The following is a 60,948-nucleotide window of genomic DNA, read 5'->3' as shown; positions in this document are numbered from 1 at the left end:
TGAGAAGAGACTGAAGTAAGATATCCATGGAAGTAGAAGACCAGTTATTAGGTTATTGCAATAATTTAGGCGAGAGAAATGAATCAGGGTGATAACAGTAAACTTCGTGAGAACAGGTCAGTTGCAAATACATTCCAGATTTTCTGACCAGATTTGATAAGGAATATAGAAAAAGAGGAAAGGACAAGAGATGACAGAGTGTAGGCAGAAAAGAGAAAAGGTTCAAAGACTGAGCCCTGCAGTATTTCAACATTAAGAGCTTGAATTGCAGAATAGGAATCATCTCAAGGCTTTAAATATAAGTGCTGAACAATCTCAAATTTGTATTTCTATCCCAGACTTCTCTAAAATTCAAGTTCTAAAATCCAGTTGGTTACTTTATGTCTCCACTTGGAAACAAGTCTTGAAGCAATACTTGTATAGCAAGCAGACTATGTTCTCTTATATTGTATATTTTTCCATTTATTCATTTCTCAATGATGTCCCATTTAGACATCTCAAAATTAATGTTCAAATTTGAACTTCTGACATTCTCTCCAAAACTCAATCTCTTTAGAGCCTTCCAAATCTCAGAGAAGAGCAACTCTGTCCTTTCCATTGCTCAGGTCCCCAAACTTGCAGTCATTCTCCCTCTCACATCCTAATATCCAATCCATCAGCAAATCCCATTGGTTCTGCCTTCCAGAATCTGACCATATCTCACCACCTACACACGCACCTGTGCACGCTGAACCAAGCCATCCTCTGTCTTTCCTAGATTATCACATAGCCTTCTAAATGGTCTCCTTGCTTCTCTCCTTGTCTCACTGTGATCTGTTCTCCACAAAGCAAGCACAGTGGTCCTGTTAGGACAGGAAGTTGCATTATCTTTTCTCTGTACAAAATTCTCTCACAGCTTCCTATCTCAGGTAGAACAAAAGCAAAGTACTTATGGCTGATGGGCCTGTGCTACCTCCTAACTACTCTCTCCCTTACATGGCTCTAGTTACACAAGCCTCTTCACTTGCCTCAAATATACCCAAATATATCCCCACCTCAAGGCCTTTGTATCTATCTGCTGCTTCTGCCTGGGATGTTCTTTCCTTAACAAATCCTCATGGCTTGCTTCTGCATTTCCTTCAGGTCTTTACTTACATGCCACCTTCTAAACGAGGCCTTTCTTGGTCATCCTATCTAAATCACAATCTCTCCCCAAATAATGCTGCCTATTTTCTTAATATAATACTTCTTTAACATATAGTACACTTTACTAGTTTACCTTGTCCAGTGCCTGTCTCTCCCACTAGAATATAAGCTCCATTAGAATGAGAAGTTTTAAAATTGTACTTACTTTTTTTTTTTTTTTTTTGAGACAGAGTTTCACGTTTCACTCTTGTTGCCCAGGCTGGAGTGCAACAGCACGATCTTGACTCACTGCAACATTTGCCTCCCGGGTTTAAGCGATTCTCCTGCCTCACCCTCTTGAGTAGCTGGGATTACAGGCATGCGCCACCACGCCAGGCTAATTTTGTACTTTTAGTAGAGGCGAGGTTTCTCTATGTTGGTCAGGCTGGTCTCAAACTCCCTACCTCAGGTAATCCACCCACCTCGGCCTCCCAAAGTGCTGGGATTACAGGCGTGAGCCACCGTGCCCAGCTCAAAATTGTACTTACCTCTCAACACCTAGAGCTGTCATATACCTGGTATATGACAGTTACTTAACAAATACTTATTGAATGAATAAACTGATAAAAAGCAGAGGAGAAAAACCAGGAGTATTTTTTTTTTTGGACTCAAGGAATAAAATGTTTCAAGTAAAATGAAATATTGATGATGCATTTTTAACTTAAAATGTTCGTGTTTCTTTTGAGAGGTAATGAAGCTTTGCTTTTAAAGCATGTATGCCATTTCAGTTTCAAGAGGACTAATATAAAATAAGGGAGCTAAAGGTCCCCAAACCACCATCCTCTCTTGCCCTACCACTGCAGATCATGGAATCACGTGATAAGAATGAAGAATGGATGATTGAGCCAAGAGTGAGAGAAAAAACTAATATACATTGCATTCCTGCTATATGCCAAGCATTATGCTGCATTATCTAACAAATATTGCCACATGCCTACCATATGCCAGAACTATTTTAAGCACTGGGGTTACAAAGTGACTCCACCTACTAAAGAATAAAACATTAGAGCACTGGTTCTCTCCACTAATCAACCATCATAGCCTTGGAAATGAACTACCCCAAATATCGCATCGTCAGAATTATTACTGTTTCATACACCAGTGTTTGTTTCTCTTTTATCTCTAAGTATGTTCAAGTTTCTGCTTCTGAAACACACACACACACACACTTTCTCTCTCTCTCACTTAGGCTTGTAGAACTTGCTTTCCCTTCTAGAAATTGAACTCTCACTCTCTCCTCAGTTCACAGCCAGTCCTTTCAAATACATAGTTGCCATTTGCTGCATACACTTCCTATCCACTCATTCTTATCTTAAATCCCTTCTATTTGGATTCTGTTACCACCACATTACAGAAGTGTTTCCAAATTCTGCCAATGACCTACTTCTTGCCAAATCGAGTGACCTTTTCTCATGTGTCTTTCTCTGTGGCTTTTTTGCAGACCTTGGCAGTGCCTTACAATTCTCTTTTCTTTTGAATTTTGCTCTTCTGTTTCTTCCAGTGTCTTTTTCTTATTCATTCATTCATTTATTCAACAAACTTACTAGGCACTGAATGTTTTGCTCTCAAATTGCAGCATACTTTAATGAGAAAAAGCAGGGGGGTTTGGATTCTGGCAAACTACATGGAAAACCAATGGATTAGTGGAAGTTTGGATGGTAAGCATAAAATTACAATAAAGAGATTTATACAACTCATATTTTGCAAATGATATCTGGTTCTAATTCATCAATATATCAAGTCCATATTTGTATATACTTATCAAATATTCCAGGCTCTTCACTGTTTATCGCTGGGTGCCTTGTTTCTCAGCAATCTCTCCTCTGAGCTACACAAGCTTTATTTATATTAATAACATCACAAATCAAGTCACATCAATATCTTTCTCAGTTAAGGAACCATTCTATTTGTTCTCTCTGTGTGACCTTTAACAAATGACTTAATCTCTCGCTGCCTCATCTGCAAATGGGGTTTAAGCCATTTTTATTTACGGTGACTGATGTGGTTTGGCTGTGTCCCCACCCAAACCTCATCTTGAATTGTAGCTCCCATAATTCCCATGTGTTGTGAGAGGGACCTGGTGGGAAATAACTGAATCATGGGGACAGCTTCCCCCATATTGTTCTCATGGTAGTGAATACATCTCATGAGATCTAATGATTTTATAAGGGGTTTCCCCTTCTGTGTGGCTCCCATTATCTCTTGCCCACCACCATGTAAGACGTCCCTTGCTCTTCTACCATGATTGTGAGGTCTCCCTAGCCACATGGAACTGTGAGTCCATTAAATCTCTTTTTCTTTATAAATTACCCAGTCTCGGACATGTCTTTATCAGCAGCATGAGAACAGACTAATACAGTGACTTTGCATACTTTGATAACATCTTTTCATAAGTTTATGTGAAAGTTAAAGTTTTTCACGCTAATAACAATAATGGCTAACATTTATTACTCACTTAATATATGCCAGGCATTATGATAAGTACTATGCAATGCAACAGCCTTGGACTCTTAATAATGTGCTTGTCCCTCTTTTATAGTCATGCTGCAGATGCTCTGGCATGTGATACACTGCTGTGAGATCTAGGCTCTGTCACTAAATTTCTTGACTATATACTCTTTTTTATTGTTTTTATTTTTTCGAGACGGAGTCTCACTGTGTCGCCTAGGCTGGAGTGCTGTGGTGCAATCTTGGCTCCCTGCAACCTCCAACTCCCGGGTTCAAGGGATTCTCCTGCCTCAGCCTCCCGAGTAGCTGAGATTATGGTCCCCGCCACCATGCCCGGCTAATTTTGGTATTTTAGTAGAGACAGGGTTTCACCATGTTGGTCAGGCTGGCCTTGAACTCCTGACCTCAAATGATCCACCCGCCTCAGCCTCCCAAAGTGTTGGGATTGCAGGCGTGAGCCACTGCACCCAGCTGTATATACTCTTTTTTGAACAAACAGCTTCATGTTTTCTTTATTGAACTTTAAGTTTAATTAGGTCATGCTAAATTTGTATGTAAGAGAAGGAGGAGATTTTCTTGCAGGTGAGAAAACTTAAAACAAAAAGTTTCAGTATTTTGAATCTGTGCTATATAGGAAAAGTACAGCCTGGCTCTAATTGTGAAAGGAAATATGACAAAGTTCTGGATAAGTGCTGGGATTATGCAAGCAAAGGAAAAAAGTGATTTGCGGGTTTGCTTTGGCAACTTGTTTCCTAATATTCCTGTATTTGAAACTTTCTTTCCAAGTTCCCAACCCTATTAGGTTAGCTTGTGTCCTGGACGAGCTGGTCATCAGCCTCTGCTTATCCCTTCTTCTCCCCAGCTTACCTTACGGCTTGACTTAAGAGCTTAGAAGGAAACACTTTGGTAAAAGAAATAAATTGACAAAGAAAGACAGGTATAACAAGGGGCTTCCATATGAACAAATTATTTGGATGGAGTTAGATTTAATTCTCATTATTGGCAGCGATGGTGGTAAGTGTGTTTGTGATGGTGTGGTACACGGGCCAAGAAAGGAAGGAGAGGTCTGCACAGCAAATGGCTTCCATTTGTTTATGTTAGGCATTTTAATCACTTTAGTATTTGCACAGCTGAAGGAAAGGAAAGCACCCTGAGAACAGACACCATGAGGAACTCTAGAAGTTTGCAAACAATAAAAACATGAGTTGGAAAACAGCCACAAATGTTATAAGTAAAAAGCACCGCACCCCAAATAAACCTAATATTAGGATGTTAAATTCAAGAGGAAATTAGTAAGGAGCACATTGAAATAATTTTTCTGAAAATTCTCAACTCTGCTTCATTTCTGTTACATAGATATCAAAGCAGAGGTATTTAGAGAAGATGAGGAAAACAGAGATGTCTGCACAATATGGTGAGAAAAAACAAAAGCCTTTGGATCAGACAGAATGAATTTTTAATTCCATCTTTGTAACATACAAGTACGACGCTTTGGGGGTTTTACTTACTCTCTCAGAACTTCAGTTTTCTTATCTGTAAAACAGGACTAACCGTGCCTAGCAAACATTAACTGAATAGCGGTTGGAATTTTTCCTCTTAACACTCTTGTTACCCTTAGGCCTTTATTGTAATGAGACCAGTTGAAAACTCATCTGTCTTTTTTGTGCTGTCCCACATTGGCTGGTAGAATGATTACCCTGTCAATGCCTATTCCTATTCTGCCCTTGTGATGGCCTGCTCAGGAGGTCAGTTATAGGCTGGATCCTCCTCAGTATAGGAAAATAGAAACCATGGAAGACACAGCAGGCCAATTAAGCATTAAGAAGAAAGCACAGGATATTTTACACAAACCAAAGGCCATGCTTCCATAGACAACTTCACCAAGGGTGTGTTGTTTACACCACCTTTGTTATATTTTCAAACAGATTCTTTCCTCCCGGAGTTAGCACTGTAACTGAGGCCCTGAAGGCTGGTAAAGAACCGATTGTCCCCTCAGACTCGTCACTCAACACTGGTCTGGCAGCTGTCCTGTTTGGGTTATGTGTGCCTCAGTCCAGAGCCGAGCCTCAATAATGGCAATGTTTTGTCTGCCCACCTAGCAAACAGTGAGTTCCCACATTCTACCTACCTCCCCAATCCTCCCCTAATCTCTAACTGCCCACAGCCACCTAATATAGACTGTCAACAGGACAAGAGAAACACAGAATTTAAAAAAACAAGTGTTCAGTTAGAGGCAGGTCGATGTAGACTTTGTTTACCAGTTGGCTAAAGTGCTCATGTTTACCACTGGCTGAATAAGGTCGCCTTTCATGAGTCCTCATGGTGTGGATTTTTGTTAGGTAGCAATATAGCAATAAAAGTCACTTTACTTAATCTTTTTTTCTCTTTTGGCAATTGGTGAAGGAGTTGGAAATGCAACTGTGGCCAGCCCCAGCAGTGGAAATAGTTTGGTTACAGAGGTGTTGCCAATCTCTGTCAAAAACGTGTTTCTCACTAGCCTCCCAAGGCACAAGTTTCTACCATTAGGATCCCATTATTTTGCCTGTAAGAAAAGATCATGTCGTCTATCTTTAGCACCAGTTAGTTTAAAATACTTTGGGTCTTGAAAGAAAGATAAAGTACTACTAGTCTGCTTAAACTGGGGTGAAGGAGAAGCTTCAAGGGAAGAAGTGAGTACATCAAGGGAAGTAGGACAAGGGTAGGAATCGGGTCTCTGGGAGTAGGAGACATCCTTTTCTAGTCTATAGTGTGTGTGTGTGGTCATGGGGTAGGAGGGTGTGAGCTGAGGACAAAAGATGATCTCAGTATGACGAATTTGGGCTGAATTTTAATTTTGTCTAGTACCAGATCTCTGTGCAGATGAAATAGAAATCGATTAACTGTGACTTGATTTAAACTTAGAAGGCATTGGCTTTCAGTGTGGACCACTTGAAAATGCTTTGTAGTAACCATTAAAGTTCTGCTTAAAGTTCACCATTTGTGCCATGAAGCACATGGATAGCATATCCTGTCTTAAGACTGCAACACCAGTGATTTGTTCCTTCTTCTTTTTCAGAACAGATGCTAACTCAGAGACCAGAAAGCTAGATATGTATAAATGAACTTACAAAATAAGGCAAGAGACTTTTAAGTAGAATATATTTGAAAAATAGACAAAAAGGTGTAAGACCTTATCTTCAGTAAAACTTTTACAATCTTTTAAAATAGAGTATTTTCATTTTGGAAACCAAAATTAATATAACAATGATTATCTGTTGAGGACACCATTTCAACCTTTAGAATCGTACATAACATAAAGTTGGAAACATATGAAGATGATCAAATAGGAAAACCAGAACTCTCTTAATCTATGTTTTTTTTTTAACTGAATAATGCAGTTGATTGTTCTAAAATTCTAAATCTTACCATATTGCAGAAATAATAATAGCAAAAGGAAAAAAATCATTTATTAAACTTTTACTAAGTATAAGGAATTTCTAAATTGTCCCATGTAAAATGTCCATGACTTTATATGATAGATACTGTAATCACCATTTTATAGATGAGAAAACAGAGTTTATTTATTTATTTATTTATTTATTTATTTTATTTTTTTTTTTTGAGACGGAGTCTGGCTCTGTCGCCCAGGCTGGACTGCAGTGGCCGGATCTCAGCTCACTGCAAGCTCCGCCTCCCGGGTTCCCGCCATTCTCCTGCCTCAGCCTCCCGAGTAGCTGGGACTACAGGCGCCCATCACCTCGCCCAGCTAGTTTTTTGTATTTTTTAGTAGAGAAGGGGTTTCACCGTGTTAGCCAGGATGGTCTCGATCTCCTGACCTCGTGATCCGCCCGTCTCAGCCTCCCAAAGTGCTGGGATTACAGGCTTGAGCCACCGCGCCCGGCCTCATCTTTTTACAGTTCTGTTTTGGGGCAGTTTCTGTCACTCCCCTTTGACTTTTATCTTAACTAATAGAAAAATATAAAGAAAATTTAGCAGAGCAAGGGACTAGCGAGTGGCACTGTGTGATATTTTAGACAAGGTGATTAGGGAAGGATTTTATGAGGGATTGTTATCTGAGCAGACTCCTGAATGCATGACTATGTCATGTGAGTAGGGAGAAAGTATGGAAGGGGGAAATAGTAAAAGGAATACAGTATCTACTTTCATTTTGGAAACCAAAATTAACATAATGATTATCTGTTGAGGATACCATTTCAACCAAGGAAAGGGGGAAATAGTAAAAGGAAAGGGGGAAGTAGTAAAAGGAAAAGCCCAGAGATGAGAACATGCTTTCGTGTCCAGGGACCATCAAGGAGGCCAAACCTTTTGAAAGGCAAACCTTTCAAATCTTTTCATGCCCACAAATGAAAATCCTTGACCCTAGACATTGTAGAGAGTGGTCAACTTTGCAGGGACTGGTCTCTGCAGGCTTCTTCAAAAAGCATGACCCAGTTATGAGTCTCAGCTTTTACCCAGCTTCATGGCTCATCCTCTAATGGTCCATTTCAAAATGCTTCCTGAGTTCACTATTCAAATACTATGCACTTTTCTGAACCTAGCATGAGTTCTCACTCCAGCTTAAGAACTGGCTCTATTGATCCACCCCTTCCTTTTTTCTTGAGTCTACATAGATATTACTGCCTATATTGTTCATTTTAATTATGAATAATCTATCATTCTGTTCTCATTCATGTGTGTGTCTCTTGCCCCCTCAATTAAGATGTAACATAAGAGCTAGATGTTTAAAAGTGTTTAAAATCCCTTTTGGTTACTATCTGTTCAAACAGAAAGTGCTCACTAAAAACTTTCTGCATGTCCAATGAATGCTTCATTTAACCGTCTCACAAACTAGAAACACAATGAGAGAGCCTAATCTTTCCCTGTTCCTCCCTTTCGCCAGGAAGATATGAGTAGCTAAAGTATTTGGTGCTATATATAGTCAGTTGATGTCAGCTGAATGCCAGTCTCTTCAGAAAAGCTCAGTCCCCAGTTTGAGTCAGAGCAGGGACCATGCTGTCCCAGGTTCAAGGATAAAAACCATCAGGCCCAAGTGCCATCCATAGTCCATCTCCAGAGTCTTCCTCCACAAACTGGGATTCATCCCTGCTGAAAAAGCACAATCTAACAACAAGGTGAGTATGTTGTTTCCTAAAATGTTTTATTAGTCAGTTGTCCAAGGAGATTCAGAGTTGTGACTCATAAATGGGTGTTCTCTGCTTTAAAGGGCAGCTGTTGCCAATATTAAAATGCTACTACCAAAGAATTCTGGTTTATCTAGTGTCTTCTTCATTCTTACAGTTTGCTGGAATTGATGGAGTGTGATGCTGGTACAAATGAAGGCCAGTGAGGAGACAATGATAGATTAAAATACTGTGGAGAAAAGAGAGGGAGGGGAAAGGAGACCAGCAATTTCATTGTTTCTCACTGCCTGATGATCATTATATTAATGTCCAGATAAGACTGGGTCTCTGTTCACTGTGACATTGCCTGTCAATGAATAACATACTCTGTCACCAGATAAGGAATGCATATTGAAGTCTTTCAGTAGCAAGCGATAATAACTTTTTAATAAAGAACAAAGATGTTGTCTTTCACAACAGTGATTATGAGACACTCCAAATGAGTTCTTCACATTGCCTCAATAATGTCCCTTTGTTTTTAACAGGGAACAAACAAACCATGCTATCACATAATGCTATGGTGAAGCAGAGAAAACAGCAAGCAACAGCCATCATGAAGGAAGTTCATGGAAATGGTATCAATAAAAATCCTTCGTAGCATTAATATAGATCAGCATGAATGTGGCTCCAACCTGACATTGTTTAATATTCCATAGTTTACTTCCTTTAAATTCTTGCTGTTCTGTCATAACAAACCTGGAGCTCTAAGGGGTATAGAAAAGCCTATGGTAACTAATCCTTTTGTAGTCATCCTTTCTCATTTGGAAGCTATTTTCAGAGGAACAACTGCTGTAAAAGGCATGAAGCAATCTGACAGCTGATGTACATTCTGCTTGGCCTGCCTTCCACATTATAAGTTAAGATCACTCTAGATTCTTTTTTTTTTTTTTTCTGGACAAGTCTCATACAATCTTCTCTTCATTGTCCATCCCACATGGTTTAGCTTGATTTCTCTTACCTTACATTATATAAATCACTCAAAATAAGTTCTGTCATCTTTTTTATAAAGCTATTAAGTTGGAATTCATATTTATTGCTTATTATTTAACTCCATTTCTATTGCTTATTTATTTAACCCTTCAAATTTGGTAATTGATTTACTAACATATTTTGTGTGCAAAGTCTACTTTTATTTGTAACTTCTGAGAAAATATAAAGTTATTGTAGTCTTAAAGCATATGACTCAAAAAATATTAATATATATTACATACTAGGTACTATTTTACTCTCTCCTTTTCTTTAAATTCCAGCAAATAACTTGAGAAAGCAATGCTTTGTAACTTGCATTTTGAGTCTTATAAAGGAAATTCAACTTTGTTTATAAGCAAGGTATAGCATCAATTTTAAAAGTTAAGAAAAAATATTCAGGTACTCTTAGGAGCTGATTTGAGCCATTTCAGATATATTTGTGGAATTTTCAGAATGCCTCCTTATTTCCTCTCTACTGACAAGGAATGCAGCCTTTCACCACTACATTATTGAGACCTAGAAGCTTGAGACCTGGGAAGAGTATTGAGCATAATGTTTTCATATTGCACCTTCCATAAAGCAAGAGGAACAGAATCAAAGACTTTTAGGTGCTCCCCACACAATGTAGTCATAATTAAGAGGTCCTGTTGTTGTTTTCTATTTTCTGCAATACAAAACCACTATACTGGATTCAACTTGGTTCTCCTGTTTTACTATAATGTCAAATTAGCTTGGAATAAAATGAGAATAATTCTGAATCAGATGCCAGAACTGAACTCGTACCAATCCAAAGTTCCAAAATTCATGCCTCTTTTAAAATTTCATGCATCTTTGTATTTCCAGCTTCAAGTAGTTTACTTGAAATTATTTTATAGCTTCCCTGATCAATGTGTCAAAAATCAGATGATCACTGGAGTTTGTGACAAAATTGTTTACCTTAAAATAGACTTTTTATGTTATTGTTTTCTAATGGAATCCTAATCATAAAACAGTCAGTCCATTTAATGTATTCCAGCCTAAGTCATGTGTTGGAGTCTACTCTGTTAGCTATGACATAGGTCTATAAAAGTAAGTTTTTTTTTTCCTTTTTTATAAACATAACTATTGTTTTATGAAAAATACTTGGGAAAAAACACACAATTATATATCAAAGTGGGGGAAACCCTCAAAACCACTATCTCACCACCAGTAAATCCTAGCTACGCACTCAGCTGAAACCCTCCCTCCCATGTCACTGGATGAGTTCCAGCTCCCTTAAGAGGAGTCACATGCTCTGTCTTTGTTGGAATGTCAAGTATTTCAGATAATGTGGGGATAATCAGACTCTTTCCAAGCTCATCCCAGATGAAATAACTTCAGTACTTTATGAAACAGCTCAAATATTTTTCTTCTCTTATTTCCTCTGACATTTTATATGGAACTTCACTATTTGATGATGTTTAGCGATCTGGAGCTAGGGGAGTATAATTTTTTCTCAGGATGCAGAAATAAAATGAACTTCAGAGAAACTTTTTTGGGAGTGATCCTCCAAACTTTCAAACATTTTGCAGCAGTAAAAATCTGGATAATTTAAGATAAAACATGCAACTGCTTTGATCTTAATTTTAAGACAAATAAATCAAATTTTGACTGGATTGTCCTTTATAAAGATAAATGGAAAAGGATGTTCCAGTCAAAATCCCCTTTTCCTACCTTCCCTCCTCTCCCCTTGTGCATCGGAATCTTTTTCAGCATCATAACTCATTTAATTTATATTACTACTTTCCAAAAACATTTAGCTTGGAGGAGTATAAAATGTGACAATGAATTGGCTAAATCAGTCATTGTCCTCTGAACATGAGGTGGAAATTCAATCCCATTCTTGTAGGGGAAAGAGATTGCAGTGGGTGAGTCTTTGAGATAAATCGGTAGAAAAATATAAGAATCAGAAATGGAGAGTTTTACATCAGAGCCCTCATTCCATCAGAAGGAGAAATAACCTCAAAGAATTACTGAAAAATTCTCTTCATATAGATTATAATGCTAACTGCATAGAATGAGTAAGAGGTGGATAACTCCCAGCCTCTACTAATCACACCCCCAAATTGTTGCTTATTTTGAATCCATTATGATTTGGTTTCAAATTATATACTAGAAACAAATATACCACACTCCCAACAAATGACTAATAAAAAGCATCCCAAACATGAAGGCTGCCTGCTTTTAGATTTACCTTCCTCATATCATAGTTATGATTACCATCATCATCACCTTGGCAGGAAGCAGAGCTAACGGTAAAGCTGTCCTGGTTACTGTTGTGAGACAAACCTCTGTGCTTTATATAAAAGTATCTCAGCCACAATTGTTACCATCTAACACGTGCTATTGTAAAAGACAAAAAATAATTTGGCATTATCTGTGCATGAATTAGTTACGGAGACGAGAAAAGACGGCCTCTAATAGTCCCCACCCCTGAGCCCTGTGTAATTTACCCCTAAATCTGTACATATTTTCCAGTATTAATCATATTTTTCTCTTGTTCAGTAACTCATTTGAAACTTGAAGACTGAAGGAAGGAGAGAGGTAGGAAAGAATGAAAGGATAGGAAGTAATAAACTGACAAAGAGATGGGGCAATCAGAATAAAATAAGGAGAGGCACTCTAGAGAAACTGGCATCTGTTTAGAAATGCTGGGGGAAAGGAATTGGAATTTTAAAAACCGTAAGAAGAACTGGGAGTATGATGTTCCCTGACTTTAAGCATGGATATTGCTGACAGTTTAGAATAAGAGCTTCATAAATAGAGAAGACCACAGTGCCTCCTAAGTAAGCTTTGGTCACCCTACAGTCCTCTTACCTGGGTTCTAGGAGGGCTTTTTTTGGTATGTTTTTTGTTTGTTTTTTTCTCCTCATGATTGGGCAACAGCTTTTCCCAGCACACAGAAGAGAACTGGGCAGGTTGTTTTTGTAACTTCAGGAAGAGAGCTTAGCTTTTGGTCTGAAAACAGGAAGCCCAGGTTCTAAATGGAGTGCTGTTGTTAATGTGGTACCAGGCGTCCCGGGTTCCAGACTAGACATCAGATTTCACATCAGAAAATGAGGAAGGCTGGATTTGCTGATACATCTAATTATAAAATTCCATGATTCTAATTTACTGATCTATGTGCAGAAGCCAAACATCAGTGTGTTTGAGTTCTTCCATCAGTAACAAAGGAAATGATAATATTGACGTAAATTGCAAGGACTCTTTGAAAAAGTACAAAGTCTAGAATTTCAGATGAACGATTACATGAAGACTGCTTTAACTTTTCTTGTAGGAGCGTATCTTAAACTCTAACTAATCAAATCTTCAAAATCAAAATGAAGATGCCAAAAAGGCCTTTCATACCTCCTATCAAATATAAAAAGTTTATAGAAGAAGAACTTAATGATTCAGTGTAAAATTTTGGTAATTTTCTGTTGTTTGTTTTAACCTTTCACATTAGCATTCTCATAGCCCCAAGAAAAATAAGAGCTAGAAAGGTTTGCACGTTTTATTTTGAAAACTGGTGTGCAGTCATATCTTGTGAATTCATAAGTTTTCTGAGCATCTAACCTCTAATAAGGCACTCCAGAAAACTAGTACAAGAGAACTAGGCTAAATTGTATTTTACACTGAAGTTGAAATTGCAGAGTTCAATTCTAGCTATATTATTCCATCATCCTAGCTTTCTTTGAAGGCTTTTTCACTCAAATATATTTTAGATACACATCCTATAAACAGTACTAGATTATTCTGTTTGTGTAATTCAATACATTGGTAATCTCATTTTTTGAATGTTTATAGATTTATGGTTTTTAAATAATGTTTTTATTAATGACTAATTTTTGAAAACTTTATAAAATAGCCTTAGAACTCAAATCAAGACAAAGACATATAAAATAAGAAAATAAAGAATCACAGATAGTATTCAAAATCAACTTTTTTATGTAGAGATAATTATCACAGAACTTTTTATCAATTGGAGTTTTAAGGCATAACCCAAAATCACAGTCTGGACTATGATCTTACATGTTATATGTAATATGTACATACATGTTACTTTATAGAAGAACATATTTTGTGCACTATTATTCAATTGCATAGGCCAACTGTCCAGGGACAGGAGGAAGAGTTCTGTGCAAATGCAGATAATCAATAAGCCCACCCTAAAGCAAATAAGCTTCAGCTAGCTACCCTCTAGTAATTGCAGTTGCCAATCATGGTAGAACAGTTTTAAAAGGTGTTTTGTCTTACTACAATTATTTGTAAGTGAGTGTCTTTGCAAACTATGGATTAAATTAACTCATCTAACTGAAGTTACAGATCAGTATAAATGACACCAATAAGAAAGTATACCTAGCCATATTTATTTATTTATTTATTTTTTGAGATGGAGTCTGGCTCTATTGCCCAGGCTGGAGTGCAGTGGTGCAATCTCGGCTCACTGCAACCTCCGCTTCTTGAGTTCAAGTGATTCTCCTGCCTCAGCCTCCTGAGTAGCTGGCATTACAGGTGCCTGCCACTACGCTCAGCTAATTTTTGTATTTTTTTAGTAGAGATAGGGTTTTGCCATGTTGGCAGGGCTGATCTCGAACTCCTGACCTCAGGTGATCCGCCTGCTTCAGCCTCCCAAAGTGCTGGGATTACAGGCATGACCCACCACGCGTGGCCTTATTTTCAATAGATGATCTAATGCCACAAAGACAACCCTCTAAGCCATGAAGGCAAGGGTATGTATTCTAAATAAAACATATCATTTATCAAGCACCAAGATTAAACACACCATTAAGAACCCGTGCAAGGGTTTTCAGTGAAGGGCAGGGAACAGCTGAACTTGGAATCTGTGTGCGCAGCTGACAGCGTTCTTGACTCTGAAAGTTTAATGAGAGTGATCATGCATTAGATTCCTTAACTTACAAATGTTTCTGAAACCCTTGCTCCAGTGACATCATAGATTTAACTATTAGAAGGGAAGGGAAGGGAAGAAAACCTTGGAGAATTTTGTTTGTGTGTTTTATCTGTTTATGCAAAATATCCCTGACACTGATGAATGTGTCCATTAGTATGCTATTATATATTTAACAATTGGTTCTCAAATGGGGCAGCAGTAGGGATGTTTTGATTTGTAGAATTTGCCAATTTCTGTGATATAAATGCTCCCACCATGACCAAATTCAAGCTACCACCAAGGAAGCCCTAAATACAGAGTTGGAAAGAGATATGCAGTAGTAGAACATTACATATTTTCCCCATACAGATACAATGGATATAAATAACCTCAAGAGCATAACGTCTCTTCTATCTTTTATAATCTAAATGGAACTTGCTAGTCTGAATCCAGAATCAAAAAGTTGAAATATCGCATCCCCACCACACTGTCTAATATGTTGAGGGATATTCATAGACACACTGAAAAATAAACTTGTTCATCCTTCCGTGGTCCAAACACATAGTGACAGAGACTCCAAACACTTGCAAATAAGTAAGTGTGAATATTCCCTGTAGAACTCAGCAAAGCTGACGAGCAAATCTCAGGAAATTGTTGTAAAATACCCTCATGTACTCTGCTCTGTTTTTCTTATGCCTTTTCCATAGGCTATTTCTACCATTCCTGGGGACTGTGAAGCGCAGCATTTTGTTTTGTTTTGTTTGGGGATGCTAGAGAGCCAAACAGAGCTGTTCTTCATTGCATTAGGAAGAGGTATAAAATATTTTAAACATTTTTAATAACAGACTTTATTTTGTAGAGCGGTTTTAGGTTTGCAGGAAAGTGAGGGAGAAAGTACAACAATTTCCCATATAAACTTCTTCCCCGCTGCTGTTTCCTGTATTATTAGCATCTTGCATCAGTGTGTATCTGTAACAACTGATGAACCAATATTGATAACTGTTGCAGTCCATTTTGTGCTGCTATAACAGAATACCTGAGACTGGGTAGTCTATACTGAACAGAAATTGATTCATGGTTCCAGAGGCCAGGTAGTCCAATATCAAGGTGCCAGCATCAAGGGAGGGTCTTTTTGCTGAGTCATCACATGGCAGAGGACAAGAAAGAAAAGGAGGCTGAATTCATCCTTATATAAGGTCACAAATCCCACCCATGAGGGTGGGGTACTCATGGCTTAATTACCTTTTAAAGCTCTGAGCTCTTAATACTGTCACAATGGCAATTAAATTTCTTTCTTTTCTCTTCTTTTCTTTTTTTTTTTTTTTTTTGAGATGAAGTCTTGTTGTGTCATCCAGGCTGGAGTGCAGTGGCCTGACCTCGGCTCACTGCAACCTCTGCCTCCTGGGTTCAAGTGATTCTCCTGCCTCAGTCTCCTGAGTAGCTGGGATTACAGGTGCACACCACCACGCATGGCTAATTTTTGTATTTTTAGTAGAGATGTGGTTTCAGCATACTGGCCAGGCTGGTCTCGAACTCCTGACCTCATGATCTACCCACCTGGGCCTCCCAAAGTGCTGGGATTATAGGCGTGACCCACCGCGCCTGGCCTGGCAATTAAATTTCAAAATGAGCTTTGGAAATGACACACATTCAAACCATAGCATTAACTAAAGTCCATAGTTTACATTAGGATTCACTCTTTGTGTTACGCAGTTCTATGGGCTTTCACAAATGCAGTGTCGTATATCTGCCATTAGAGCATCACACAGAATAGTTTCTCAGCCCTAAAAATCCCCCATGCTTCAGTTATGCATCCCTGTCTCTCTACTCCTTCCAAGTCCTTGGCAACTATGGATCTTTATGCTGCCTTCTAGTTTTGTCTTTTCCAGAATGTCAAATAGCTGGAATCATACAGTAAGTAGATTTTTCTGACTGGCTTCTTTTACTTAGAAATATGCATTTAAGGATTCTTCATGTCTTTTCATGGCCTCATAGCTCTTAATTAAATTTTTTATCTTGAGATTTTTTTTTAGATAATCATAGTTTCACATGCAGTTGTTAGATATAATATAGGGCTATCCCATGTGCCCTTTCCCAGTGGTAACATCTGGCAAAACTATAGTACAATATCACAACCAGAATATTGACATTGATACAGTCAAGAGATGTAACATTTCCATTCCCATAAGGGTCTCTCGTGTTGCCCTTTCATAGCCATCCCCACTTCTCTCTTGGCCCTATCTCTCCTTAAACCCTGACCAATCACTATTCTGTTCTCTGTTTCTATAAATTTTCTGTAATTTCAAGAATGATATACAAATGAAATCATACATACAGCATATAACCTTTTGGGAATGGCTTTTTCATTCAGTGTAATTCTCTAGAGATTCATCCAGGTCTTGTTCTCAATGATTTGTTCCTTTTTGTTGCTGAATACCATGCTGTGGATGGACCACAGTGTTTTTAATAGTTTACCCACTGAAATACATCTGGGTTGTTTTCGGTTTTTTATTATCAAGAAGGAAGATGCTATGAACATTTGTATATATGATTCTGCAAGAACAGCAGTTTTCTTTTTTTTTTTTTTTTTTAAGGATAATAAGAGTGGCTAATTACCTTTATTTTTATTTTTATTTTGAGACGGAGTCTTGCTCATCGCCCAGGCTGGAGTGCAGAGGCATGATCTCGGCTCACTGCAAGCTCCGCCTCCCAGGTTCACGCATTCTCCTGTCTCAGCCTCCCGAGGAGCTGGGACTACAGGTGCCTGCCACCATGCCCGACTAATTTTTTGTATCTTTAGCAGAAACGGGGTTTCACCGTGTTAGCCAGGATGGTCTCGATCTCCTGACCTCGTGATCCGCCCACCTCGGCCTCCCAAAGTGCTGGGATTACAGGAGTGAGCCACCGCGCCCGGCCAGAACACCAGTTTTCTTTCTTTCTTTCTTTCTTTTTTTTTTTTTTGAGACGGAGTTTCGCTCTTGTTGCCCAGGCTGGAGTGCAATGGCGCGATCTCGGCTCACTGCAACCTCCGCTTCCCAGGTTCAAGCGATTCTCCTGCCTCAGCCTCCCGAGTAGCTGGAATTACAGGCATGCACCACCATGCCCGGCTAATTTTTTGTATTTTTAGTAGAGATGGTGTTTCTCCATGTCGGTCAGGCTGATCTCAAAGTCCTGACCTCAGGTGATCCGCCTGCCTCAGTCTCCCACAGTGCTGGGATTACAGGCGTGAGCCACCATGCCCGGCCAAGAACACAAGTTTTCATTTCACTGGGATAAATGTCCAGTATTGCTGGGTAGATCTGCATTCAGTTTATAACATAATTTATTAAATCGTTTTCTAGAGTGTCTGTACCATTTTACATCTTCAGCAGCAATGTGCAAGTGACCCAGTTTCTCCACATCCTCACCAGCAAATGGTGCTGTCATCATTCTTCATTATAGACATTCTGATAGGTGTGTAGTGATATATCATTGTGATTTTAATTTGCATTTCCCTAGTGACTGATGATGTTTACCATCTTTTCAAATGCTTATTTGCAATCTGTATATCTTTTTCAGTTGAAATACCTCTTCATGTTTTGGTCCACATTCTAATTGGATTGTTTGCTTTTTTAATAGTTAATTTTGATTGTTCTGTATTTATGCTAGACTATTCTCAAGGTTACATGTTTTGAAAATATTGTTTCCCATCCTGTAGCTTGTCTTTTCATCCCCTTAGCAGGGTCTGTCTCAGAGCAAACGTTTTTAATCTTGATGATGTCCAGTTTATCAATTATTCCTTTTATGGATTGTGATTTTGGTGGTGTTTAGCAACTCTTTGCCTAGCCCTAGGTCCCAAAGTTAGACTAATGTGATTTTTCTTCCTTAGCCTGTTAACATGGTGAATCGTTGCCTAGCTCTAGATCTCAAAGACATAGTAATGTGATTTTTCTTCCTTAGCCTGTTAACATAGTGAATTACATTGATTGATCTTTGAATAGTGAAACAGCGTTGCCTCCCTGGATTAAACCCCACTGGCTCATGATATAAAATGCTTTCTATATATTGCTTAATTATATTTGCTAATAATATGTTAAGGATTTTGCTTCTATATGTATATGGGATATTGTTTTGTAACTTTTTCTGTGTGTGTGTGTTTTTTGTTTTGTTTTGTTTTTTTGAGATAGGGTCTCACTCTGTCACCCAAGTTGGAGTGCAGTGGCCTGATCTCGGCTCACTGCAACCACCTCTCAGCCTCAACTGATCCTTCCACCTCAGCCTCCCAAGTAGCTGGGACCAACGCACCACCATGCCCAGCTAAATTTGTGTGTGTGTGTGTGTGTGTGTGTGTGTGTGTGTGTGTGTGTTTGGTAGAGACGTGGTTTCACCATGTTGCTCAGGCTGGTCTTGAACTCTTAAGCTCAAGCAATCCACCTGCCTCAGGCCTCCCAAAGTGCTAGGATTACAGGCGTGAGCCACCCCGCCTGGCCTGTCTGTGTGTGTTGTCTTTCTCTGGCTTTGGTATCAGAATATCATTACCTTAATAAAACGAACTAGGAAGAACTCTCTTCAATTTTGGGGCAGAGATTATGTGGCATTGGTGATAATTGTTCTTTAAATATTTGATAGAATTCTCCAGTGAAATCATTTAAGTCTGAAGGCTTTTGGGAGGTGAGGAGAGTTTTAGATTATAAGCTGAATTGTCTGAATAGTTATACAGTTAATCAAGTACTCGTTTCATGTTGGGTGAACTGAGGTAATTTGTGCTTTTTGAGGAACTGGTCAATTTTTTCTAATTTTTCAAGTTTATGTGAATTTATATGTAGAATTGTTTGTAGTATTAATATTCTTATTATCTGTTTGCTATCTGAAGTGTCTGTAATGATATCTCTTATTTTGTTCCTAATATTGTTAATTTGTGCCTTCTCTATCTTTTCTGTGTTAATCTCACTAAAGATTTATCAATTTTACTGATCTTTTAAAAACCAGCTGCATACCTCATTGATTTTCTCTATTGTTTTTCTGTTTTTTATTTTTTTATTTCATTGTTTTCTGCTCTTATCTTTATTATTTCTTTCCTTCTGCTTGCTTTGGGTTTATTTTGTTCATCTTTTTTTTACGATTTTTGGGGTAGACACTTAGTTTATTGATTTGATACTTTTTTCTTTTTTAACTTTGCATTTAGCGCTATAAATATTCCTCTCAGCCCTGCGTTAGCTGTTTCCCATAAATTTTGATATGCTGTATTTTTATATTCATTTAGTTCACTGAATTTTTCATTTCCTTTGAGACTTCCTTTTTTGTCCCATGAATTATTTAGAAGTATGTTGATCAGTTTCCAAGTGTTTGGTGTTTGGAGATTTTACTGTTACTGCTCTGTTACTAATTTCTAGTTTGGTTTTATTGTGATCAGTGCTAACACTCTGAATAATTTAATCATTTTAATTTGTTGAGGTTTATTTTATAGCCCAGGATATGATCTATCTTGAAATATATTCCATTGGCACTTGAAAGAAATGTGTGTTCTATTGTTGTTGAATAAAATATAAATGTCAAGTAAGTCCTATTGGTTGCTAATATTGTAGAATTTTATATTCTTACTGCTCTTCTGCCTAGTTGTTCTATCATCTGTTAAGATGGGGAGAATTGGCCGGGCGCGGTGGCTCAAGCCTGTAATCCCAGCACTTTGGGAGGCCGAGACGGGCGGATCACGAGGTCAGGAGATTGAGCCCATCCTGGCTAACCGGGTGAAACCCCTCTCTACTAAAAAATACAAAAAATTAGCCGGGCGAGGTGGCGGGCGCCTGTAGTCCCAACTACTAGGGAGGCTGAGGCAGGAGAATGGCGTGAACCCGGGAGGCGGAGCTTGCAGTGAGCTGAGACCCGGCCACTGCACTCCAGCCTGGGCGAAAGAACGAGACTCCGTCTCAAAAAAAAAAAAAAAAAAAAAAAAAAAAAAAGATGGGGTGAATTGAAGTTTCCAACTATAATTGTAAATTTGTCTGTGTCTCCTTTTAGTTCTACATTTTTTTACTTTAAATATTGTGTAGCTCTGTTTTTGGTGCATATACGTTTGGGATTTCTAGGTAATCTTTGTGGATTCGCAATTTAATCATTATATAATGCCCTTCTCCGGTCTCTGGTAAATTTTGTTGCTCTGATTTTATCTGATATTAATATCAGATAATATTTGGTTGATGTTGCTTGATATCTATTTTTCCATTCTGTTACTTTCACTTGCTTATAATGTTATTATAGGCAGTGAGTTTCATGTAGGCAGCATAGTTCAACAAACCATAGTTGGTTCACTTTTAATCCAATCTGACATCAATTGATGTATTTAGATTATTTACATTTAATTTATTAATGTATTAGATCTTAAGTATGTAATTTTTATTTTTTTCTGAGACAGAGTCTTGCTCTGTCACCCAGGCTAGAGTGCAGTGGCGGGATCTCAGCTTACTGCAAGCTCTGCCTCCCAGGTTCACACCATTCTCCTGCCTCAGCCTTCCCAGTAGCTGGGACTACAGGCGCCCACCACCACACCCGGCTAATTTTTTGTATTTTTTAGTAGAGACAGTATTTCATCTGTTAGCCAGGATGGTCTCGATCTCCTGACCCTGTGATCCACCTGCCTCGGCCTCCCAAAGTGCTGGGATTACAGGCGTGAGCCACGGTATAGAGTTTTCAAATGTATCTGTTCATATAGCTTTCAGGAGTTGCTCTAAGTATTGCATTATATATGCATAACTTTTCACAGTCTACTGATGTTGTCATTTTACTAGTGCAAGTGAAGTACAGAAAATTTATCTACTTTTGACCAGGCACGGTGGCTCATGCCTGTAGTCCCAGCACTTTGGGAGACCGAGGTGGGCGGATCACTTGAGGTCAGGAGTTCGAGATCAGCCTGGCCAACATGGAGAAACCCCGTCTCTACTAAAAATACAAAAATTAGCTGGGCGTGGTGGTGGCAGGCACCTGTAATTCCATCTACTCTGGAGGTTGAGGTAGGAGAATCAATCGAACCTGGGAGGCGAAGGTTGCAATGAGCCGAGATCAGGTCATTGCACTCTACCCTGGGTGACAGAGTAAGACTTTGTTTCAAAAAAAAAAAAATCTACTTTGATGCCTTTTTATCCTCTCCTGTTTATAAAATAATGGTCTTAAGTATTTCTTCTACATACATTTACATCAATCAATGTTATAATTTTGGCTTCCACAATAAAATATAATTTAGAAAGCTCAAGAGGAGAAGGAAAGCCTGTTGTATATACCTATATTTCTGCTTACTATATACCTTCTTTATCTCTGATGTTCCAGGCTTCCTTCTTTTATTGTTTCCTTTCTATTTTAAAAAAAACTTCATTTTAGCCATTCTTTTAGGGTAGGCTTTCAGGCAACAAATTCTGTCAGTTTTCCTTCATCTAAGAATGTCTCAAGTTCCCCTTTATTTCTTGCAGGATATTTTTCACTGAGTATGGGATTCTGGGTTGACAATTCTTTTCTTGCAGCACCTAGAAAAATATGGTACAATTTCCTTTTTGCCTCCATGATTTCTGATGAGAAATCCACTATTATTCTAGTTATTTTCCCCTTATAAGTAAGTTGTTTTCCTCTGGTGGCTTTCAATATTTTTTCTTTGTCTTTAGTTTTCAGAAGCTTAATTTTAAGTCTTGTTGTGAGTTATATGTGTTTATTATGTTTAGGGTTCTCTTAGCTTCTTGAATCTGTATGTTTATATCTCCTGTCAACTTTAGGACATTTTTCAGCCATGATTTCTTTAAGTAGTTTTCTAGCCTCCCCTTATTTTTCCTCTCCTGGAACTTCAATGACATGAATGCTATATCTTTTATTAGAGTCCCATGAATCCCTAAGAATACCTCGTTCATTTGTTTTCAAGTCTATTTTTCTCTGTGTTGGTCTTATTGGGGAAATTCTATTATTCAAACAGCTAAGTGATTTTTCTCATTTGCCCCCTCTATTTTACTGTTGAGCCCATTCACTGAGCTTTTTACTCAGGTTATTATATTTTCAGTTCTAAAATTTTTATTTGGTTCTTTACATCTTTTATTTGTTGGCTGAGTTTTTTTTGTTTGTTTGTTTTTTGTTCCTGCTGCTGATGGAGTCATCGGCAAAAAAACCTTTCCATTTAAAGAATTTGTTTCAAGTGGTTTCCTAACTGCTTTCTGAAGCATTGTTTTAAATTATGGGTACTTTAAAATCTTTGTCAGATAGTTTTAATATCTCAGGCATCCCAATGTTAGCATTTGACTGTTTTTTTTTTTTTCCATTCAGTTTGAGATTTTTCTAGTTCTTTGTATGATAAGTGATTTTCAAATTTAAGCCTGGACATTTTCACATTATGTTCTGAGATGCTTGTTCTTTAAATAAACCTTCTTTTTCATCTGTTCTTATCTGACACTGCTCCAGCAGAGAAAGCAGAGTGCCAACTCATTGCTGCCAAGTGAATGTAGAAGTCTGGGTTCCCTATTTGGCTCCACTGAAACTTGAGGGGAGCCTCTTTGTTATTGCTAGAAGAGGACAGGAGTTCAGACTCCCACATAGTCTTCACTAAGACTGTGGAGACAAGGAGCTAGTTACTGGCCAACAGGAATGAAAGTCCCAACTTCCCACTCAGTCTCTCTGACACCACCCTAGTGGGAGTATTGGAGAAACTTGCTACAGCCTCACAGGGTGAAATTCTGGGCTCCCCACAAGATCTTAATGTGGGTGAGAGCGAGGTCAAAGTGTTTTCTGTGGTGCTTGGCTAAAGTAGGGTGGCCATTGTCTAAACATTTTCTGTCTTGCAAAGGCAGCTCCTTTCCTGGTCCTTTAGCTGGAGAGAATAGCCTTTCATTGGTGCTTTGTTTGTCAGCACCTCTTGGTGTTTTTGGGTTGCCATCATCTTCAGCTTCAAGTCTGAGATTTAAGGGCTAAAATAAAACCCAGAGTATTAACCACCATGTTGTTCCTTGGGTCCTGGCATCCCTAGCTTGTCTGCCTATTTCTTTACACTTTCAGAGTTATTTATTTATTTATTTGTTTATTTATTTATAATGTCCAACATGTGAGATTGTACTTAATAGCTTTATAAGAAAAAATACATCTACTTCATCTTCCCAGAAGCAAAAATCTTGATATTGTGACTTTTATAATTAGTGGACTCCCCTCCATGAAAAAACAAAACAGGTAAACTAATTTTTCTTTCTAAAGAAAAGTGAGGAGAAAATTACACAAGTAGTTCTGTTGTTTTATTCTAAACATTCCCAAAAGCTTAACTGTTATGGTTAATATTTCATATCATCAAAGAATGTTGCCTCAATCAAAATAATTATTTATTTTCCTAATGGCCCAGTTTTCTTCCTATGCACTTAATGGTAGTCAACAGTGGCAAAAAGACTGCGTGGGTATTACGGAAATATATTAGTGATTACAGAAGCAAGTGGAAGCGTGTATCTCTTTTGGATTTTGGAAAAACTGTTTAGTAATAGAAATAGAAAATAACACTCATTTACTGAATGTCTGGTATATTTAAGGTATGGGAGACACAGAGAGTAAAACCTAAAGAAAATGCAAACCATAAAACAAATAAAGCAAAATCAAATATATGTGATTCAGTGTTATGGGAATATAGAGAATGAATGAGTAATTATGAATAAAAATTTTAGGTAAGAAATTAATATAAATGGCATGTGAGCTGTATTGGGGGAAAAGTTCACTCAATACTTATCATCTGCCTACTTTATGGAGGCTAGTCAGTGCTAGATGCAGAATAAATAGTATTTTGACCGAGTCTGGGAAATGGGGTGGGGTGGAGTGGAGTGGGAGGGCAGGCATTTCAGTAGGGGGATAGCTAAAGCTGACACATAAAAATGTGGGGAGCAAAACAGAGTTTATGAATATAACTATGAAGCCATGCTATTTGAAAGCTCATTCTATACATAAAGACTAAATTGTACTAGTAGTAATTACAGCTAACTTTTATTCACACTATGTGCCAGGTACCAGGCTACATGCTTTACATGAAGCATTTTTATTTCATTCTCATATTAATGCTTTGCAATAGGTATTAGTATTATTAGTTCCACTTTACAGATGAAGGAACTGAGGTTTAGAGAACATAAGTAACATAATTATGATCATGCAATTAGAAAGTGGTGGAATTTTAGAATTAAGAAAAGCATTGAAAATGCTTACTTTGGGATTTTTACTCATATGAATATTGTTTTACAGATGTTGATAGCATGGACCTGGGCAAAAAGGTCAGCATCCCCAGAGACATCATGTTGGAAGAATTATCCCATCTCAGTAACCGTGGTGCCAGGCTATTTAAGATGCGTCAAAGAAGATCCGACAAATACACATTTGAAAATTTCCAGTATGAATCTAGAGCACAAATAAATGTAGGTATAACTTGAACATGTGGTATCCAAATGAATGAGCAGTATTCTGAATTTGTATGTATGACTAGTTTCTCAAGCAAATATTCTATATATCTTCTTTCAATTTATTCTGTTAGGCTATTTTTTTATCATAATGAATAGTTTAGGTGGGTAAACAAAAGAAGTATTATGTATGATATGAATATGCTTTTAGTTCAATAGGGACATTGTAAGCTTGTAGATTTGGCACTGAGGAACTTGTCTGTTCCACTAAGAGGAGGGAGAGGGAATGGAGAGAAGTGGTACTAAAAGTTTCCATGGTCTTATCACAACCAGTTACACGTTTGAGATGGAAACACTTCCAAAGCACATAGCGCTCCACAAGCGAGGATAAGCATTTTATTCACTGAGTAAATCTTGGCACTGAAACATGCCTGGGAACTACAGACACATTCAAAGTCCTTTCAAAGCATTTATTCCACATTGTGTAGGGAAGTCTGGTACTCACTAACGACAAAAACTAGTTTGGGTATAACTCTTTGGACAGAGATTTCCCCAACTCAAAGCTAATAAACAAAAATTAAACTACATTTTACTTTATTGTATTAATATTATATTCACTTAAACTGTCATTTAAAAAGATTGTAGAGGAAAAAGTTGATAGTAGAAAGGCAACCAGCTTTGGGAAGATGGCTTTAAAATTCAAATGGCTGGTGTGACGAATCAAAAAGGAATAGTGCAATTGTCTTAAATTTGAAAAGATCATGATGACTTCAACAAATACGTTTTATTTACTGAGAGTTTTTCCTAGAGCTATTAAAGATTTACTTACAAATTTAAGCCTGAAAACTTACCAGCTCCCATCACTAATAAGTTGTTTGAATGGACAGCTCACTTCTTTACAGCAAACAGACTAATTTCCCTGATTTATTTTACCATAATTACTAAAACACATTATAGAAACTAGTATCTACATCCACAAACACCAAAATTTTGTTTCCCATATTTCTATTTTCCTTGTTATGTTTTTTGTTAACAGAAAATGTTGAGAGGACATTTAACAAATTTATTTTCATATTTGTGAACATTCTTCATCCATCCATTGATTAAATCTAGTTTTGATTGTGAATTCAGTGAGCCATCAAATCTTACTCAACTATAGGGTTTACACTTGTGAGGAATGATTTTTTAATTGAAGTCAGTGTACCCTGTAAGTATTCCCAGTATCCTCTTATCAAAAACATCTTGTAAGTATGAGTCAAAAATAATCCCTACCCCATCTGCTGGAGTCTATGGAATCACATTCTTTCAATAATGACAATAGAGAAGACTCTATGGTGCAGTACAAAATAAGGTGGCTTAAGGAAGTCTTTGAAAAGTCATCTGCAAGTTTAGACATTTGAATAAATGAATAATGTCAGTTTTTATAATTTCCACTTACATCTCTAGGAGTAATGCTTTAACTACAATTCTGAAGAAAGGTACAATAAGATTTAAAATGTCCCTGTGAACACAACATATTATCTTACCACCAGTATTTCAAATTATTGACTATAATTTTATATACCTGTGGTCGAATGTGTGCTGGTTACACATAATATACATAAGAACATGTCTTGGCTGGGTGCGGTGGCTCACACCTGTAATCCCAGCACTTTGGGAGGCCGAGGCGGGCGGATCACGAGGTCAGGAGATCGAGACCATCCTGGCTAACACGGTGAAACCCCGTCTCTACCAAAAAATACAAAAAAAAAATTAGCCGGGCGTGGTGGCGGGTGCCTGTAGTCCTAGCTGCTCGGGAGGCTGATGCAGGAGAATGACGTGAACCTGGGAGGCAGAGCTTGCAGTGAGCCAAGATCACGCCACTGCACTCCACACTCCAGTCTGGGCTACAGAGCCAGACTCCGTTTCAAAAAAAAAAAAAAAAAAAAGAATGTCTTGACAATTTTTCACTATTCCCAGAAGACTGGGCACTGAATAAATAAAATGGCCCCAAACAGGTTTATTGAAATAAATAATTAAATATTGATAAATAACTCAGAGCAACAAGGAATAATAACGTATGCAATAAAGTCATATTTTATTGAGTTACATAACATACTTTGAAGTGTGATGAATTTTACTCTTCTTTCAAAATAAGGAAAGTAGTATTCAAGGAAGTATGTTCATTTGACTTAAGCAACACCATAATAAAGAAGATTGAAACTCAGCTGTCAGAACTCTAGAGTTCTTGGCACCAACTCCTTTCATGGTGTAATTAAAGGAAACTCTGGCCTGGGAATCAGGAGACCAAGGTTTGGTCCTGGCTCTCCCACCAGCCATGTGATTTAGCATTAACTCAAAAAGGGTTTTTGTTTTGTTTTGTTTTGCCTTTCTGAATTTCTCCCTTCATTTTAAAAATAAAGACATGCACTCCAATGCTCTCTCAGGTGCCTTCTGTCTTTAATGATCTGTGTGTTGCCTGATCTTAATTCAAAAAATTACCTGCACAATAAATCATTAAGGAAGATAGTGAGCCACATTGTACAATGATACACTTACTTTGTCAAGGCTGTAGATTGCAGCTTGAAACGTTAATATGACAGGAATTCAAAAATATTATTAGACTCAGGTCTATTTCCATTCATATTCATTTATACTTTTGGCAAATATTTATTGGGTGCCTATTATGTTCTAGATACTATGCTGCAAGCTCAAAGATAAATAAATACAGGCTTTATCTAGTGATACAGAGACCAAATGACATCGAAAGATAAGAGAGCTTTTATTTATTTACAATCTAGTTCTTGAATGATCCTTGTGTGATTTATACCACATTAATCTAATTTATTGACTATATTTTCTGGAACAAGCTTTTACTTTTACTGCTTCCCTTGAGCAATAGATGTTGTCAAAGTAATAATTTAACTCAGCTTTATATATTTCTTATTCTAGTATAATGTTGAAAACCTCATATAAATGAAAATATAAACCACCCCCCGGTAATTAATGCCATTTGTTCAAATATTACCATTTTAAAAACAGAAAAAATAAGTGTAGCTTTGAATTCTACTGGTGAGGGACACTGGCAAATTCAAGCTACATATACTTTCTATGACACAAACAGCAATAATAGTAAATATGTGTTCCTAAAAAGAAATGAACATTGCTTGCTACATGAGCCAGTTTTGAAGCCCTAGTTCATAAACTATTTCTTAACCAAAATGGCAAAACGGAGATGGATGAAGAAAATAGGCCACCAGAAATAAAGTAAAATGGAAGAATGCTTCATGATAATTAGAATTCTCTTCTTATAAGTTACTGCAAAAGGATATTATCTTTTTTGAATCACTAAAAATCTTAAATACTACGGGGAAAAGGGGAAGTGTACTATTAAAAGTAATTCTGAAATAAGACCACACTAAATAATTGGAACTCTAAATATATGTTTGCTTTGTTCAAAAAATAACTTCTACCATGTATTTGGCACGAAGCATAGAACAAAGAAGCCTTCTTTTTTATTTCTATTGATATTTTAACAGAAATCATGTAAATCATCTTCTATATGTGTTTTTAATTTACATAGTCATAATCTATAGAATATGGCTCTAGTTTTGTTTTCTTTAGAGTCAACTTAACTGAGGTAAAGAGAGGCATATTTTCATTTGTCTTTCCAACTTTTCTGAAAGGAATTGCAGATGATGGAATGCTGTGGTGTAAGGCTTATAATTATATAGGTTACTGTCTAACTATTATAAGGCTTTGCTTGTTTTCTTAATGATGACATAGAGGTATTTGTTGTCTCCTGATAATTAATGACTAACTAGAAAGAGTTGATTTTCCGGCTCATCATTAATCCCCAGGAAGAGGTTACAGAAGGTTAGTATTACAATTCCTAGAAATTAATGTAGGTAGAATTATTTGTAAGTTTAGGTGAAATTCATTTCATGAACACGTTTTAGGAACTTAGAAAATGTTATTCTTTGTGCATTATGCATTTAAACTTCCTAAATTTATCTCAAATGCCTTTCTATTTACAATTACAGTTATCAGGAACTTTATACTTTTTAAAGAGGTAGTATAGATTTAGAAGTAAAAACAAAAAGATACTAATCTAGTCAATTATTAAGTCCAACACTCAAGATAGGAGCTGAGTTCAAAATGCAAAATGTTATATTACACACACACACACACACACACACACACACACACACACACACACACACACAATGCCTGTCTTAGTCCATTCATGTTGTTATAAATAAATAGCTGAGACCAGGTACTTTATAAAGAAAAGAGGTTTATTTGGCTGATAGTTTTGTGGGCTGTACAAGAAGCGTGGCATCAGCACCTGCTTCTGGTAAGGGCCCCAGGAAACTTCCACTCATGGCAGAAGGGAAAGGGGAGTTGGCATCACATGGTGAGAGAAGAAGGAAGGGAGAGGAGGGAGGAGGTGCCAAGTTCCTTTTAACAATCAGTTCTCCTAAGAACTAATTACTGCAAGGATGGCACCAAGTCATTCATGAGGAATCCACCTCCATGACCAAACGCCTCCCACTAGGCCCCAACTCCAACACTGGAAATGAAATTTCAACATGAGATTTAGAGGGGACAAATATCCAAATCACATCAGTGGCCAACTAGACTTCAACCAGATTATAAATAGGGTGGGGACTCCAGATGACATAAATGCAATACTAAAATACAGGTAACAGGAACGAGTAAAGAAAGAGCATGAGAAGGTGGCATAGGTTTTATTGAAGTATTGAGATAATACAGAATATGGAGACATTTCCAGTAGATTAAGTTAGTCAGAAAGAAGAGGGAAATTCTAAGATGGGTCTTAGAGGAAACCTAGGATTTGGTTTAGTAAAGAACAGAAAGGAGGGCATTCCAAGCAGGTGAAACAGCTTGTGGGGCTGAGGAGGGCCAAGAGTAGCAGTGGGGAACTGGCTTGTGAAAGTTTGCAAGGAATGAGAGGAAATGTTTGTGAGGTGAGTACGACATCTTCATTACCAGGCAAAAGAGTTTGCATTTTATTCACTAGGCAATTAGGAACAATTTCCAAAGATTGGAGTAATGCCACACCAGCATTTGTATTCGGTCTGACTGGAAGGAAAATGCTGGGTGGAAAATGAACAGAAGGCAGATGATGATATGATAAAGTATGAGCAATGAGGATAACAGGCTCATGAAGACTAAAGTGAAAAAGGAAGATGACATTTTAAAAAATGTCATAGTGAAAAAGAATCAGCTGGGTTTGGCTATTCATTCACTAAAAATTCAGCTAATGTTCACTGACTGCTTGTGCTATATAAGGCACCATCTTAGGCTTTGTAAAAGACATATGGGCAAACTGAAATTCCCTGTTCTCAAGTAGCTAACAAGTTAGTAAATGAAACAGGACAAAACATATTATTTTAAAGGTGAATTATAGCAAATGATATGGGAGCAGCAAGAAAAAAGACAAAAAAAACCTTTTTATTGGAAGGGGAGGAAGAATAAGGGAAGGGGTGGTTTTTAAATTAGGACAGATTTGATCATGGTAATGATGGAGAGGGGGCATATTGCTAGGGGAACTCCTATGATCAAAGATCAAAAGTAGAAAGGTGGAAAAGCATACAAGATAATGGGGGAACCTTGATCTATGATCAAAGGTAGAAAAGCATACAAGATAATGGGGGGATCATAAATGGTTTGGTTTTAAGCTTAGGGTACATCTTTAAAAACCGATGAGACTAGGTAGGCAGGTCTCAGTGCAAGGCTAAAACACTTAGGCTTATTCAGTACGCAATAAAGTGTGAACGTGATGATGAGTTTGCAATTAGGCATGCGACATTTAAAGTTTTAAAAATGTTTAAAGTTGTAATATTTTTGCTATAAATTTTAACCTCAGGCAGAGACAGCTCTGAGAATTCCTTCCCAAAGTAGATCTTTTATTTATTTTTATTTATTTTTTATTTTTTGAGACGGAGTCTCGCTCTGTCGCTGAGGCTGGAGTGCAGTGGCCGGATCTCAGCTCACTGCAAGCTCCGCCTCCCGGGTTTACGCCATTCTCCTGCCTCAGCCTCCCAAGTAGCTGGGACTACAGGCGCCCGCCACCTCGCCCGGCTAGTTTTTTGTATTTTTTAGTAGAGACGGGGTTTCACTGGGTTAGCCAGGATGGTCTCGATCTCCTGACCTCGTGATCCGCCCGTCTCGGCCTCCCAAAGTGCTGGGATTACAGGCTTGAGCCACCGCGCCCGGCCCCCAAAGCAGATCTTTTAAAATTCTAATAGAGATTAAGTATTTCTGTTTAAAAAGCTGTTAGTTGAAAAGATATGTATGTTCCTGGGAAGTCAGTATATCATCAGATTACCGATATTTTATAAGTGTAATTTATTCATGAAGATTTTATTTTATCATTGGCATTTTCTGCCCTGTGCAAACGTGGGCTTTGATGAAGCAGACGAAAAGAGGTAGGCTCAAATTTGGACTACTGCTTTGACAGTAGACTTTTTTGGGATGCTGCAGAGATTAACGTGAATGCAAAAGCACTTGGGGAGGGACTGTGTGGGTGAAGCATAAAAATGGAGATAAACTTTATTTCCTTCATAATTTTATTAGGTGAGGATCTTAATTTATGGCCTTTAGTTATGGTAAGTATTTAAGTTTTAAAACAAAATTGTATTCTATCCTGAAATTGCTATAAAGTTAAAAAAGTGTTAAAATGTAAAGGTATATTTCATCACAAAATCTTACAAACAAATATAGAAATTAAAAAATTAAAGATTTTCTGTATGTCACACACAAAAGAGTCAAAATTAGTGTCTAATTGCTATGCTTTTTACTAAATTTTTATTTTTGAAGTTAAAAGATAATTTGACCTAATCCCTTCTTTTAAAATACACATATTTCCTATATGCAATTAAAACAATGATTTATTATAAGAATATAACTTAGCTATACTTTTGAGGACATTACCTACTACAATGACTATTTGTTTTCTTAAAATGCAAACTGAACATTTTTAAGGTGCTATATTATTGCCATAGAACAAATCCTGTAATAGTAAAACACATTTATCGAAATTTAAAAGACAAATGTCTTTTTTCAGCATTTTATTTTCTAAAAATCAAAAATTTTTCCTTTTGCAAGTCTGTGCAACTTAAAATATAAATGATTTTTGGTTTTTTTGGGCGTACATATGATTGCCGTTCACATTTTAGATTAGATTTTTAAACTTTCTATCCGCTAAAGAATCTAATTAAAGCCCAAATATAAATACAATGGAACATAGGAATTACTAGACCAAATGCCTGGCCAATATGCTCTACATTATTAGATTAGTAAGGATTCAAAAATTAAATACATTTTTCTCATAGGGATGTTCTGAATAGAAAATGAAATGATTGGTATGAACCACTAGACACAGTGCCTGGCACACAGTAAGGCTCAATTAATTTCAGCTTTTATTATTATTAAGTGGATTGTCATTATACAACAGATCTTAGACTGATATCAGTACATCTTCTCATTCAAGTGCGCAACCATCTTACTATGAAATACTTATTGAGGTCCCAGGAAGTAATGAAGGGACATTGCATTTAAATTATAAATACACAAATGAAGTTTTGCATATGTAGCTCCTATTATTGTGCTTACATTTTTGAGTTTTCAGCAGAGTTTACTTTTGATTAAATACAGCACAGTATTGCTATGCAGAATGGGAAAGTGGATGGAAGTAACTTGGAAGGTGGTTCGCAGCAGGCCCCCTTGACTCCTCCCAACACCCCAGATCCACGAAGCCCTCCAAATCCAGAAAACATTGCACCAGGTAACCAATCCCCTTGCCAATAGAACAATAAAATTTCTATGTACCTAATGATATGACTCAAGGCATTTAAAACCTTTGTTAAATAGTATTTAAATAATATATGTTTTCTCATTAAATATGTTTTTTGGGCCCCAGGCACAGTGGCTCACACCTGTAATCCCAGCACTTTGGGAGACTGAGGTGGGTGGATCACCTGAGCCCACAAGTTTGAGACCAGCCTGGACCACATGGTGAAACCTAGTTTCTACAATAAATACAAAATGTAGCTGGGTGTGGTGGTGCACACCTATAGTCCTAGCTGCTTGGGGGGCTGGGGTAGGAGGATCATTTGAGTCCAGGAGGTGGGGGCTGCACTGAGCCATGATCACACCACTGCACTTCAGCCTGGGCAACAAACAAAGTGAGATCGTGACTCAAAAAAAAAAAAAAAAAAAAAAAAAAAAAATTTTTTTTGGATAAATACAAGACAAATGCAAAAATTCAGACCTAAAGGAATCACATAAAACATTTATAGTAGCCATATGTTCTTTGTTTTAGATGGTCTGTTAATCACCTGCTATATTGAAAATTACAATAAGTAATTTGTAGTTATATTGAAATCCTATTGTATAGGATTGCATAATTTATAAAGTGCTGTGATATATATTTTCTTCTTTAATTTCACAGTAACTCTATGACATACTAATTGCAATCCTCATTTTATAAATTAAGACTTTGAGGTTATGAATGTCTATGAAGCAGTAAAGAATGAATAAGACCTAGTATTTGACAACACAACAGGGTGACCATGGTTGAAAAGTACAATAACCTCAGTAAACAAACTATAATTATTCCAATTTAGCAAATTAATTTGTTAGTGATTAGCCAACTATGTATCCAAAAGCCAACTTTTTTCATACATGAATAAAGAATAGTATGAAAATGCCATAATACTGTAAAAATAAAATTTATCTAAATTTCAGTTATATTAAAACATATTTAAAAATCAAATAAATGTAGACATATGGCATTGCTGAATTGTAATATTTCTGTGTGGTTAAACATAAGCACATTCTTTTCTGTAAATAACTCAGCGTATCAAAAAAGAAAAAATGTTGTTATTTAATGACATCTATAAAAAGAAATTAGAAAACCCTGAATGTTCAAAATTGGGAAAAGATTACATAACTATGGTTACTTAATTTAATAGATTATTGTGAAACCCTTAAAATAATTATGAACATGATATAGAAACATTTAAAAGTATTTTCAACAAATTTTTGGGAAAAACGTAATACTCCACTAGATGTTCTAGTTATGTGATTATTATGTTTATGTGTGAAGAAAAACTGGAAGAAAATACACAAAACTAAATACTTGTGTTAGGGTGGTGGGATTTTGAGGAATTTTAAAAAATTTTATAAAACTTAAAATTTTCTGGTTTTTAAAGGTCTGACCTCTGTTCAACTCCAGGAAAGGAATAGGAAATGAAATGTGGTAGTTACGGTGATAGAGTTACATATAATATACAAAGACAAGACACAGAAAAGGGAACTCTTTTCCTTGGGGAGGCAGGAATGGCTTCATAGAAGGGTGATCTGAAGCCAAGGCTTGTAATAGAAATTTGCACATGACAAGAAGTAGGGAGAACATTCCAGGCACAGAAAATAAACGGACCAAGTAGGGGGGCATAAGGGGCACCCCAAGCAACAAGTAACTAGATCCATAATCCTGGAGCAAAGAGTGTGAAAGGAGAAAGCATGTGGTGAGGCTGGATGGGTGGAAGGGCCACATGGGTCATGCTGAGTCGTTGCGATTTTGTCCTGGGGGGCATTACGGCCCCCTGAGCAGGGGAATAGTGTAGCCAGTTAGGAAGGTCTCCTGGGGCAGCAGTGTGGAGGGTGGCTGGGAGAGGGTTAGAGCTAAAGGATTAGTTTTGAAGCTGTGGTGAACACCCAGGCAAGAGACACCTGGGCCTGACCCAGGGCAGGAGTAACAGAAATGTAAAGAGAATTTTTTAGAGCAATGTTTCTCATTGTTCTGTTTGTAGATCACCTGCATAAGATTTGTATAAGAGTTTGTTAAACAGGCCGGGCGCGGTGGCTCAAGCCTGTAATCCCAGCACTTTGGGAGGCCGAGACGGGCGGATCACGAGGTCGGGAGATCGAGACCATCCTGGCGAACACGGTGAAACCCCGTCTCTACTAAAAAATACAAAAAACTAGCCGGGCGAGGCGGCGGGCGCCTGTAGTCCCAGCTACTCGGGAGGCTGAGGCAGGAGAATGGCGTAAACCCGGGGGGCGGAGCTTGCAGTGAGCTGAGATCCGGCCACTGCACTCTAGCCCGGGCGACAGAGCCAGACTCCGTCTCAAAAAAAAAAAAAAAAAAAAGAGTTTGTTAAACAATGGAGTTTTAGGTCATACCTGAGACTTACTGAAGCCAAACTTTTGGAGGGAGGATCCTAATATCTACATTTTAAATACGTATCCAAGATAATTCAGGCACACAATAATATGAGAGCCACTGTTTTAGAAATCCTTAGGAAGTATAGTTGGTTACACTTTGTGATTTCTTGTGGGGATGAGGGAGACTTTTCAGATAATGCTGTGTCTTGGGCATCTGAGAGTAAAGTGATAACATTTGCTAAAATAACCAAAGTAGAAAAAGAAGTAGAATATATTAGAAAATGGCTGCATTTAGGTCTAGACAAGTTATAAATGGTGCCACTGGATCATTTATTTTGATAAATATAGTGAATAATTGACTAGAGGGCTTGATGTTTTTTTAAAAAAAGAGTTATCAATACATAGGTCACAATTGAAGCTATGAATATTAAATGGAATTTTCTAGGTAGAGTGCATTGTGTAAGAAAAGAGCTTTGAGGAACAACAGTATTTAAGTGGTAAGCAGAGAAAAGGAGCCTACCAAAAAACATTTCTATTAGATACTGGAGGCAATCTGAAGAAAATTAAATAATCACAAATAACTGTTTAGACATGGAATTATCAGGAAGGGGCTTTTTTTTTTTTTGAGGAGACAAACATTTTAGTGTAAAGAGAAAATAGGCATGCTTTGACAGAAGAAATCAAAATTATTGCAGAGATGGGAAAGAGCATCAGAGAAATCTAAAAGTAGAAGTCATCAAATGGTAAAGGGATTTGACATGGTGGAAGAGAGAATTGCAGGGATATAATTAGGTAATATGGCAGTGTAAACAGAAAGTAGATAACTGTGCCTTAGAAAACTGGAAGAGTGTCACTCTATGCATGTGAAAAAGGTTTAAAGATCTATGCCAAGAATTTCTGTGATTTTTAAACAGTATTTACAGAAAATTCCCAGCTGTTATGGGAAGAATAAACTGGGGAGGTGAGATCAGAAGCAGAAAAGTTAGGTAAGAAATCTTGAGGAACAAAATAAACAGGGGATGGATACATCAGGAGATAAGAAGAGCTGGACCTGAATAAGGAAGTGGAAACAAGTTACTTCATCTTCTTGAAGCTTAAACAGTTTACAGAGCACTCAGCAATTGAAGATAGACAAGACCCAAACATCACCTCTAAAGAATCAGCTCTGGAGGGAGGGAGATTTTGTCTTCGTTGTGATTTCCCCTAGCTTAGACTACAATAGGCACTCAATATTAACATTTTTAAATTAATTAATTGTGGTATCTAAAGTCTAGTGTGAATTAATGCAAGGAGCACAATTTTTAGAAAATGAAATGAACGGTTTTACTGGAAAAATATATATACTAAGATAGTCAAGAAAAAACTGTATAATTTGGAAAAATTAAACATTAAGAAAAATGGTTTACTTTTAAAGTTCCATAAGCTTAGAGGAGCTCTGAAATGTCTAACACTTGCAGACTGCTGTTTTCTAAGGGATCATGAAAAGGATGCATGCTTCATAAATTTATCCCAGCATGAAATATCAAACATGGTAAAATGTTGGGTGGAGGTTAGTAACTCTCAGGCACAGTGTTTACTTATTTTTGCTATATTTTTCCAAAGGATATTCTGGACCACTGAAAGAAATTCCTCCCGAAAAATTCAACACCACAGCTGTCCCTAAGTACTATCAATCTCCTTGGGAACAAGCCATTAGCAATGATCCGGAGCTTTTAGAGGCTTTATATCCTAAACTTTTCAAGCCTGAAGGAAAGGCAGAACTGCCTGATTACAGGAGCTTTAACAGGTAATTCAATGATCCTGGGTGACACTGTTGGCATGTAATACCAAGATTTTTCCATAATGGTACAGATAACTGAATTCCTTGGGTGAAAACAATTTTTTCTTTTGAGAAAAGAACCTAAATAGCAATATAGGATATCTTCTAAGCCTAGGCAAAGACTCATTTTTGTAATATTACTATTATTTTCAAACTTAGTCATTTTTAGTATAAAAATGAAGGAAATGATTCAGAAACTATCATGGGTATAACATCAAGATTATCCCCTCATACTTTACAAATGTTATTTTAATAATAGTTTCAAATCCAAAGATTGATCTGGGTTTATGCATTGTTTGAAATGGCAATACTGTTCAAGAATTTAATACATAATTAACATGCAAGGCTATGAGAATTACTCTGTAACTCCAGATTCCATCTTATATTTTTGCAGGCTTTAGGACAGATTAAAAATAATTTAGACTTAATGGCTCAAGATTCCAGAAGTACAACCCAACACTTATGCTATCAAAAATATCACCAAATGATATCTGTAGTATAGTTTATAGAATGGGCATCTATTTTTCTCTGTTATTCAGTTTTTTATAATTTCCATGGATATTTTGAATTTTTAATAGTCTCATAATCCATTATTTGATCACTTGACCTTCATTTTAGAGTAAAATATCTAATATCTAGTATGCTGTCTCGCACTCAAAAAAAGTTAGACTCAATTTATAGGCTGCTTAATAACTATTCATTTAAAAATGAATAGATTAATGAGTAAATTTTTTATTTAAAAAAAGAATGCCAAATAAACTGCATTTAAATAGTGATCTTCTTGAGTATTTTTAAATATTGTGATCGGATGTGGTGGCTCATTCCTGCCATCCCAGCACTTTGGGAGGCTGAGGTGGGTGTATCACTTGAACCCAGGAGTTCAAGACTACCCTGGGCAACATAGCAAGAACCCTGTCTCTACAAAAAATACAAAAGCTAGCCAAGAGTGGTGGCATGTACCTGTAGTCCCAGCTACTTGGGAGGCTGAGGTGGGAGGATCACTTGAGCCCAGGAGGTGGAAGTTGCAGTGAGCAGAAATCATGCAAATTCACTCTAGCCTGGGCGACATAGGGAGACCTTGTCTCAAAACATAATAAATACATAAAATAAAATAAATATTGTACTATTAAGATTTTAGTTTTTACACACTACCATTATTAGTAATACATCCCTTGCATGAAAGAGGTGTACCATAGAATGTAAAGAGGGATTGAGGAGTGGCAGGGAAAAAAAGTTGGAGGCCCATTCTGATCAATGTTATAATATTTTTTTCAAAATGAGAGTGTAGAAAATTATAAAAGTAAAACATTAGGGGAAAATGGAAATTAATGGAATAACTCGGATTTGTTTTTGAGATTAAGTGCTTAAGGCATGCTGTAAGACTTCTCTGTATCTTGAGGCTTCGGTGCCCTGTACCTGCTGAGCAGCTTGCCTGTAGTTCTACACATACTGGTGTAGTAATATTTGGGTTAGTTATAAAGAGATGCCTATTGAGTGTATAAATACCAGATGAGTGCTATATCAGTGAGCACAATACCATTCAATAGGAAATGTAGCTCCCTGTGTTAATCAAAGCTTTCGTAAATATTACATGCTGTGTGTGTGTGTGTGTGTGTGTGTGTGTGTGTGTGTGTGTGAGACAGAGAACTTAATCTGCTAATACTTCTCTTTTACTTTAGAACATTTTATTCCTTTGCATATGTACATCAACATAGAAATAAAAACTTAGGAATTAAGTTATTTCAACATGACGGTATATTCTTAGACTTTATATTATCATTAAATAACATTAACAGATGAAACAAAACATGATGTGATACATAGACAGCCCAAACAGGCTGTCTTTTCTGACTTTGAAGCATATGTAGGCCATGTGCGGTGGCTCAGGCCTATAATCCCAGCACTTTGAGAAGCCAAGGTGAGCTGAGCCCAGGAGTTTGAGACCAGCCTGCACAACATAGTGAGAACTCAAAAAGTGAGGTGAGAGGGTCGCTTGAGCCCAGGAGGTTGAGGTTGCAATGAGCTATAATCACACCACTGTACTCCCACCTGGGCAATGGGAGTGAGACCCTGTCTCAAAAAAAAAAGCATATGCACAGGGATACACAAAGTTTAAGACATTGTCTAGCACATGCATTGCTTTAGAAGTCCACTTAAAAAACAACTAAACAGTGTACAGGCATACTTCGTTTTATTGCGCTTCACTTTATCCTTCTCTGCAGATATTGCATTTTCTCACAAATTGAAGGTTTGTGGCAACCCTGTGTCAAGCAAGTCTATCGGTGCCATTTTTCCAACATCATGTGCTCACTTTGGTAATTCTCACAATATTCCACTTTCATTATTATTATATCTGTTATGGTGACCTGTGATAAACAATCTTTGATGTTACTATTATAACTGTTTTGGGGTGTCGTGAACCATGTCCATGTAAAAAGGCAAACTTAATCAATACATGTGGTGTGTATTCTGAGTGCTTCAATGACCAGTCGCTCCCCTATTTCTCTCCCTTTCCTGGGCCTCCCTATTCCCTGAGACACAACGATATTGAAATTAAGCCAATTAATAACCCTACAATAGCCTCTAAGTGTTCAAGTGAAAGGAAGAGTCACAAGTCTTATTTTAAATCAAAAGCTAGAAATGATTAAACTTAGTGAGGAAGACATGTCAAAAGCAGAGATAAGCTGAAAGCTAGGCCTCTTGTGCCAGTTAGCCAAGGTGTGAATGCAAAGGAAAAATTCAGGAAGAAAATGATAAGTGCTACTCCAGTGAACACATGAATGATAAGATAGTAAAACAGCCTTATTGCTGATATCAGGAAAGTTTGAGTAGTCTGGATGAAAGATCAAACCAGGAACGACATTTCCATAATTTAGCCAAAACACAATCCAGAGCAAGGCCATAAGTTTCTTCAACTTTATGAAGACTAAGAGAGGCAAAGGAGTTGCAGAAGAAAAGCTGGAAGCTAGTAGTGGTTGGTTCATGAAGGCTGAGGACAGAAGCCATCTTCTTAACTTTTCTAGTGCAAGGTGAAGCAGCAAGTGCAGATATAGAAGCTGCAGCAAGTTATCCAGAAGATCTAGCTAAGATCATTGATGAAAGTGGCTACACTAAATAACAGATTTTTAATGTAGATGAAACAACCTTCTATTGGAAGGAGATACCATCTATGACTTCCATAGCTAGAGAGAAGTCAATGCTTGGCTTCAAAGTTTCAAAGAACAAGCTAACTCTCTCGCTGGAAACTAATGTAGCTGGTGAATTTGAGTTGAGTTGAAGCCAATGCTCATTTACCATTCTGAAAATTCCAGGGCCCTTAAGAATCGTGCTAAATCTCTGTCTGTGCTTTATAAATGGAACAACAAAGCCTAAATGACAGCACATCTGTTTGCAGCATGGCTTACCAAATATTTTAAGCCTACTGTCAAGACCTATTGCTCAGAAAAGAATATTCTTTTCAATTTATTACTGTTTATTGACAATGAACCTGGTCACCCAAGAGCTCTGATAGTAATGTACAAGGAGATTAATGTTTTTTTTTTTTTTTTTTTTTTTTGAGATGGAGTCTCGCTCTGTTGCCCAGGCTGGGGTGCTATGGTGCGATCTTGGCTCACTGGAAGCTCCACCTCCCAGGCATGCCATTCTCCTGCCTCAGGCTCCTGAGTAGCTGGGACTACAGGCGCCCGCCACCACACCCAGCTAGTTTTTTTTTGTATTTTAGTAGAGACGGGGTTTCACCATGTTAGCCAGGATGATCTCAATCTCCTGACCTCGTGATCCACCCACCTCGATCTCCCAAAGTGCTGGGATTATAGGCATGAGCCACCGTGCCCGGCCTAATGTTTTTTATGCCTGTTGACACAACATCCATCTGGTAGCCCATGGATCAAGAAGTAATTTTGACTGTCAAGCCTTATTATTTAAGAAACACATTTCGTAAGGCTATAGCTGCTAATAGAAAGGGATTCCTCTGATTGATCTGGGCAAAGTAAATTGGAAACCTTCTGAAAAGAACTTACCATTCTAGATGCCATGAAGATTATTTGTGACCATGGAAGGAAGGCAAAATATTAACATTAACGGGAGTTTGGAAAAAGTTCACTCCAACTTTAAAGTCATGGTTGACTTTAAGGGGTTCAAGACTTCAATGGAGGAAGTAAATACAGATCTGGTGGAAATAGTAAGACAACTAAAGTTAGAAGTGGAGTGTAAAGATGTGACTGAATTGCTACAATCTCATTAAAAACAAACAAACAAACAAAAAAAACAAAAAACACCTGAGCAAATCAGGAGTTGCTTCTTATGAATAAGCCAAGAAAGTGGTTTCTTGAGATGGTATCTACTCCTGCTGAAGATGCTGTGAATATTGTTGACATGACAACAAAATATTCAGAATATTCCCTAAACTTAGTTGATAAGGCAGTAGCAGGATTGGAGAAGATTGACTCCAATTTTGAAATAAGTTCTACTGTGGGTAAAATGCTACCAGACAGTATGATATGCTACAAAGAAATTTTTCATGAAAGGAAGAATCGATTGATGCAGCAAACATCATTGTTGTCTTATTTTAATAAATTGCCACAATCAATCCAACATTCAGCAATCACCACCCTGATCAGTTGGCAGCTATCAACAATAAGGCAAACATTCCACCAACAAAAAATTTCAACTTACTGAAGGCTCAGATGACCATTAGCATTTATTAGCAATAAAGTATTTGAAATTAAGGTATGTACTTTGTTTTTGAGACATATTGTTCTTAAGGACACAACGATATTAGATACTTAATGGACTACAATACAGTGTAAACATAACTTTTATATATGCTGGGAAATAAAAAATTTCATGCGACTTCCTCTATTGTGATACTCTTTTGCAGTAGTCTGGAACCAAACCTACAATATCTCCAAAGTATGCCTGTAATTATATCTTTGGCTTCAATGCTTGCTAAATGAATAAGCCCAAAGGAATTACATAGGTAAGATTTTCACATCCAGCTATGGCAGACTACTTTATATTAGAACAACTTCATAAAAATAACCAGAAAAGCTAGTTTTAAAAAATGAGTTTTAAAAATGGTTTAAAAGCTGCCAAGGAAGTGAGTACTTGAGGGCCAAGTTTCTGGAGATGAGGGAAATTTCGAGATTTTAACCCAACATGTGGTACCACTTTTCTGCTTGAGGCACTTGTTGATTCATCAGCAATGCCAAAAGGCTAAAAAGCTGAGTAAACCTTTTGGCAGCCTCAAGTCTGGGAAGACCAAATAGGAGTACAGGGTCTTCCAAGGAGGAGGGCTCTTGGTAAATATTCCATACTTTCAGCTGGGAGTCCTAAAGGGCTATACCATTGGTATAAAGGTGAACAAGTAATACATCAGCCTTCATAAAACTAAATATTGCTCTCAATCAACAAAATCTTAGATTAGATAAAGGCTATCTCCCCTAAATCAAACTGCCTGCTCTGACAAAAATGAATCCCTTCTAGAAAGAAGATGACACCTCTTAAGGACTTAAATCAGCCTATAGGTTTTTTAAAAAATATTTTTTGTTGTTGTTGTCATGGTGGTGGTGATATACACATAACATAAAATTAACTATCTTAATCACTTTAAGCATACAGTTCAGTGGTATTCAGTACAATACTTCATAACATCGTGCCACCATCACCATCATCCCTCTGCATAACTCTTCAGCTGGTAAAACTGAAACTCTGTACCCATTAAACAATAACTCCCCATTCCCTCTCTGCCACCATCAATTCCTGACAACCACAATTCTACTTTCTGTCTCTATGATTTTTACCACTTTAAGGGCCTTGTATAAATAGAATCCTACAGTATCTGTTTTTTGTGGCTGGCTTATTTCACTTAGTATAATGTCCTCATGTTAAAAAAAATTCATAAGCTTATATTACTATAAAAGTCAAAATATTGACTACCTCTAGGGGCTAGAGGGTATTGTGATTGGGCAGGGACCATGGAGAGAGCTCTGGAGTAGCTCTTGATATGCTTAGTCCTTTCCAAGATTATTCATTGCATAGACATTATATACACTTTCTTAAGTTTTCTGTACCTGTGTTACGTTAAATAATAGAAATATTTTTAAAATTCCGTAAATGGAATTAATAGCAGATTAGACATAGCTGAAGAGAGAATTGCCAAATTGAGGCAGAAAGTGTTCAAGCTGCAACATGGAGAAAATAGGATTTAAGAAGCAGAAAAACAGCAGAAGACATACTTGGATCAGTAATAAAAATGCCAATATATGTGTGTTGTTGGAACCTCAGAAGGGAGTGAGAGAGAGAAGCAATATTGAAAGAATTAATAGCATAGGATTTTTCAAAGTTGACAAAAGACATCAAGCTTCAAGTTCAAGAAGTACTACACCACCCAAGAAGGGTAAATGCAAAGTAAACCACACAAAAGGCACATGATTGTAAAATAAAGACAATTAAGAAAATCTTAAAGCAAAGGAATAATAGACACATTATCTTAAAATGAGTAAAAATAAGACAGTTGATTTTCCAACTGAAATGATGGGAGAGAGTGGATTAACACTTTTTAAATAATGAAATAAATAACAGCTGATCTGTAGTTCTATATCCAGTGAAAATATTATTTAAAGGAAAAGTTAAAACATACTTACATAAACATTTTCAGAGAAAGATGCTATTTGTTTACCCCTGCCAAACAATAATACAAGAATAATAAAATGGATAAGTATAGGAAAAGAAAAATAAAGATGTCATTATTCACAAATGACATGATTATGTCCATAGAAAATTTAAGAGAAGCTACCAGTAAATCATTAGGATTAATAAGTGAATTTAGGGAGAGCACAGAATAAAAGGTCATCATTGATAGTTATTTTTATATACCAGCAATAATTAGAAAATAAATAGTATTAATTAACTTTTACCTTATGATTTGTGCACTTTTTGTACTTACACTTCAATAAAATTTTTATTTCAAAAAAATCACATAGGCAAAATAATCTCAATAGGTATCTGGGTCTTTATAAACTAAATGTGACAAAAGCTATTCTTTGAATTAGTCCAGAACAAAATCTAGTCATTTAAAATAGAGGCTAAAATGATTTTCAGGTATAAAATAATTTTCAAGTTATTATTTTCAATTTATTATTTTCCCTGTTGTAGGTTAACATGATTTTATTTTATCAAACCACTCAAAATTATAAGCAAACCATTTGGCCAAAGATTTAATTTGTCATACAACTATTATACATATATATTGTTAATAACATATTTTATTTTCTAATTATTAAACTGATTATTAAATAATTTAACATAATATTACAAGAAGACTTTATTCTGATATATCTATTTTTCATATTTTTTAAACACACACACACACACACACACACAAAACCAGAAGAAAGAGACAAAAGAAAGAAGCAAGCAATTTGCAGTTATTTCCAAAGTCCTTGCAAAGAGTAAAATAACACTGTTTGGTAGTTTACATTATGATACATATTTATTAGATATTGCTGATAAAGCCTAGAGAGGTAAGATATAGTCAAATGGCATTCAGCAATGTTAATGATTGGATGAAAATTGGCTCCTAAGTCTAATCACATTTTCAAAATGGCCCAGAGTTTAATTCAACTTTGAATTTTTGTAGTGCCTCTGAGTGTATTCAAATTTTATGTTACATTCAAATATTATATTAAACCCATGAGAAAAAGTAAACCAGGAGCAAGGAGGCTTGTAACCCCGCAAAGGGTTCTCCTTTCCCCCTGCCTAGACAGAGCTGATTTGTCAAGACAGGAGAATTGCAATAGAGTTTAACTCACACAGAGCTGGTGGCATGATGGGAGACCAGAGTTTCATTATTACTGAAACCAGTCTCCCTGGGGATCAGGCTTTTTAAGGAAACTTCAGTAGGTAGTGGGGATAGTGAGTCAGGAGTGCTGATTGGTCAGGTGGGAGATGAAATCATAGTGAGCCGAAGCTGTCCTCTCAGGCTGAATCAGTTCCTGGGGGCCACAAGACCAGATGAGCCAGGTTATTGATCTGAGTGGTGCCAGCTGATCCATCGACATCGAGTACAGGGTTTACAAAATATCTCAAGCGCTGTTCTAGGGTTTTACCATAGTGATGTTATCCCCAAGGAGCAATTTGGGGAGGGTCAGAATCTTGCAGTCTCCAGTTGCAAGACTCTGAAGCCATAACTTCTGATCTTGTGGCTGATTTGTTAGTTCTGCAAGAGCAATCTAGTCCCTAGGTAGGAAGGGGATTTGTTTTGGGAAAGCGCTGTTATCGTCATTGTTTCACAGTTAAACCATAAGTTTCTCCCAAAGTTAGTTTGGCCTATTCCCAGAAATGGACGAGGAACAGCTTGGAGGTTAGAAGCAAGATGGAGTCAGGTAAGATCTCTTTCACTGTTATAATTTTGTCAGTTATAATTTTGCAAAGGCAGTTTCCGATTCCCAGTTCTGCTTCAAAAAGCTGTATGACTTCGGGTATGTCACTTAACCTCTTATCTTAATTTCTTCATCTGCAAAATAAACTCTATAATCATATGATTAAGTAACTTTAAATATAGTATATTCATTAGCTGTTTAGTAGAATAATTTATTTTAACTTTTATATAATCATTTTACCTACTTTACCTTATAGAATAATTAGCAATTATTATAGATGTATTATATATCCAGCACTATTAATTTTCACAAATGTAATCCATCACTGACCCATCAAAATAAACAAGAAAGTATCTATTAACTGTGAATCTGAATGAAACAGGCTTATTCTTCACTACATAGATGATGAAATAGAAAAATCATTTTAAGTCAGACCTAGGTTTAAAGAATTTCTGTGATATGGGAATTGGGGAGGTAGATGCACAGGTAGTTTTCAGTAGACTATTTTAAATCTTTCATTGGAAATGTTTGCTTCACTAACTTTGACTTAAACTTGAAACTATTTTCAGGGATCTTAAAAATCTTATCAGTAGTCTCTCACTTTGAAAACTTAACATCTCTGTTAATGTACTCTCTTTTAATTTGTGTGTTGAGGGCAATCAAATTCAAACAAACAGGATGTAGCCTCAATGGTGCCAAAGAAAACTGCTTTCCAAACAGCAGCTCTTCACTGTATCTGTCGTAGGAGATGGGAGGTGGGTGATAAAACGGAAGGAAATGTTTTCGTTTATAAGAGAAGAAAATGACCTACAAATTTGTAGGAAAAAAAAAAACAGAACTGGATAAAAAGGGGAAAAGCAATCCACTAAATGCCAACCCAAATATGGTATTTTAGTGCACAGGGATGTATCTTCTTTGATGTAATTCAGAAAACAAAATAACTGAATAAATTCATTTCTGGAATAAATACAAGATTAATTGATCAATTTTTGCTTAAATCTAGAAATGTTCAATTGCAGTCTCTTGCATCTAATAGATAACTATTCATTCTTAAAATCCAAATAATGGGCCAGGTGCAGTGGGTCACACCTGTAATCCCAGCACTTTGGGAGGCTGGGGCAGGTGGGGTTAGGAGTTCGAGACCACTCTGGCCAACATGGTGAAACTCTGTTTCTACTAAAAATACAAAAATTAGCCAGGCATCTGTAATCCCAGCTACTTGGGAGGCTGAGGCAGGAGACTCATTTGAACCCAGGAGACAGAGGTTGCTGTGAGTCGAGATTGTCCCCCTGCGCTCCAGCCTGGGTGACAGAGTGAGGCTCCATCTCAAAAAAAAAAAAAAAGAAAAAAAAATTCAAGTAATGGTTGTGTGACCTATGCAATTGCATAGGGCCCCACATTGATTTATCTCAAAGGGCCATTTGGTTTGATGCTCTGCTGTTTCTTTCTTCAAATTTCTAATAATTTCTGAACAAGGGGCATTGTGTTTTTATTTAGCACTGGGTTCTAAAAATTAGGTAGCTGGTCTGGATCTTGAGCTCAAAAGTGAAGCAGTGTGCTCTGACCCATCAGGTAGGCTAAGGTGTTTTTTACCCTAGGCTCCTCTGCACTCAGGACATTCTTCTCTTAGAGTAACTAAGAATAACTAGCTTATTCCATGTTGTATTTTTCCTCATGTTTTACCATCTTTGAGTTCATTGAGGTTAAGATCTACAATTTTTTTCGTGTTTGATTCCCTAGCATGCAGCATTGTATCTAGACGTGCTAAGAAATCAGTAATTTGTTGCATGAATAAATGCGTGAATCAACCATTGAACAAACCTTTTTTTTTTTTTTTTTTTTTAAGACAGAGTTTCACTCTTGTCGCTCAGACTGGAGTGCAGTGGCACAATCTTGGCTTACTGCAACCTCCACCTCCTGGATTCAAATAATTCTCCTGCTTCAGCCTCCGGAGTAGCTGGGATTACAGGCAACTGCCACCACACCCAGCTAATTGTATTTTTAGTAGAGACAGGGTTTCACCATGTTGGCCAGGCTGATCACAAGCTCCCTACCTTGGGTGATCTGCCCACCTCGGCCTCCGAAAGTACTGGGATTACAGGCGTGAGCCACCGTGCCTGGCCCTGAACAAACTATGGATATACAATGGCAAGATTTTAAAATGATAAAATATCATCTTGAACATCTGGGATAAGAAGTGTTCTTTTGTACTGAATCACATTTGAGTCATAAAGACTCCTCAGTTACTAAACCAGATAACAAAATGTGGGATCTTGAATCATCTAGTTTGTAAGAGAGATTAATTTGAAAAAGAACTTTAAGAACTTAGATTATCATTAGGTACTTTGTGATAATTAAACTTCATAAGGCATAGTAATGATGGAAGCTAATTTATTGAGTGGGGACTACATATCAGGCATGGTTTTAAGTGCTTTTCAAACTCTATCAGTATGGGAATTACCTTGAGCTCTTGTCAAAGTGCAGATGCCATTTTAGTAAGTTTAGGTTGTGTCTAAGATTCTGTAGTTCTAACCAGTTCCCACATGAAGCCAGTGCTGCTAACTGTGACCACACACTGAGTACTGGGAGACAGAGGTTGCAGTGAGCCGAGATCATGCCACTGCACTCCGTCTGGTGACAAGAGTGAGACTCTGTCTCAAAAAAACAAAAAAAGTTTGTTCTTTATTTCAATAATGCTTCAGTTACACATACCAAAATGACGCCATTTTTAAAAGTCCATCAATCCCTTTGCTCACAATTTCTACCTAGACAAATTTTGTAGTTCACCATTATGATCATTCCATTTTACACACATCTCATCTTCCTCTCATCTCTCTCCAAATGTTGTACCCAACTGCTAAAGTTCCAATTCTGATTAAGCCCAGAATCCATCTACTTTGCACTCATATTTAAGCAGCTGACTGTGGCTGAATAAAAACACATAGTTTTGCTGTCTCCTCTTAAAGTGATTGCCACAAATCTCAGCACTGCCAGACAATCCAACAACATTCTCTAGCAAGTTCAGTTTGTCAACCTCCTAGAAGACAATTCACACTTTCTTCCCTCTCAATAAACATCCTATACCTCACCCTACTTCTCACTGTCAACCGATGGGATCACTTTTTATTTTTCAAAAGAAAGTGGAAGCAAATTGGAAGAGACCTACCTTACCTTCTCATTAACAAATTTGCCAGTTGAGTGCATTCAGTCCCACACAGTCTGCCTTTTCTCTTAAAGAGCTGATGAGTTGCCTGCCTTGTTCCTAAAGTCAGCCCCTCTAATTGCATACTGATTCCCAATCCCTCTCATCCACCCTGGGGTTTATCCTGCAATCATTCCTTCTCTTGCTGCATCATTTATTTTTCTTTCTATTGGGTTATTCCTATCAGCATACAAACATATTAAAATGCCTCTCATCTTTAATAAAAATCTCTTTTCCCCAGGCTCCCTTCCAATTACCTCAAATTTCTATGCTTTTTCTTGACAGTAAAAAGTCCTCAAAGATTGTCTATATTTATTGTCTCTATTTCCTAATGTCACGTTCTCTCTTGAATTCATTTTAATCAGGACTGCATCCCACCATTCCATTTAAAGAGCTAATCCCCATGTTATCACATCCAATGGTGAATTCTCAGTGATCAATTTCCTCAACTTCACAGCAGTATGTGAAATGGCTGATCATTCTCCCTTCCAAGAAATAATTTTGTTCCTTGGCTTTTTGATCATCAGACTTCCCAGATCTTTTTCCTTCTCAGCCTTCATTGCTGGCTCCTTCCTTTCCAAACTCCATGTTAGGCACCAACTTCTCTTTATTTACACCCATTCCGGGCTGTGATGGTATGCAGTTCCGAGATTCTAAATGTCACCTACGTGCTGATAATTTCAGGCTAGCTAGTCTTTTTTTGCTTTTTAGGAAAGGAATTAATTCATAATATTATAAGGTAATGAAAAAAAGAGCTATGAAGAAAAATAAAGGGGAATGAGTAGATGAGAGTTTGTTCTATGTATCCATATCACTGTTGAATTTTAGTCCAGGAGAAAGAGTACTATTTAAATAAATTTTCAGGAAGTGCTCTGTGAGATAACATTTTAGCAAAACTCTGAAAGATGTGAAGGAATGATCTTCAGAAAAAGGCAGAGCTTCACTCTGCCACTGGACATCACCAATAGGTTGGGTAACAAACATACAAAAATTAACATGTCAAATGAAACTCGATCTCTAGGTCTAAATCGGCTCCTTTCCCTATCTGCCTCATGAGTCTCAGTAAATTGCATATTTATATTCCCTGTTGCTCACATAAACAATTTAGGACCTACCCTTAATTCATTTTTACCTTATACTCTATACCATCAGCAAAATCCTATTAGGTCTATTTATTTATTTATTTATTTCAGACAGAGCCTCGCTCTATCACCCAGGCTGGAGTGCCGTGGTGCAATCTCAGCTCATGGCAATCTCTGCCTCCTGGACTCAAGTGATTCTCCTGCCTCAGCCTCCCGAGTAGGTGGGACCATAGGCATCCATCACCTCGCCTGGCTAATTTTTGTATTTTTAGTAGAAACAGAGTTTTGTCATGTTGGCCAGGCTGGTCTCGAACTTCAGACCTCAGGTGATCCACCTGCCTCGGCCTCCCAAAGTGTTGGGATTACAGGCGTGAGCCACTGCGCCTGGCTCTTCGGTCTATTTTCAAATTACATTCATCCTAGAACAAACTGCCATCATTTCTTATTTTCATTACTGCAAAAGCTTTCAGGTTGGACTTGGTGCTTTCACTCTTGCTCTCCTTTAAGCTGTTCTCCACGGAACAGCCAGAAAGAAGGCATTTAGAAATGAAAATCAGGTCACGTACCCTTCCAACTAAAAACTTTGTAACTGTTACACATAAAATACAATCCAAACTTGTTATCATGGCCTGGAAGACCTCACAGTCCTGGCCCCTATCTGTCTCTGGCTACATCTTGTATGGTTTTCCTCAAGCTCACCCAGCTGTATCCACACTGGGCTTCTACTGTTTCTTACATAATAGACTCCTTCTCATCTTGAGGCCTTTGTGCTTGTTTCCTTAGGCCTGAAATGTTTTCCTCAGATTTTCAGTAGATCATTCCTTCACATCTTTCAGAGTTTTGCTAAAATGTCATCTCACAGAGCACTTCCTGAAAATTTATTTAAATAGTACTCTTTCTCCTGGACTAAAATTCAACAGTGATATGGATACATAGAACAAACTCTCATCTACTCATTCCCCTTTATTTTTCTTCATAGCTCTTTTTTTCATTACCTTATAATATTATGAATTTATCTATTCCTTTCCTAAAAGTGAGTGTCCCTATCTACAGGGTAGGCACCCACAGAGAGCTGCAACTTTATCTGTTTTATTCAACATTATGATCTTAGCGTAAGTCTTAGTTTGAGCTGCTGTAACAAAATACCTTAGACTGGATAATTTATAAAGAACAGAAATTTATTTCCTCACAGTTCTGGAGCTTGGGAAGTCCAAGATCAAAATGCCAGCATTTGGTATCTGGCGAGGGTCTTTGCCTCACATGGCAAAAGAAGTGAACACTGTGTTCTCACATCATGGACAGGAGAAGGGCAAAAAAAGGCTTAAGCTAATTCCTTCTAGTCTCTTTATAAGGCACTAATCCATTCATGAGGGCAGCGCCCTCATGACTCAGTACAAGGGCTCTACCTCTTAATACCACCACAGTAAGGATTAAGTTTCAACACATAATTTTTGGGAGACATTCAGATCATAGCAACATCTAAAACTGTAGCTGGCACATAGTAGGCACACATTAAATATGTATATTAAAAGGTGAATGGATTTTACATAATGATTGGGGAAACCTGTGCTGTGTATGTCAAGTAATTCACCTTTGATCAAGGTGGTATTTCAGGATAGCTAGTCTGACTCCTGAATCCCATCTCTTAGACTGTTCTATTTTATTTTTTGTTCAATGCTCTATAAATTCTACCTTGTTTACTTTTATTGCCTGTGGTGATCTGGAGAGAAGAAATCCTGTCTTAACTTCTACCCATCATTGTTGTTAGATTAGTCAACTGTATATATGAATGATATCCCTAATAATTAAATTCAAGAACAAAGCAATAGCTTCTGATTCCCACCTATGCATGGGAGGATGAGAAATATGCCCTCTTTACTCTACCCTCATCCCCTGCCTGCCAGCTAATACTTGTTAATTTAATCTGCAAACTACTATTTGCCTTTCTGTCATATGAATATTTTAAACTAGATATTCTTTTCCAAGAATAGCAGCTTGCATTGGTATTTAATTTTCATGATCATATATATTTTTTTGAGATGGAGTTTTGCTCTTGTCACCCAGGCTGGAGTGTGGTGGCACGATTTCAGCTCACTGCAACCTCTGCTTCCTGGGTTCAAGCGATTCATCTTGCCTCAGCCTCCTGAGTAGCTGGGATTACAGGCTCCTGTCCCCACACTCAGCTAATTTTTGTATTTTTTTAAGTAAAGATGGGGTTTCACTATGTTGGCCAGGCTGGTTTCGAACTACTGACCTCAGGTGATCCACTTGCCTCGGCCTCCCAAAGTGCTAGGATTATAGGCGTGAGCCATTGTGCCCAGCCTATGACCACATTTTTAAAGTGGCTTTTATTCTCATTGCCATTACTTTTTATATTATGCTTCTTGAGTTATTTATTTAAAAGTTATCTGGAATATGTCTTCAAGTAATTCTCTTAGGAAAGGAACACCAATCTAAGTCCATGCATATCTGTAATACATATATATATATATTTTCTACGTAATTTAGTATACCTTTCTTATGAAAAATAACATAAAATTTTATTATTTTCTCAATAGATTGAAAGTTCTTTGAGAGTAAAAACCATGACTTTCATTTCCATTTACTTGCTTCCAGCATATTCCTGGAAAATAGTGGCTATTCAAAACAGCCATTTGGTTTCCTTAGATGGATAAAATATCTGTGATGGACTCATATTAACTTACTACAAAAACTGTGGCACAGCACTGAAAAGGTGGAATTTGGAGGGTATTTTTGAGGAGTATGTATGTATTAAACATTCTGCAGGCAAGAGCCCAGAACTTAATACATACAGAAGAGAACAAACAACTATAAGTTACATACATGAAAAAAAGAACATAAATTTAGCAAATTTGGAATCTGATTTAATTTATATAAACTGAATTTTAGGAAAAGTATTATTATCATAAAACTGTAAATATTGCAGGGTTCAAAAAGTACACTGAAGGACAGAGTATCCGGTAAATATTATAAAACAAGATTTTATTGTTTTAGAAGTTTGATAGTAAATTTTCAAATCAACATACAAAATTTCAAGTTTTAGGCTTCTGACCTAACCTAATACAGTATTCATAAGCTTTTGGGATTATTTTCTCCACTGTGCATAATAAAAACTTTTTAAAAGAGGAAAGTGTCAAATTATTGCAAGTTAAAAGCAACAGAAAACATTTCTCATGACACTGAAATAATTTTGAAACAAAATGTGACACAGTTCACCTGCAGTTCTCACAGTCTATGTTAACTGTTGTCAGCAACAAACATATTTAACTCCTAGCACATTGGTTGGATAAAGGATGTAATGCCTGATGCTTGAAGTATTGTTCGCTTTACTCTACTTCCAGCAGTCTGAGTGCTTCTTACACAGGCCTTTCTAGTGAATTAAGTCTCCTTCTGCATCCCCAACCTGTATCATGGTACCTCAGGAAGGACAGAGTAGTTCTCAATGACAAAAAGGCAACTTCTAATAAGGAAGTTGCATGACACTGTAATACAATTGTCCCCAACATTTTTGGCACCAGGGACCAGTGGAAAACAATGTTTCCGTGGAAGACAATGTGTTCGTGGAAGACGATGCTTCCGAGAATGGGGAAAGGGGTGTAGGGATGGCGGAGTAGGGGGGGAGATGGTTTTGGGATAAAACTATTCCACTTCAGATCATCAGGTACTAGTTAGATTCTCATAAGGAACCTGCAACCTAGATCCTTCACATGCAAAGTTCACAATACGGTTTGCACTTCTGTGAGAATCTAATGCCCCTGCTGACCTGACAGGAGGTGGAGCGCAGGTGGAAATGCTCACTCACTCTCCGCTCACCTCCTGCTGTGTGGCCTGGTTCCTAACAGGCCATAGGTGGTTGGTCTGCCGCCTGAGGGTTGGGGACCCTTACTGTAACAGATGCAATGGGAATATACAAAAGAAATTGAATATGACTTTCCTTTTTACAGACTAAAATCTATTAGGGAGGGAAAATTTAATTGAAATGAAAGTAACAGAATCAAATTTGTAGCATACTCTACATATTTATGTTTTTATTAATTCTTAAAAAAACACACACAGAAATTAAGGTAGTCAAGAAAGATAGCAGAGTGATTGAGCTACAAAGAAAATAAGATCTCTTCCATGTTTTAAATAATCTTCACAATATTAGAGAATCTATATAGTCTTGCCAGGTCCTATGGTACAATGCATTATGTAAGTATATTGTAATGAATTACAAAGATACATCAAAGAGAATTCCAATCTTTTTAGAGTACAATCTGGTAAGAAAAAAGGCAGACATACCAATGGATATAATGAAAGCCACTTGCATATAAAATAGGATCACAGGGGAGGTGAAAATAGAAGTAATGGAAACTTCAGAGTGGAAAGCTTACTTCTGGCTGTGGGAAATTGGGAAAGCTTCAAGAAGAAAGTTAAATGTGAATTAGGGCTTAAAGGGGATTTAGAAACATAGTTGTAAATATTAGAGTACTCCAAGCAGAGAAAGAGAGGGAAAAAAAGAGTATGAGTAGAGGCAGTGAGGTAAGAGAGCATAAATGCAAAGAGCAAGCAGTTAAAGGATGCGTGAAAGTGAATAGGGCAAAACCTGCATGACTGACCTCTCCACTGGGATGTCTAATCATGTTTTCCACCCACACACCAACTCTGTTCTTTTCTGTCTTCCACCAGCCAGTTGCTAAAACTCTAAACATAGGAGTTTTCATTGATTTTTCTATTTTCCTCATAGTTTTAATCCAATTTATCAGCAAATCCTGTTGACTCTACCTTTAAAGCACATCCTGAACCCACCCACTTCTTTCCATCTTTCCATAAAATGCATGAAATACAAGTCATCATTTCTTGCTTGAGTTATTGCAATAGCTTCCCTCCTTCCACTGTTGTCTTTTTTTTTTTTTTTTTTTTTTTTTTTTTTTTTTTTTGAGACTGAGTTTCACTCTTGTTGTCTAAGCTGGAGTGCAATGGCACGATCTCGGCTCACTGAAACCTCCACCTCCTGCGTTCAAGGGATTCTCCTGCCTCAGCCTCCCGAGTAGCTGGGATTACAGGCATGTGCCACCATGCTCAGCTCATTTTCTTGTATTTTTAGTAGAGATGGGTTTCTCCATGTTGGTCAGGCTGATCTCGAACTCCTGACCTCAGGTGATTCATTTGCCTTGGCCTCCCAAAGTGCTGGGATTACAGGTGTGAACCACTGGCACTGTTGTCTTCTTATAATCTGTTCACACAGCAATAGCAGCCAGAATGATCCTTATGAAATGTAATTAGGTTATATACTCTCCTGCTTACCATCCTACAATGGTTACCCTTCACATTTAGAAGGAAATCCATATTCCTTATTTAGAAAAAGTCCCACCCAACTTTACATCTCTGTCCCCTCTTCCCTCTGCCCCACCCTCACCCACTAGTCTAGGAACATAAGCCTTCTTTGTTTCCTTGAACACGCCAACATTATTTCTGCCTTAGGGTTCTTGGCATTAGCTATCCTGTCTACTGGAAATGCTGATGTACTTTAGCCATACTGTACATGTTTAACTTCTGTCCTTCAGATGGCTATTTAAATGTCGCCTCTTCAGAAAAGTCTTCCCTGGTGATTCAATCTGAAGTAACTTTTTAGTATTTCAATTGTTCAGTATTACAACACCCTATTTTAACTTTATGCATAGCTGCTATCACCATTAGATATTTTTGCATATAGTTATGTTTAGGGTCTATCTCTTTCACTAGAATGTAAGAACTAAGACTTTGATTATACTGCTCACTTGAAGCTGTGTCTGGCACTGAATGAGTAATCAAATGCTTAAATCAAACAAAGAGAAAAAGTTATATGGGCTCTTGAATGACAAGATAAAGAAGTTGGGCTTTATTCAGAAGACAAATGGAAGAATGCTAAGGTTTTTGAGGTAGAAAGATGCAACAGACATACTTTTTGCCCTAAAAGAGTTTATAATTCACAGATAACCGAAACAGATAATCCATATTCTTAAAAGGAGAAGCTCAATACAAAGTACCATTTCATTAGTAGCAAATGACTGACATAGAACAATTGATGCTACAGGAATGTGGCTAAGAATGTGGGCAGGGATAGTTTGAAGGAAGTTAGAACTGCAAGGCTATAGGACATTCATAAGTGGAAAAGTCAGGGAGGAAATTGCCTCTCTTTTATTTTCCTTTTCTTTCCTCTTCTCCCCTCTCCCCTCCCCTCTCCTCCCCTCCCCTTCCCTTTCCTTTCTTTTTTTTTCCCTTTCCTTTCCCTTCCCCTTTCCTTCTTTCTTTCTTTTTTTCTGAGATGAGGTCTTGCTATGTCATCCAGGCTGGTCTCAAACACCTGGGCTCAAGTGATTCTCCTGTTTCAGCATCCCAGGTACTTGGGATTACAGGTATGAGCCACTGCACCCAGAAGGGAATATCTTTCTTTCTTTCTTTTTTTTTTTTTTTTTGAGACAGGTTTTACTTTGTCACCCAGGCTAGAATGCAGTGGCATGATCTTGGCTTACTGCAACCTCCGCCTCCTGGGTTCAAGTAATTCTCCTGCCTCAGCCTCCTGAGTAGCTGGGATTTCAGTTGCCTGCCACCATGCCCAGCTAATTTTTGTATTTTTCGTAGAGACAGGATTTTGCCATGTTGGCCAGGCTGGTCTCGAACTCCTGACCTCAGGTGATCCTCCTGCCTCAGCCTCCCAAAGTAAGCCAGCACATCCGGCCTAGAAATATCTTGAATAGGGGAAATATTGTTGGTAAAAGTACAAAGGCAAGACATGTCTGTAATGAACTCAGTGTACAGGGAATAGATTAGTCCAAAACTAACAGTATATACAAAGGAACTTCAATGAATTTGTTATCAATATTTGGTTTTTCATAAAAGCATGCTCTTTCAAGTAGAAATGCTTGCCTCAGAGGTCAGAAAATGGCAATCATTCATAGAGTGTAAGTAAGCCCATAAAATAATGAATTAAACAAACCCATAAAATCATGCCTATAAAATCATGAAATTGTTTTCTATTTTGACAAATAAATTTGAATATTAATTAAGATCTGTTTTCTTTTTTTATTTCCCACAGAGTTGCCACCCCATTTGGAGGTTTTGAAAAAGCATCAAAAATCGTTAAATTTAAAGTTCCAGATTTTGAGCTACTATTGCTAACAGATCCCAGGTTTATGTCCTTTGTCAATCCCCTTTCTGGCAGACGGTCCTTTAATAGGACTCCTAAGGGATGGATATCTGAGAATATTCCTATAGTGATAACAACTGAACCTACAGATGATACCACCATACCAGAATCAGAAGACCTATGAAAAGAAAGTTGTATGTGCCACATAAAACTCTGAATATAAAAGTTGCTGTTTCACTATTTTAATTACTGGCAAAGCCACTTGCATTTTTCATTAGTAGCAATAATAGCAATTTAGTGATTTTCCTTTTGTGACATTCAATTTCAATCTCAGATCAAATACTAATAAACATTTAGAAATCTTACTTTAAAAAATTTATAACTCACTTGTCTTCATTCATGATTTTGTTTTCACCTCGTTTAAAGAATCTAGACATTTTATTGCAATAGTTCAGTTGGAAAAGTAATTGACAAAGAGTTTCACCTTTGTCTCATTTTATATGATTTATTGCAGGGTAAGTTTTTCAAGTAGAATCTAGAATTAAAATACAGGAGAGATATGAAGACTTATTCAGAGTTTCATCTAAGGGATGAAAGCTATGGAAGATGATGTGCAAATGTTACTGATGGAGAAAAGGGTTGGGTGTGTCCTTTCTGGTGACCATGAGAAAATAATATGTCTTGATGAAGTCTTTTCATTAGTCACTCTTAGAATTCTAAAGTGCTTTGCACTTTTCAATATGTTTTGAATCATTAGGTAATTATTCTGGATGATATTCTCCTAAGTTCAATTCAGTTATTATATTCATTTAGCATTAAGTCAAGGATATTGAGAGACAATGACTCAAGGGACATCATAGTACTATAGTTTTAAGGACCAAGGTGTGCCCAAAATTCAAGTTTCACAAATTCCAATGCTGTGCATTGATTATGTTCAACTTTATGTGTGCATTTTTAGAAGAGTAAGAACAAATAAAGTACACACTAACATACATATAAATACATACATGTATGTGAGAGAAGGAAAGAGTAATTTGAATTGGCAGCTTTTTTTGCTAAATCTTTAAATTCTGTTAAAATCCTCAAGTAACTGGGGAGTACATGCTTTAAGACACAAACAAGGCCGGGCGCGGTGGCTCAAGCCTGTAATCCCAGCACTTTGGGAGGCCGAGACGGGCGGATCACGAGGTCAGGAGATCGAGACCATCCTGGCTAACCCGGTGAAACCCCGTCTCTACTAAAAAATACAAAAAACTAGCCGGGCAAGGCGGCGGGCGCCTGTAGTCCCAGCTACTCAGGAGGCTGAGGCAGGAGAATGGCGTGAACCCGGGAGGCGGAGCTTGCAGTGAGCTGAGATCCCGCCACTGCACTCCAGCCTGGGCGACAGAGCGAGACTCCGTCTCAAAAAAAAAAAAAAAAAAAAAAAGACACAAACAAAAACAAAGGGCATGAAAGTATCTGAAAGCAATGTAGCACACATCTATCATAATATATGTAATATACTGACATAGAAGACTCAAACTAAACTAATATGAAGTTATAGTTATATCTTAAAATATGATTAAGGAAGTATGTGACATATAACTTATAGAAATCAGTTTCAATTTCTCCCATTTCAATTCAGTTAAGAGTTCTGTGATAGATGTTTATAGCAGAGAGGAAACGTCTCATCAATAGAAAACTGTCTATCAGATAAAGTTTAGGAGATAGGAAGAAGGACTGTGTATAGTAATGAAAATACCAAGTTGCAACATTACATACTTAGAAAACAAATCTCTGTTTGTAGTGTGGAAATTGGTGACTGCTTTAATCATTGTCTAGACTTTTAAGTAGAAAAATTTTAAAAATTTGCTTATGAAAATATAACCCCTAGAAAGTAACAATGACAAAGTATTATATTTATACACACTATTGTAGAGAATTTGTATATTTTTAAATATGTCTTAAGATATCTTAATTTTATTTATAAGTTTTGGTGTTTACCTGTTTTAAAATGATCATGTTGGCATCTGTGATAAGCTATCATTGAGGCTCCCATCATGCCATTTTTTGTTCATTTTAATCTTTAAAAAATAAAAATTAGGCATATTCATTATGCATTTTGATGAAATGGTTTAGTTCTTTATTAACATCATGAAATGAGTCATTATTTTTAATGAAAATGAAATCTTTTGCATTGTTTCAACCATTTCCAAATATAAACTGTATGATTACTGTCCCTATTCTGCCAACCACTGAAAGTAGAGGCCAGCAATAAAGTATGTTAGCTACAGAACAGTACTCCCCGGTATCATAAAAGATAACTTAAAAAGAAAAATCCTAGCCAGGTGCGGTGGCTCACGCCTGTAATCCCAGCACGTTGGGAGGCCAAGGCAGGTGGATCACGAGGTCAGGAGATTGAGACCATCCTGGATAACACGGTGAAACCCTGTCTCTACTAAAAATACAAAAAATTAGCCAGGCGTGGTGGCAGGTGTCTGTAGTCCCAGCTACTCAGGAGGCTGAGGCAGGAGAATGGCATGAACTCAGGAAGCAGAGCCTGCAGTGAGTCGAGATCGTGCCACTGCACTCCAGCCTGGGCGACAGAGCAAGATTCCGTCTCAAAAGAAAAAAAAGGAAAATCCTAAGTGATACTCATTGTTTTAAAAAGATTGGGTAGGAAAAGAAAAAATAATCTTCTGTTCACTATTGTATTTCTTTCTTTCTTGGAAGTGTCTATTAATTCTATCTCAGCTGACACCTTTAGAAAGGCCAACATTTCACTCTGGTTATTACACAATTCAGAATTCAAAAGGAATTTTGAATGGGTTTTGATTAACCTGAAAAATAGCTAAATCTTTCAAAGTCAAAAGAAATATGACAGTCCCAGCACTTTTGGAGGCCAAGGCGGGTGGATCACGAGGTCAGGATATCGAGACCATCCTGGATAACACCGTGAAACCCTGTCTCCACTAAATATACAAAAAATGAGTTAGGCGTGGTGGCAGGTGCCTGTAGTCCCAGCTACTCGGGAGGCTGAGGCAGGAGAATGGCATGAACTCGGGAAGCAGAGCTTGCAGTGAGCCGAGATCTCACCACTGCACTCCAGCCTGGGTGACAGAGCGAGACTCTGTCTCAAAAGAAAAAAAAGGAAAATCCTAGGTGATACTCATTGTTTTAAAAAGATTGGGTAGAAAAAGGAAAAATAACCTTCTGTTCACTATTGTATTTCTTTCTTTCTTGGAAGTGTCTATTAATTCTATCTCAGCTGACACCTTTAGAAAGGCCAACATTTCACTCTGGTTGTTACACAATTCAGAATTCAAAAGGAATTTCGAATGGGGTTTGATTAACCTGAAAAATAGCTAAATCTTTCAAAGTCAAAAGAAATATGACAGTCTCTACAACAACAGAAAGACCATGACATTTTTTCTACCTGCTTTTGTATAAATAAGATATGGAAAAAAGGAGAAAAAATGTTTTTTAAAAAGGTAAAAATGAAAATTTGTTGCTGGAGTACTAAATGTCAGACACTAGTCATTTCCTTATAAAGGCAATTTAATATATTTAACATTGTGTTTTCATAATTATTCTGTAAGGATGGCATTACAAATAATCTCAATTTTATATTGAAAAGACTGAGCCTCAGAGAACCAACATGACTTGAAATAAGCCTAGCTCATAATTGGAAGAACTTGGTGAGTCTGGCTGTAAAGTACATGTTCTAAGAACACATGGTTCATAACTTTTCTCTAAGAATAAAGTTCAGCCTTAAAGTATTTAGACAAAATAATAAAAATTCTCTATTATCTTAATTTTGAGCAAATACATCTATACACTGAGTAGTTTTAGAGTCACCATCCAAAGTTTTACAGGCATTCATAAAAAAACTGAACTTTCAGATTGTGTTGAAAGCAAACTAAATTAAACAGCAGTATGCACATTTACTTTTGAAATTGGAGAAACACAAAAGTGCACTCCGATTAAACCTGCTCATTTCTGCTCAGTATTGTACACCTGTTTGATCTATGTAATCTTCCTTTTCTAAGGAGAAAGAGTGGGAAAGCAGAAGAAAGAAAGAGTTAAGAAATGCATGACAGGCTGAAAGAAATCATCTAGTTAATAACATACCAAAACCACTCCTTCAATAGAAAACATTTTCTACTTTTTAAAATGTTAGAGGAAATT

General features: G+C 37.2%; 1 protein-coding gene across 1 annotated transcript; it reads left to right on the top strand.

Annotated features, from left to right (window-relative positions):
- The first annotated feature begins 8,562 nt into the window (after positions 1-8,562).
- Positions 8,563-57,146, top strand: LOC105486183 (myozenin 2). Its single transcript, XM_011748904.3, has 6 exons — positions 8,563-8,723; positions 9,257-9,346; positions 24,841-25,010; positions 32,655-32,784; positions 36,771-36,954; positions 56,731-57,146. The coding sequence occupies exons 2-6, from the start codon at positions 9,271-9,273 to the stop codon at positions 56,963-56,965; spliced, it is 795 nt and encodes a 264-aa protein (XP_011747206.1). The 5' UTR covers positions 8,563-8,723; positions 9,257-9,270; the 3' UTR covers positions 56,966-57,146.
- The last annotated feature ends 3,802 nt before the right edge of the window (positions 57,147-60,948 follow it).

The sequence above is a fragment of the Macaca nemestrina genome, chromosome 3 (genome assembly GCF_043159975.1).
Source record: "Macaca nemestrina isolate mMacNem1 chromosome 3, mMacNem.hap1, whole genome shotgun sequence".
Classification (NCBI taxonomy): domain Eukaryota; kingdom Metazoa; phylum Chordata; class Mammalia; order Primates; family Cercopithecidae; genus Macaca; species Macaca nemestrina.
Note: the sequence above shows the minus strand (reverse complement) of the source record. Positions and strands in the feature narration are given on the sequence as shown.

What these genes read in the sequence shown, in the direction of transcription:
- LOC105486183 (XM_011748904.3), top strand. Translation starts at nt 9,271, where the DNA reads ATGCTATCACATAATGCTATGGTGAAGCAGAGAAAACAGCAAGCAACA. An exon ending in GAAGGAAGTTCATGGAAATG is followed by an intron (nt 9,347 to 24,840) that starts GTATCAATAAAA and finishes ATTGTTTTACAG; the next exon opens with ATGTTGATAGCATGGACCTG. An exon ending in TCCAGAAAACATTGCACCAG is followed by an intron (nt 32,785 to 36,770) that starts GTAACCAATCCC and finishes ATTTTTCCAAAG; the next exon opens with GATATTCTGGACCACTGAAA.